General features: G+C 39.3%; 1 protein-coding gene across 2 annotated transcripts; it reads right to left on the reverse strand.

The window, feature by feature from the left end:
* Positions 1 to 9,701: 9,701 nt before the first annotated feature.
* LOC124787929 (E3 ubiquitin-protein ligase MARCHF6) lies at positions 9,702 to 48,313 on the reverse strand. Of its 2 annotated transcripts, none has more exons than XM_047254916.1 (9): positions 48,034 to 48,313; positions 47,468 to 47,880; positions 45,736 to 46,092; positions 34,416 to 34,991; positions 29,697 to 29,972; positions 20,438 to 20,659; positions 18,548 to 19,237; positions 17,398 to 17,772; positions 9,702 to 9,969 (listed from the first exon to the last, which is right to left on the reverse strand). In XM_047254916.1, the coding sequence occupies exons 2-9, from the start codon at positions 47,846 to 47,848 to the stop codon at positions 9,856 to 9,858; spliced, it is 2,991 nt and encodes a 996-aa protein (XP_047110872.1). In that variant the 5' UTR covers positions 47,849 to 47,880; positions 48,034 to 48,313; the 3' UTR covers positions 9,702 to 9,855. The 2 variants fall into 2 exon arrangements, with proteins under 2 accessions (XP_047110872.1, XP_047110873.1); XM_047254917.1 differs by having other exon boundaries at positions 20,459 to 20,659; positions 48,034 to 48,312.
* Between the last annotated feature and the right edge of the window lie 23,776 nt (positions 48,314 to 72,089).

Consider the following 72,089-nt stretch of genomic DNA (forward strand, 5'->3'; position numbering starts at 1 on the left):
AGAAATGTATGATGAAATAAAAGAAATTATTCAGATTGTGAAGGGAGACGAAAATTTAATAGTCATGGGTGACTGGAATTCGAGTGTAGGAAAAGGGAGAGAAGGAAACATAGTAGGTGAATATGGATTGGGGGACAGAAATGAAAGAGGAAGCCGCCTGGTAGAATTTTGCACAGAGCACAACATAATCATAACTAACACTTGGTTTAAGAATCATGAAAGAAGGTTGTATACATGGAAGAACCCTGGAGATACTAAAAGGTATCAGATAGATTATATAATGGTAAGACAGAGATTTAGGAACCAGGTTTTAAATTGTAAGACATTTCCAGGGGCAGATGTGGACTCTGACCACAATCTATTGGTTATGACCTGTAGATTAAAACTGAAGAAACGGCAAAAAGGTGGGAATTTAAGGAGATGGGACCTGGATAAACTAAAAGAACCAGAGGTTGTACAGAGATTCAGGGAGAGCATAAGGGAGCAATTGACAGGAATGGGGGAAATAAATACAGTAGAAGAAGAATGGGTAGCTTTGAGGGATGAAGTAGTGAAGGCAGCTGAGGATCAAGTAGGTAAAAAGACGAGGGCTAGTAGAAATCCTTGGGTAACAGAAGAAATATTGAATTTAATTGATGAAAGGAGAAAATATAAAAATGCAGTAAGTGAAACAGGCAAAAAGGAATACAAACGTCGCAAAAAGGAATACAAACGTCTCAAAAATGAGATCGACAGGAAGTGCAAAATGGCTAAGCAGGGATGGCTAGAGGACAAATGTAAGGATGTAGAGGCCTATCTCACTAGGGGTAAGATAGATACCGCCTACAGGAAAATTAAAGAGACCTTTGGAGATAAGAGAACGACTAGTATGAATATCAAGAGCTCAGATGGAAACCCAGTTCTAAGCAAAGAAGGGAAAGCAGAAAGGTGGAAGGAGTATATAGAGGGTCTATACAAGGGCGATGTACTTGAGGACAATATTATGGAAATGGAAGAGGATGTAGATGAAGATGAAATGGGAGATACGATACTGCGTGAAGAGTTTGACAGAGCACTGAAAGACCTGAGTCGAAACAAGGCCCCCGGAGTAGACAATATTCCATTGGAACTACTGACGGCCGTGGGAGAGCCAGTCCTGACAAAACTCTACCATCTGGTGAGCAAGATGTGTGAAACAGGCGAAATACCCTCAGACTTCTAGAAGAATATAATAATTCCAATCCCAAAGCAAGCAGGTGTTGACAGATGTGAAAATTACCGAACTATCAGCTTAATAAGTCACAGCTGCAAAATACTAACACGAATTCTTTACAGACGAATGGAAAACCTAGTAGAAGCCAACCTCGGGGAAGATCAGTTTGGATTCCGTAGAAACACTGGAACACGTGAGGCAATACTGACCTTACGACTTATCTTAGAAGAAAGATTAAGGAAAGGCAAACCTACGTTTCTAGCATTTGTAGACTTAGAGAAAGCTTTTGACAATGTTGACTGGAATACTCTCTTTCAAATTCTAAAGGTGGCAGGGGTAAAATACAGGGAGCGAAAGGCTATTTACAATTTGTACAGAAACCAGATGGCAGTTATAAGAGTCGAGGGACATGAAAGGGAAGCAGTGGTTGGGAAGGGAGTAAGACAGGGTTGTAGCCTCTCTCCGATGTTGTTCAATCTGTATATTGAGCAAGCAGTAAAGGAAACAAAAGAAAAATTCGGAATAGGTATTAAAATTCATGGAGAAGAAATAAAAACTTTGAGGTTTGCCGATGACGTTGTAATTCTGTCAGAGACAGCAAAGGACTTGCAAGAGCAGTTGAATGGAATGGACAGTGTCTTGAAAGGAGGATATAAGATGAACATCAACAAAAGCAAAACAAGGATAATGGAATGTAGTCTAAGTCGGGTGATGCTGAGGGAATTAGATTAGGAAATGAGGCACTTAAAGTAGTAAAGGAGTTTTGCTATTTGGGGAGCAAAATAACTGATGATGGTCGAAGTAGAGAGGATATAAAATGTAGGCTGGCAATGGCAAGGAAAGCGTTTCTGAAGAAGAGAAATTTGTTAACATCCAGTATTGATTTAAGTGTCAGGAAGTCATTTCTGAAAGTATTCGTATGGAGTGTAGCCATGTATGGAAGTGAAACATGGACGATAAATAGTTTGGACAAGAAGAGAATAGAAGCTTTCGAAATGTGGTGCTACAGAAGAATGCTGAAGATTAGATGGGTAGATCACATAACTAATGAGGAAGTATTGAATAGGATTGGGGAGAAGAGAAGTTTGTGGCACAACCTGACCAGAAGAAGGGATCGGTTGGTAGGACATGTTCTGAGGCATCAAGGGATCACCAATTTAGTATTGGAGGGCAGCGTGGAGGGTAAAAATCATAGAGGGAGACCAAGAGACGAATACACTAAGCAGATTCAGAAGGATGTAGGTTGCAGTAGGTACTGGGAGATGAAAAAGCTTGCACAGGATAGAGTAGCATGGAGAGCTGCATCAAACCAGTCTCAGGACTGAAGACCACAACAACAACAACAACAACAACAACAACTGGTAGTCTGAATCAATGGATTTCCCTAGTAATTATAACAACGCTGATCATTCGCAAACCCAAACAGCAACATAATCAGACAGCGATCAGTGTTCACTAGTTCGGCTTTACTCCACTCAGCTTCTATAGCCCGGTCCCCTTTTGCATGCAGGGAAGTTTATTTCTACATACGATGAGGATTCCCCGTGCGGCTTATGAGTCATTCAGGAGTCAATTTACAGAGTGTGTTCAAAAACCAACAGGGAGGCACATCAAAATCATATGAGTAATCGATAGACCAACGTGCGCTGGATGCTAGGCACTTTGTGAAACAAGGTTTTTTTCTTCTCAAGAATATGAATTTGGCACCCCCCCCCCCCCTTCCTCCCTCCCTCATAGATCCAGACCTGCTACGCATGCATGAATCTGGTAGCTTGGGCACGGCTGTAAAATTTTTCCCGGTTGCATCTAGCTGCTTGCTGTGACTGCTTACACAGCCAACAGCCACATTTCTGTAGCCAGAAACGGGAGTGGGTACTACTCACACGCCACTCAACCGCGCATGCGCATGAGCATGAGCCTGCTCGTAGCTGCTAAATTGAATCTAATGTAAACAATTGTGGCGTCACGCTCATCGGAGGCCATTTGTTGTTATGAAGCATTGCATAGTCTTCCTACAGTCTTTGACACATTTTGCTGTTGGCAAACACTTGTATGAGTACTGTGTTTAGTTGTTGTATATGGCACATTCCCTTTGCAATTTATGTTTTATTTTCATTTCTTTTTTTTTTCCTCATTCACATTTTATTGTTGCAGTATTATCTGCAGTAGCGGTATATAGTAATATCCTTTGTTAGAGTATTGATTCTTACAAGTCAAAATTACAAAAATTAAACTGAAAACTAGAACAACAAAAAATTCCCAGAATTCTAAAAAATTCCTGGGTTTTTCCCGGATCTCCCAGGTCATATACACCCTGTGGAAGCTGGTTCTGCCTTGGTGCCAGTGATGTGTGTTGTTTAGGAGAAAACCAGTTGAGAGCCCGCAACCAATTTGTACTAGACACACTGGACCTATGGTCTGGGTTGCAATTCCGTTATTACAGCAGGAGCACTCTCCTGGTTATCCCACACAGTCTGACTGCAAACCTGTACATCAATCTGATGATGTGCCCTGTTGTGATGCCATTCATAAACAGCATTCCATGGGGTGTTTTCCAACAGATAAAACTTGCCCACTTACTGCTGTTGTAACCTGACATGCTCTACAGATTGTCGAGATGTTGCTTTGGCAGGCTCAATAAGCGAAGTCTGTAGTCACCCACCGAGCACATGTGGGACATCATCGGTCGACAACTCCAGACACCACTAACCGTCTGTGTATTGACAGACCAAGTGTAACAGGCGTAGAACTCCACTCCACAAACCGGCATCTGGCAACTGTACAGCACAATGTATGCACTTTTGCATGCAGCATTTTGGTGGTTACACTAGTTATCAATGGACCAGCATTTCACACTTGCAATAGATTATATTACACTTACCTATCTTGCAACGTTAATCACTTAAATATGTTAGCTAGACAAATCATTACTCTACATTAATTGTGTTTGGTGTTGTGATTCTTTTTCCTATGAGTGTAAATGTGAACTGTTAATCTTGTGCCGCAATAGAACAACTTACTTCCCGCCATGATTATGTGTACTGGACTGAAAACTTGTGTTAATTATTATTGTTTGTAGTATGAAAAATTAATCACTATAATTAATAATGGAACTTTGCAGGTGTATTAGTCAACCAACATGTTGGTGTCGTGTACATCAATGAACAAACACCATCCCTCATGCAATTAAATTTTCAGCTTTGAGGTGAGACTATGAAATTCAGGTCAGAAGAAACTGCAGGGAATAAGATGAGTACTTGGGTGCTGTCTGCAAAAATATTGGAAGGCGTTATGTCACCTGAGCAGACACTGGAGAATTTTATGAGTCAGAAATAGGCTGAGAAAACATCAGATTGCATGGAACTCCGCCATAGCCGGTCCCAAGCCCGGTCGAAAAAGGAGGAGGGGGAGGAGTAACACCTCATAAAAAAACCTTGGTTCACCTGGCCCGGGTGATAGTACCTCATGAGGGCCCCTTGCCAGGGACACGGTGAAGACCTCAATGGCAGTGAAGGCGGAGATGAAGATCATTGGTACGGTTGAACTGGCGGAAGAGGCAACCTTGCTTTTTGGGCTACTATAAAAGCTATCGTCCAAGGTTATTTGGAAAAAGGGCACGACGGTTCCACAAGTTAGTGGCGGTAACCCTACAGCGTCTGTTCCACATGTTAGTGGCGGCTGATCTATAAAACTCAGAAGTGGAACTCTGAGCTTAACCAGACTGAAATCTCAATTTCAGTCACAAACCCAGTCCAATTAAATCAACATGGATACAGCACCTTCAAAGACAAATTACTCCAGTGGGTCAAATCCCACGGTTGAAAAACTGCAAGTGGTCTATTCGGATTCTGGGGAGACCACAGAAGTGTGCATGGAGGTAAATCGGAGTACCTCAAAACCCCGTAATAACAAAATCAAACCAAAATCTAGAATTTGGCTAATGACATTTAATGTAAATTCTCTCTTAAAAATGGGAAAATTAAAAAACATCCCGGACAAATCCAGAGAACGTAAAATCAAAATTATTGCATTTCAGGAATCACGATATACAGATGAAAATCCTTTTGATTTGGAAGGATACAGGATATACAACGGAAAACCTGGAAAACGAGCCATGGCAAATTGTCCACAATTTGGAACTGGATTTATCAATACTTGATTCAGTCGCAACTTTCAAATCTTACTCGGGTCGACTCTCCACGATGACAATAAAATCAGCTAATAAGATATACACCCTAATCAACGGACATGCACCAACTAACATCACAAACAAAAACAAAATAGAAGAAGTAGAAGAATTCTGGAACCAATTAGATAATATTCTCCAAAAAATCCCAAATAACCATGTCAAAATCCTTATCGGCGATTTCAATGCACAAATCGGTAAAGAAAAGAAATATCGATATTGGATAGGTAAATGGTCAGGGCATACACAGACCAACCGGAATGGCATGCGACTCATTGAAATCTGCAAAAACCATGACCTATTTTTCAAATCAACATTTTTCAAGAAAAGAGCCTTGAAAACGAAAACTTGGATCTCACCTAATCCATTACTAGGTAAATATCAGTTGGATCATGTAATGATCTCCCGCGTAAATACAGTAGAAATCATGAAACTTAAAGTCCTTAATGGACTAGACCTAGATTCCGACTATTACCCAACAAAATTCTCCCTAGATGTCATTCCAGAAAAAAGAAAATTCACTAAGAAATCTCCACACCGTAAATATGATGTACAAAAGATAAATGGCAATCAACAATTTACAAAAGAAACGCAAAATCTAGAACCACAAAATTGGCTACAACTGCAAGCAGGACTTTTAAATGCAGCTGAGACTGTAGCACCGCAAACAAGAACACGTAAACACCCATGGTGGACAGATGAGTGTGACCAACTGATAAATCTCAGACAACAGGCATGGCAAAATTGGTTGTGCAACAAAAATCAAAAGACCCTGGAAGATCTCAAAGATACTAGGAAAACAGTCACAAAAGCAATACGAACAGTCCGTAAACAACACGAAGACAAAAAATTGCAAGACATAGAGAATGATTTCAAGAAAAACAATTCCCGAAATTTCTACAGAGTATTCAAACAAAAATTAACAAAGTACTCTCCTCCATCACTCCAGTTCAAAAATGACCATGGGGACATTGCTCATACCAACACCGAAAACTGTGAAATTCTTGCAAAATACTTTTCTAAATTACTGAATTGCGAAAAGCCCGCAGAAAAATTTGAGTTCCATCGTACACAACGAAACCCAGACTCAAAGCCACCAAGTTTACAAGAGATTAAGGAGATAATTCAGTCACTGAAAAATAACAAAGCATCAGGAGAAGACCAAATCATCGCAGAATTATGGAAAAATGCAGGAGAAAATCTTATTGCAAAACTCAAATTATACATGAAATCTGGAAAACTGAAAAAATCCCCACAGATTGGAAGACTGCAATCATACATCCTCTGTACAAAAAAGGAAGTAAAACAGACCCCAACAACTATCGTGGAATCTCTTTATTGTCAATAACATACAAAATTCTGTCTAAAGCCCTACTAAACCGCGCAGAACCTCAGCTGGATTCAAAACTAGGCGAATACCAAGGTGGGTTCAGAAAAGGTCGATCATGCGTAGAACAAATCCTTAACTTGAAAAACTCAATGAAATATTTACATAGTACTTCAAACAAAAGTTATGTCATCACGTTTGTCGACTTTAAAAAAGCATATGACAGTATAGACCGAAAATCCCTTTTTGAAGTATTAGCAGAATTTGGACTAGATCAAAAGACAACAAACATCATAAAAGAAACACTCACGGAGACCAAATCCAAAGTAAAATTTACGGGAGAATTGAGCACAGAATTTGAAATAGACACCGGAGTACGACAAGGGGATGTACTGTCCCCAGTGCTCTTCAATTGTGCTCTTGAAAAAGTTGTTAGAGAATGGAGAAAAGCAGGTGCACCAGCACACAGACTGGGACCAAGACATAAGGGCATAGAATTAGACTGTTTAGCATTTGCTGATGACATGGCACTGATTGCACAAGACATTACCGATGCACAGAAACAGCTAGAATTATTACAAGAACAGGCAGCTAAAATAGGATTACAAATTTCATTTGAAAAAACAAAATTTATGACTGACATCAAAGATGCACCTTCTGATCTCAAAATTGGTAATAACTACATCTCGCGAGTAAAAGAATTTAAATATTTAGGTGAATGGACTGCAGAAAATTGCAATGAAAAGAAATCTGTCAGATCAAGAGTCCAGAAAATGGAGATGGCGTTTCAGTTAACAAAAAACATTTACAACAAAAAGAGTCTCTCGTGGAACTGCAAAATACGACACTATACAACAGTAATTAGACCCGAAGCTCTCTACGCATCTGAGACACTAAACCTTCAACACAGAACACTGAAAGAGGAATTAGAAGTGAAAGAACGTAAGATAATGAGGAAAATCCTAGGACCAAGAACTAAAGATGGGGTACATTATCCAAAACCCAATGCAGAAATATATAAAAATATCTCCAAAATAACAGACACAATGCGCATGAGAAGAATCCAATTCATGGGGCACTTAGAAAGAATGGACTCAAACAGGTTAACGTACAAAATCCATACATTTTTAAAGAACAAAACTACAAGACCGAACTGGTACAAACAGACGGAAAAAGACCTGAGAGAATTAAGGTCTCCAAATCTACATGATAGAAATGAAATCAGAAAAATCACAAACACACGGGGTTTTGAGGAAGAAGAGAGAAAAACTAACCGACACAGATGGTCTACGCAACGAAAGCTAGCCCATTCGTTGTTTATGAAGGAATACTGGGCAAAAAGGAAGGCCAACAAATGTTGATTACGCGTGGTCCTAAGTGATCCATCCGCGAAGAAGAAGAAGAAGATTGCATGGAGGACCATTAACAGACTGAGGGCTGAAGTGCGCAAATCTAACGAGAATTTAATGCATTGCTAACAAAAGAGTAATGCAGCAACATTACCAAAATACTGACCTGGAGGAAAAAAAAGTTAAAATTGTCTTAATATTTGCCAAGTGAAGAAGTTGATAAATTAACAACTGACTAAATAAAATGAATGCCAGTTACCACAAGGAAATCGAAGACAATTCGTTTTTTAGTTTGATATACAAAAATGGAAGTGAATAACAATCTTTATTGTGAAATGAACAATATAAGTCTTATTTGTCTTCAGGAATGTATTGCAATGATTTGTTACACACTATTCCTATAAAAAATCTCATTTTTACCACATTCCTAAGCCTCCTTCAACTTACAACATCCCCAGGTACACTCCACTTGCTTTTCTAGTCTTACATTCTTTAAGTACTGGAAACTCCCTCGCCGGATTTGGCGATTTTTGTGTGTGTGTGTGTGTGTGTGTGTGTGTCAGTTTCTCACAATCCATTTTTTCCTTCATTGTCTATATTCTTTAAGCACTATTACACATGATCAATACACTTAGTAATTATCTGTACTGTTTATGTTATTGTTCCCAAACACAGGAAAAATGCTCCACCACCAACTGCACAGCGCTTTTAATAAAAATTTGTGAAACAACAATAGTACTCCAGTGGCATCAAACATTTTCAAATAATAATTAAAATTATGTTTATTTGAAGAATGAAGACTGGATACACAAAGTGACAATATTTTTGTGTGCACAGTCAAGTACTCTGTTTTTTTGCAGTGGTAATTGAAATCAGTCCTTTAGCGTATTAGGAATGAGTTTCTACAAAATGGTCTTCAAAAACTTAAGTTCTGAAGCCCAATAGTCAACACTTCAATGATTCATACATCAAGTGTCCACAACCTCAACACAATATTGTAATAAATATCTAGTGCTATTTACAATGGAAAGATAAGATACACCAGATCTGTAACAGTCTTTATATTAACTGGGAAATTTTAGTTATTAACAATAATATACAAGCATCTTCAACCAGATACACAAGTATGGCAAAGTACAGTTATGAGCAAGCGAAGAAATTTCATTTCACATTTTAAATTAAGAACAAATAACTTAAAAACTGTCTTCAACCATTTACATCAGATACTAGATTATCTGATATCTGCCTCAGTATTTAAAAAATTAATAGTAAAAATAATAGGTACTTTATTCCCAGGCAATGGTCTTATAGTCAAAAAGCCTAGCCTTGAAGCAGGAGAGTTCTTAATAAATAATATTTGAGATGAAAACTATCTGTTGTGGTTGCTTTTGAGAGAGACTACAATTTTTTTCACATAACTAGAAATTAATTATTTCTATAATTTATAATTTTTTAACAAAGATAAAAGTGACAGAAAAAATACAACTGTTTCCGCAAGAAGTATGAAATCTATTTCAAGAAGAAAATTCTCAACACAATACTAAAGTAGTTGGTGTTATTGCTGATGTGCACATTGTATTTGTGAGAAAAAGTTGTTTAAACTGTCGTCAGTAATTTCAATACTAAACTGGACAAGTTCATGAAACACACTATACACGTAAGCATTTATTCAAAACATGTACACTCAATATATTAATTCTACAATCATTAAGAAAATTTCTTCAGGTTTCAGTTATCTCCACGCAGATGATGGAGGAAGCTATCAAATTTAAGGCAATAGTATTATCAACAGCTATAGCTTCTAATGCCGAATGGAGGGTGATTTGTGACGACGATGATCATAGTTCACTAACCTTCGTCCAACAAGGTATTTATCATTCTTAATATGTTCATATAGTTTCCGAAACTGTCGAATCTGAAACAAATTTATACATAATGCACTATATTTGAATGTCACTAAAGTGAAGTCACAAAATGTTTTGAATAAAGACAAAATCAAACAATGGAAAATCCAGGATGGAATGTAACAATATTATGAGAAGGAAAGTTGCTACTCACCATATAGCATCTCTGCTATATGGTGAGTAGCAACATTCCTTCTCACAATATTGTTTGAATGAACACAAAAATATGTCAGCAGGTGGTCAATAAAAATGCACAATTCTTTGCAAGACTGAACAGTCTAATTTGCAACTGTGCAGCACGAACGGTAAAATATGGAAATAGCTGACAAAAATTGAATTTCAGCTGCATTATTCTCAAATAAATTTATTCTAAAGAAAAAGTATACCTGATGACAGGGCATCTCATTCACTACACTTGAGTTTATCTTTGGTGAGAAGTTTCATGCACAATATTACTCTATACTACTCATATGAACTCTATCCAAGTGCCAGTGATTTTCAATATGATAAATTGTCTGCTACGTCAGACAAGTCACAATGGATCAATGCTTGCTCCCGGCTTTGTTTACCTACATGGTTGGGTGCAGTGTTTGGTAGCTGTCTCACCGAACACATACCCTGAAGATCCCAGCCTGGCCACCTATGAAACCAACATTTACCCAAACCCTGCTATATTGCAAGTGTATTCTTTCAATCTGCAATGTAGGTCCCACTGGAATGCTTCCCATGCAACCTTGCCTCTAAGCCACACGTAAACTAAATTTTCCTTTGGAAAAATGACAATGCACATATCCCGATATGTCACACATTCCTTTACATTGGCTATTGGTTCTGTTACATTCATACATACATAATAATAATAACAATAATATTTGAATGTGAATTACCAACTCTTGAGACAATATCAAGAGTTCTTCTTGGGGCAAATAACTGTGTTTCAAAAGATATTTCTGAAAGCTGTATAATACTGTGTAATGATAATTTATAAATCCAACAGCATGTCAATCAGGCTGCACGGGGAAATCATTCATTGGAAGATTACTTGGGAAGTATCTTACAATAGGTAAAAATCATTTAATTCAAAAATAAACTGTACCTTACTAGACTTCCTAATGTGCATCAAAAACCCAGCACTCACTTATCAATATATTTCACGTGTTCATGGTGCATCACACAGATTTCCAGTTTTCTATGACAATGGAAACACACAAACATATCACATATTCTTGAAGACCCTTGTTTTGTTTCCAGTTATGTGGAATCATCAGCATTTACTTAAATTTAAATATTTAGTACCATATGTAACACTGCTTAAACATTTTTTCCACATAAACAAGTCTTCCTGTGTTTTCTGACAAGCATTTGTGCAAACAACAATAGCATTATCAGTCTGATAACCGTGTGTTTGTGTGGGGGTCAGGGGGGGGGGGGGGGGGGGGTTGCGCACACACGGGTTTTCGACAAAGGCCTTGTTGGCTGAGGGTTTATATTGTGACAGTCTTTTTGGTGTGCCTATCTGCGACTCAGTATCTCCACTATACGGTGAGCAGCAACTTTCCTTTTCGTAATATTGTTATTTTCACATATAAAGTTAGTCACCAAAAATATTTTGCTGTTTACAAATGTAAACTTAACTACATTGCACCAATTACACATGCTCATGTTTACCACCAGATGGCAACTTAGATGTATGCTCTTGGAATTTTAATTGCAAAACAGACAGTGCTTGTGTGTGCACTGTGTTTTGTTATTGTAGATACCACATTTTATTTGCATTTCATTTTGGTGATGTTCTCTCGTTTATGATTTATTGCTGAAGTGTTTGCAGCAATGGATGAAAGTAAAATGTTTTGTAGGAGTATTAGTTCTTACTAGTTGAAATTACGAAGATTTAACTGAAAATTAAAGCAATGAAAAATTCCCGCATTTCCCCCAGATTTCTCCCAGATGAAAAAATTCCTAGATTTCCCAATTGTCCTGGGGCGTATTCACCCTGTTTAAGGAAAGCAAAGAAAATTTGAATGACTGGAAACAGTTCGATCCTATTCTCCCCCCCCCCCCCCCCCCCCCTCCCCCAACTCAGGTCAGTGTCTTAATCACTACGCTGTCTTTCTCAGTAATGTCAACTGAGTGTTAGATTGAAATTAAGTCTTGGTTCTTTTTTGATTTCACCAACAAAATCATCAAGATATAAAACTCAATAAGGACTACAGAGTATACAGGAAGAACTCTAAGCACATCAGATAAAATGTTTGGATCACAATACAAAAATAGCTGATAATAAAAGATATCCAACAATAATAAACCATTACAAAGCCACAGAAAAATTTAGTAAAAGAGTTCCTGAGAATAGAGGGAAAGACTAATTTTGAGAGCCTTTAAGGTGGAAGTTCTAAGACAAACTCATGATGTTGATATTGTTGATGAAATCATGAGACGACACCTATGACATGATAAAAATGACTGCCACACCTATGTGTATATTGATGAAAACCTCAAAGAACAAATTAACTTAGGCCTTTTTATCCGCAACTGCTTCCCAGTATCACCTTTTAGAGTACTCTGTTATAAAGAACAGTTCAAGTTACATAAATAAGCAATCATTCCATGGGTCATATCTATTGAGAAGTGCTAGTATAAAAAAATATCGACTGCACTATCATCAGTGTTGTTTGAAACCTTTGTTTCTCCATTTTAGTAAATACGTTGCTGGCCACTGAAATTGCAAAATCATGAAGATGGCATGCAAGAAGCGTCACATTGGCATTAATTGTACAACATGCTACTTTATGCAAATTACTGGCAGTTCACCGCAATCACACAAAGCAGGTAGGAGTAACACTATCTGCAATCTTTATTTTGGAAAAAATTATGAATTGGGTCTCTCACTCAAGAAATTGCACTTGACTGTTAGTCGTTTATGAGGATATCATGTATCTCTCATGTAAGAAGGAGAAGCATCTTTAAGCATGTATCAAACAATGGAAATTCCAGGATGGAATGTAACAATGCCAGAGAAGGAAAGTTGCTACTCACCATATAGTGGAGATGCTGAGTCGCAATAGGCACAACAAAAAGATTCACACAATTATAGCTTTCGGCCATTAAGGCTTTTGTCAGCAGTAGACACACGTACACCCACGCACGCACGCACGCACGCACGCACACACACACACAAAATCAAACGCAACTTGCACACACGGCTGCAGTCTCTGAGACTGCAGGTGTGTGTGTGTGTGTGTGTGTGTGTGTGTGTGTGTGTGTGCGCGCGCGCGCGCGCGCGCGCTGCTGACAAAGGCCTTAATGGCTGAAAGCTATAATTGTGTGATTCTTTTTGTTGTGCCTATTGCAACTCAGCATCTCCGCTATATGGTGAGTAGCGGCTTTCCTTCTCTGGTATTGTTTAAGCATGTATCTTAATTTGGCAGCAGTGGAATTGCTCCCTATCAACATTGCAGATTATCATTCCATGAGATTGCTGCTAGTTTTTGTTCCACACGACCACACATAACGCTACAGAAAATCTAAACAGCTTCATGTGTCCAGTGCCGGAGAGGGCAGACACAGTTCACTGGGCCTTGCAGGATCGCACAGCTATGTCATAAGCCTTTTGACAAGATATAGGCTTGTTTGGAGCAAGACACCACACCACTTGGAAAGACATGGTACCACTCTGTGTGGTATTTTTGTTTTGTTTGTTTGTTTTGGTTTTAGGGCGCAAAACTGCTATGGTCATTAGAGCCTGGTCCGTGACTTAGGAAACAGTAAAAAACCGAAATTGAAAACCAGCAGCAATGGGAACGAAAGTCATAAAATTGGAGAAACTAAAAGCAGAAGGAAGGCTTAAAAATCCACTACAGAAAGGGGTTGGTTGTCCCCAAAAAAAGCTTCAAATGACTGACGTCATTTCACTGGCACTAATAAACTTGAGAACGCGGTCGGCTGAGCGCGCGTCATCTGCTAAAATCGACGATATATCAGGCGATAGCTGTAGACGGGAGCGTAACGGATTAAAATAGGGGCACTCAATTAAAAGGTGTCTTACCGTCCACAGCTGAGAGCAGTGGGGACAGAGTGGGGGAGGATCGCCGCTTAAAAGATGTCGATGGCTAAAAAGACAGTGCCCTATCCGGAGTCTAGTTAAAATTACCTCCTCCCGATGACGTGTTCGGGAGGAAGAGGTCCAAGCACAAGGAAGAGCTTTCACGTCCCGTAATTTATTATGGGTAAGTGTCGACCAATGCGTGTGCCATAAATGAACAACATGTCGACATAAAACGCTCCGTAGATCGGCGAAGGGAATCGATTGAATAGCTGGCCGAGGAAGAGAGACTGCAGCCTTGGCTGCAATATCGGCCGCCTCATTTCCACAGATACCAACATGTCCCGGGAGCCAGAGGAACGCCACGGAGATGCCCCCCAGGTGGAGCAAGCGCAGACAGTCCTGAATCCGGTGGACCAGAGGGTGCACAGGATAAAGAGCTTGGAGACTGAGGAGAGAGCTGAGAGAATCTGAGCAGATAACGTACTGTATCCGCTGATGGCGGCAGATGTAGTGGACAGCCTGGAGAACAGCGTAAAGCTCCGCAGTATAAACCGAACACTGGTCGGGAAGCCGAAAGTGATTTGGGGTGTCGCCAACAATATAGGCACTCCCTACACCTAACGATGTTTTCGAGCCGTCGGTGTAAATAAATGTGGCGTCCGTCATTTGTGCACATAGAGCAGCAAATGCCTGACGATAAACAAGTGAAGGGGTACCATCCTTGGGAAATCGACAAAGGTCACGGAGCAGGCAGATCCGGGGACGGAGCCAAGGCGGTGCTGTACCCCAAGTTGTCAAGAAGGTTTTAGGAAAGCGGAAGGAAAGAGAATGGAGCAGTTGACGGAAACTCTGTGTGTTGTGTTCTTGCTGGGCGCACCACTGTCAAAGCCTCTCTCTGCCACAACAATGGTCACCTTGCTGCCAGTCAATCGTGCTCCAGAAACTGACATACTGTCCATGTGGATATTTGCAGAAATCCTGCATGGTGGTGAGAAAGGCTCTCCTAAATCCATCAGTGCCATACTCATGTACCAATAATGTGATACAATCAAGACAACTAGCACTACCAAGGAATTATAAAACACAGTCTCGAGAGCCTAAAGTACTACCACTGTGAAGTCTAACAAATGCTGGTAGACATTTGTTGTTCTTACATGAGGCATAACAAGATCTTCTCAGAAACAAACATTCAAACATTATTTCAGAAGGAGAAATCCACTGCATAATCTTTCATTATATGGAGAATTTAGATGGTGTCACTCCTACCTACATTGTGCAGTTGAACTGAAATGCTCACCATTTGCATTTACAAGCATGTAATACACTTCATGACAATTTGTTGTTTGCTGCCTACCATCTTCAAGGTGCTGCAATGTTCGTGGTCTAAGCTGTATCATAAAGACAGATATTGCTAATGTTGAAACTTTCTGGCAGATTACAACTGTGTGTCAGACCGAGACAAGCTTGGGACCTTTGCCGGGCAAGTGCTCTACCGACTGAGCTACCCATCAAGACTCATGACCTGTCCTCACAGCTTCACTTCCATCAGTAACTTGCCTCCTACCTTTCAAGCCTTGCAAGTTTCACAGGAGAACTTTGTTAGGAAATGAGGTACTGGCGGAAGTGAACCTGTGAGGAAAAGTTGTGAGTCATGCACGGGTAGCTTGGTCAGTCAAGCACTTGCCCACGAAAGGCAAGGATCCTGAGTTCGAGGCTTGGTCCGGCACACACTTTTAGTCTGCCAGGAAGTTTCATATCAGCGCACACTACACTGCAGAGTGAGCATTTCAGATTGCTAATGTTCATTTTAAATAATAGTGATGAAGATGATGATAACAACATAAGGATAAAATATGTACAGTTCCAAATGCAGAGATACAAACAAACAAACAAAACAAACAAACAATGGGCCCTGCTGAGCTGATTTAAATCTGAAACTGCTATCAGAGTCTTTATAGGCTCTGATGAAGCCTGCAACATTTGCACAGAAATATGCTTTTGACCGAAGCAAAAATACTAGCCATGAAAGTCTGCATTGTATGATCATACAGATGTTCAGTTTGGAAAAGTACAATGGGTAATCAACATTTTAATTATCACATTGAGAAGTTGAAGTGCCAACCATGAAACCTAGTGAATATGTTAGTTCTCCTTTACATATTGTGTGTGACTCGTTTTCCCCCAAATAACAGATGGAGACCTTGGTTGTAGAAGTGTATTTTGGCCGTTCAGGAAAATTTCCACTTGGAGAGCACCTTCTTGTCACTCTGAGAACGCCCGCCACACAACAGTTTCTTCAACTGAGAAAAGAAGTCACTGAATGCCATATGAGGTACAGTGAGATCAGACAGAGGAAGACAAAACTTTGCGTCCTGTGCAGAATAAGCTGGGGCATTGTTGTGGAGCAAAGCAGCCCTTTCCCACAATGCTTTGTCTTGATGGACTGTCATAACTTTGTCATATTCGGTAGTAACTTCTGTGATGGTCTGCCCCTTACAAGCATCATCTGTTTAGTACCACACACCACGGCATTCCCACAAAACACTTAGCAGCACCTTGCCCAACAACAGCTGAGTCTCTGCCTATTTCAGTGATACTGAATTCACACATTACCACCAACTGTGTTGTTTCTTTGACTCAGAGTAACAGAATACATCCAGAAATTGTGCATGGAGATTAGCTGGCCAAAGTAGTCATCTGAATTAGCCTGACATAGTTGCAATATTTCTGCTAACATTTGGAATGTATGTGAGTGGTTGCAGATCCCAGGACCTCATGTTCGAAATGTCATGCAAAACGTCGAAAACTGATCCTCGAATGACTTTCACTTCTTCCACTAATAGTCTCAATGACCTGCGTGGAGAACCGAGGTCTTCACTTCTCTAGCAGTTCCTTTTTTTCACAGACATAGCTCTAACACTTCACTGTTTGTCATTCAACTTGTGTAACCACAACAGAAGTGTCTGTACTATCTTACCACTGTGTCATATCATTGTGCACCATTAACATACACTGCCACCAACTCCACATGCACTGCTGCAGCATTGTTCTCCTTCCTATTCAGAAATTTAATTCACACAAAATTCTTCAGTTCACCAATGGGCTGCACAATTTCGTTCTGCCTCTTCTACTGGTGTGCTACGGTATTGTGGCGTAGGCATTTTACTGAGTACCAGTACTAAAGGCAAGTGCCTATATGTAACTATTTTTTGAAGTGATAATTAAACTTTATGACTTATCTCTCACAAGCTAGATTTACGTTGTTGTTGTTGGTGGTGGTGGGGGTGGTGGTGAGCTCTTGTACGTCCTCCCCAATACCATTTACCCTTTTACAATAGAGCACATATAACAAAAATTAATTTTAAATTAAAATAGAGATAAAAGTTTTTCTTACCTGGAAAACTATAATTCCTGCTGTGAGTGAAACGAGCAGCAGGAATGGATATAGTCGCCTTGCAATCAGATTGCGCAGCTGTGGATTGGCTACAAATAATGGCACTAGACCATGAGCTACAACATAGGGCACTGCTAATGCCAGCCCTAAACAAGAGATAATAGGTGCTGCCAACTCGCGCATAACAAATCCCAAGTTCATATCACGTATACCATCCCTATATGTGCGCTCAATAGCACGACGCACGTGCCACTCTGGACCCATCATTATAATTGCACATGCAATTTTTGTATACAGAACACCTAGTGCCCAGTCCTGCCACACAAAAAGGACTGGTGTCTGATCCAGTGGTACTCTTAGAGGAACCACTACAACCTGTAAAGAAAGATCGGTGTTACATAATGATTTTTACTTAAAGGAAATAAGTGCCACTCAACTAATAATTTTGTCAAATTATGAATTCAGCCACTACTGCAGCAGAAAGGATAAAGAATAATCACTTAAGGTAAAATTATTACCACTCTCACTGGGATGTCACAAAAGTAACTTTGAGAGGAAGAGAAGGAGTGATAGAACACCAGACACATGGTAAGTTGCTCTTTCGTACCTACCGTGTCTACATAATTTCTCATAAGGACAAGTGATTTCTGCAAGACTGACTTAATTCCCAACTAACAAACTTCCTAGTACCAGGACATGCCTCACTTAAGTTACAATAATCTTGTTGCTGAGCACTAGCGTAACTCAACTGCTCATTTTTCCCACACTAACGAGGGGTACCAAAGAAATAAATTTGTCTCTCCTCTGATATAAGATTTTAATAAAAGGTCATTTTCATCCCCTTCATATTGCAAGAAGACAATCTGGAAGCAGTTTTGCTTAATGTTAACACTTTTAGACAGCACTTCTAAAATTTAACACCCAAAAAAAGGTAATAATGTTAAGTCCACTTTTAATAAAGACCATTGGAGACAGAAAAGCTATACCAAAACAAGTGAGAAGTAACACCATTAAAAAAAATCATACAGAAATTTAAAAAAGCATACTTAAATATGTCAGTAATATTACTGAAAATTATTCTTTCACAAGAAAAAATGTTCAGCACAAACAGGGGGAAGAAAATTAGAGTTGCAAAGGAGTGAAAACTTACCAGCTCCAGCAGAAGGCCAAACAACAGTGGGACTAAACCAAGTAGGATAGAGCAGGCTGCCACAGCACGGGCACCATAGATACACCATTGTCGTAAACAACTTAGGATTGCTGCCCGACCTTGTGGCAGCCAACTGAGTGCCAGTGCGATAGCACGTGCAACTAGCCAGCACAAGTATGTGCCTGCAGCTGCAGTGTACAGTTCGTGCACTCTCGCTGTACCATTTGTACCAGGACGCGTTGCTGTTATTGGTGATGCACTGACTCCTGGTGGCTGTTGTGGGAGGCACATTGCTGTAACTTCACGTCCCAACCAAACTGGTACTGTCAAGGCAACCAAACTGGCTGCGACTAATGTAACACACACACAAGCAAGCAGACCAACAAGTCGTGCCGCAAACCAGCGCGGACGCTCGTATGGTTGGAAGCCGGATGGTGCATCCCTCTGAAGGAGTGCTTGATGTGCAGCTCCCAGCCCACCACCTGCGAGGGCAGCAGGCAGAGGTACCTGCTCTCCTGCAGGCTGCGGCTGCTGCTGCTGTTGTCCTCCAGCAGGTGTACGGTCACGTTCATCACCCAGTAGATAAGGTCGCAGATCAAGCAGCCATGCTACTGCACAACACCAAGCTCGTACAAGAGCTTTCAGCCATGTTCGTGTCTGTGACTGTTCTAGCAGAGCTGGTAGTATCACCTGTAAACACAACAGGAATGATTTGATGAGATGTTTTTTGTACAGCAAGGCAATTTCTTCATAATATCAGTGATATCATGGATATCCTACTAATATTTTTGCTATTACTGCCATCTGAATTGGAAGCAACTGACAGTTGAATTTCAATAGTGTTTGGCTACGTATACACAACTATGAAGTAAAACTGTCTTACAGTAAAACAGTTAGAAAACGAACAATCCCAACACTTTTCCTTACCATATTTCAATACCATAACTGCGTACTGACATGAACATAGAGTAGATACTTCTTTAATGTTGTCATACCATTGCCATTAATATTGTTTTAGTGAGTTTCGGGCTATGAGTGTCTGTATGCAACTGAATAAAGGCAATATTTGCTTTGCCTCATTTTGTTAAGAAAGCATCCATGGCTTTTTCGTGTGCATGTGTTTTTATATTGTTCTATATTTGCCCTTGCTGTACTGCTGACGAAGCCGTTGTCCTGCCTGCAGCAGTAAGAACACACGATATAAATTACGTGCTTGTGCACGCAAGCACACTCGCTTTACCACCTATGGAAGAACGTATTTGCAGTTTGTGTCCCATGCTGAAAATCGTTTTTAGCGCTATAGGCAGACAACAGTTTCACCAGCAGTACAGCAGAAGCACATGGAGAACAATATCAACACACACAACTGTGGATCATGCCTTAATATACTGAGGTGAAAAAAACTCGTCAAAACAAATACTTTATTCAATTTCATTCAGACAGTCCTAACCCAAAACTATCATTAAAATAACAAGTGTTCATAATTCTAATGATGTCTACAATAACTTACAAACATTTACAATGTGCATGTGTACTCAGTAAGCAATAATTTTTATGCCTTTTATGCTGTAAAAATGTTAAAAAGACGCAATGAACACCATCATATTTCAAATTTTTGTATAGGAGAAGGACTAAATGAATATATTATTTCTAGTGATAAACTACTGTCTCTGTAAGACAGTATTAGGATACACAGCAGGAGAGAGGTAGGAACATGTCACAAAGAAGCCTTTGAAAATACAAACTGCTATTGTGCAGAACTAACAGACAGATGCACAATTAGCAATGAAATATCACTAAAATCAGTTTGACGCATGTGTTCAAGATGCTACACAATTTTTGCATAATACTATCTAAAATATCAATGATTGCAGCATATCAAATATTTACTGTCTGGAGACAAACTGCTACCTGGAGTAGCAACAGCTCCAGCGACAGTTCATTCACTTGAGTCTCCGTCTGCAGAGCAACAGTGTATGGCAGGAAGCTTGGCCATACAGCTCTTAGTATTCTTACTGGTAACCACAGCATTAACAATACAGCTGTTCCAAAAATAACTGCTGATGCAAGCAGCCTACGCACATGCCTTAATATTGGTAGATGGATCATCTCCTGGAAGCAAGAAAGTATTCATTATGAGACATGTAAGGCCATCAATCTTCTGAACCATTCTAAACATACAATAAAAATTAAATCTTAAAAGATGAGAACTATTTCTCACTGTTAAACCAAAATTTTATTACAGCTGAAAATCACATTTTTTTCTTGCTTTAGAGTGTATTTCCGGACTTATGAGTTGAGCCATAAGTAAAATCCACTTGTTGTACTGACAATGTCATTTTATGACAATATGAGACAATACTGTAACTACACCAGAAAGTAAACGGATCCATTTCAACTTAATGAGACTGGCCACAGGGAAGCCTGCAAGAATGACAGCTTCCGTCTCACCTTCGAAGTATGCTCTTTGTTTCTTACTCTTACTTTGTGCACTTTTCATTTCACTGCAACCTTGCTTTTTGTTGCACTTTGCCATTTTCACAGAGTATTTTGAAAATTGTAGATCATTACACTCACATAATTTATTAGCAGCACAGATAGCAAAAAGGCTTTTCAAACAGACCGGTAAACAATTTCATATGAGACAGTTATGTAGGAGAGTTAAGCCACTTTTACGTTTGCGTATGAGAGTGCTAGTTACACATAACTTGTATGACACATGAAATCACTGTGCCTTTGATCAATACCAAATCAGGGCCACACTCTCAGGACACTTCAAAATGCAATACTATGGCCTACAATGTGTGGAGGACAGGCTAAAAGATCTTCTGAATTGATGAGCTGCATAAATGTTGATGACAACATAAATCTTATGATGAGCACATTACTAAAACTTAAAAATCAAAAGTAGCTGTTGATACCTAAGAACATGTGCTACAAATCATTATCTATTTTCAAATTTCTTAAAAAAAAGTAGTTACTATATTTCTTGCTGAGTGGCACATCAATTACATCTGGTAATGGGAAGTTCTTGGTAGGGTATAAATTATTACAGGAGTAACGACGACAACGTACTGAATAGTTGAGGTGCCAAGGATATAGGCACACATGACTGAAAACTTTGTTAGCTTTACTACACATGCTACTTAAATGTGTATGACATGCTACAGATGATCACACAAAAGTAACAGTTTCATTCGAAGTGCATTTTAACTAATACGAACATTTGTTTTGGGGGCCTTCATCCTTCTGAATCTGCTTAGTGTATTCATCTCTTGGTCTCCCTCCATGATTTTTACCCTCCACACTTCCCTTCAATACTAAATTGGTGATCCCTTGATGCTTCAAAACGTGTCCTACCAACCGACCCCTTCTTCTTGTTAAGTTGTGCCACAAATTCTTCTTCTCCCCATTTCTATTCAATAACTCCTCATTTGTTACGTGATCCGCCCATATAATCTTAAGCATTCTTCTGTAGCACTACATTTCGAAAGCTTCTATTCTCTTCTTGTCTAAGCTATTTGCCCCCATGTTTCACTTCTGTACATGGCTACACTCCATACAAATACTTCCAGGAAAGACTTGCTGACATTTAAACCTATACTCGATGTTAACAAATTTCTCTTCTTCAGAAATGCTTTCATTGTCACAGCCAGTCTAGATTTAATATCTTCTCTAATTCGACCATCATCAGTTATCTTGCTTCCCACATCGCAAAACTCATCTACTACTTTAAGTGTCTCATTTCCTAATCTAATTCCCTCAGCATCACCTGATTTAATTTGATTACATTCCATTATCCTCATTTTGCTTTTGCTGATGTTCATCTTATATCCTCCTTTCAAGACACTGTCCATTCCGTTCAACTGCTCTTCGAAGTCCTTTGCTGTCTCTGACAGAATTCCAATGTCATCGGCGAACCTCAAAGTTTTTATTCTTCTCCTTGGATTTTAATTCCTACTCCAAATTTTTCTTTTGTTTCCTTTACTGACTGCTTAATATAAAGACTGAGTAACAAAGACTGAGTAACATCAGGGATAGGCTACAACCCTCACTCCCTTCTCAACCACTGCTTCCCCTTCGTGCCCCTCAACTCTTATAACTGCCATCTGGCTTCTGTACAAATTGTAAATAGCCTTTGGCTCCCTGTGCAATGCATATCTACCAACAAATGTCTGTCACATCATTGGTTAGTTTAGACATAGATGAGGTAATTAGAAACATAAACTAGGAACTAGTTATTTATTCAACAGAATAATTCTTTGTTATACACTCTATTAATACGTAAGTGACGTGTGAATTTCTGAAATTTTAAGAATTTTCTTTAAAATGTTTTGGATTGAAATTTATTGTTCAGTATTTAGGTATTTTAAATGATGTTAGTTTCATAAGAAGCATGTTATTTAAAGAGAAATCACAAAATTACAAGAGAAACAAAGTAAGGGTCATCCAATTTTCTACATAGACGAAGCTTTTTAGATTAATTTTTACTTTTCAATTGTGTAATTCTGTTTCCACCTAAAGAAATAATAAGTTTTGTTTAAAAATCTTTTGTTTGAAATTTTATTAAACAAATAAAGTTTCAAATTCTAGAGTCTTCGATTATGAATTTGAAAATAATTTAAATTGCTAGTATATTATTGGAACACAAAAATAGTAGTTTCCCAAAATACATATTTTTGTTAAAATTTATATGCTCTAATTATAAAACTGCAGTAATTAAAAAAAGTATTTTGGAGAAGGTTCTGCCACAAACAATCAGGTTATAAATAGAAAGTGTGCAAACTGCAGGCCATGTGAGGTTCAACCGGTCTCTTATTCTTGGTACGTAACCACACAGTGATAAAATTGTTGTGTTTTACTCTTTTGTTCAAGTCTTATGTTATTGAAACACCTTGCACTCAGTTTTGTAATGTGTTGTGATGTGAGAAACAATTTCGATGAAAAGAACTGTCAAGAAATCAAGCGGAGAAAAGTGTTTCACTCATTACAATAACAAATCCATTCTTATGCACATATGCGTTGTAAACAAGCTGCAAGAGTACTGATAAACTTACTGCTGAGTGCCCATAAATCACATACACACAAATGAAGTGCAAATGAGGAAGAAAAGATATGTAAATCTTGTTAGTATTATAACTATTTCTTCCCAGTTGATACCTTCCTACATACCCCAAATCCCAGTTCTCATGTCTGGTTCAGTTAACTGATATCATCATCATAATCTGGACCCAGTGCCAAGAGAGACTACCCCCCCCCCCCCCTCCTCCTCCAAGCCACATCCTCTTCTCCCAGCCATTTCACCCAGTTCTCCTCAGTCTGTAGATCCACATTCCTGGACATTTACCTCACCCCTCTACTGTGTCTATCCAAATCTCTGTCCATACTGAGCCCACAAACCATCAACAGTAAGTGCGATTTGACAGCTGCCACCCCTTCCAAAAAGAGATGTCGTATGGTCTGGCAACCCATGGACAGTGCATTTGCAGTGATGAGAAATCGTATATCCTATATATTGACGACCTTACTAAGCCCTTTGCAGACATGACCTATCCACATACACCCCTAATCCTCCAATCGTTCCCAGAAATCAGCTGCAAAGGATTGTCATCTCTCCTCCAAAAATCAAATGGCTCTAAGCACTATGGGACTTAACAGTGAGGTCATCAGTCTCCTAGACTTGGAACTACTTAAACCTAACAAACCTAGATGACATCACACACATCCATGCCCGAGGCAGGATTCGAACCTGCGACCATAGCAGCCACGTGGTTCTGGACTGAAGCGCCTAGAACCGCTTCACCACAGCGGCCGGCTCATCTCCCCCCCCCCCCCTCTCTCCTTATCTCCCCCAGTACCATATCTTTCACCAGTGCTTCAACTACTTATTGTGTCTGAAAATGAGGTGAGTAGTCCGACCAACAGTCCATCCCAAAGCAAATCCGCCCTCCCCCCCCCCCCTGCCAAAAAAAAGTATTCCACCATCCACCCAATCTACACAACATCCACGCCCATCTGTACACTATACGCACACACTTCTTGCAACATAAGCCATTCCCCTGTGGAGGTCCCAGGTGCAAGAAGAGACACCTACTCAGCTCATCCTACTCCAATCCTGTCAGAGGAAGAGCCCACCTACGAATGGAATAGCATCATTTACCAGCTCTGTTGTAATTTCTGCACTGCATTTTATGTGGGCATGACTTTCTACCATCTGTCCCCCAAATGAGTGGCCTCAGCACACTGTAGCCAAAAGCAGAGCAGACCACATAGTGGCAGAACACACTGCTGAGCTCAACATGTGTGATTTCAATGACTGCTTTACAACTTTCCCCACAACCTATTCATCAATAAAAGTAATGCTCCAGGTCTCAATCTGCTGGTCCCTGCTCCACATCCACATCCACTCATACCCCTGCCCATTACCCCAAATTTACCCATCCTGCACCACACACTCTTTACTAGTTCCTCCTCTTACTGTGTTCAACATCCTCTCCCAGTCCACTCTTCCACATCACTTTGCATTGCTTGCAATCAGCCCTGCCTGCATCCAGAGTGAGCTCACTGGTGCCACATTCCTATGCTGTGTACCTGCTGCCTCTCCCTCCTAACCCTCACGCACCCCTCCCCAAAGATCCGTCCCATTCCCTACCTCCTCCCCCCCTTGCCCACTTCGCCTACTACAACCCCTCTCCCCATTCAAGATGGAGTGTTTGTGCAATGGTGGCACGCCATGTAGGATGTGTGGGTGTGGATTAAGGGCACCCCTCTAACTTTTGTGGTGTAACTTATCACTTTGGAAAAACAATGTCTTATCCAATGTGTTCCTGGGCAACAAATGATGATCAACATAGCGGAACTATTTTTATTAGTTAACTAGTTTAGACGCACAAGCTGTTGGGAAGATTATCATCATTTGTGCTTGCACTCTACTAAACATGAACAGTGCTCTCCAAGGCCCTGTGATGATGGCAGTTTTTGCTATGAACTGCGGTACCTGCTGGTGGGGTACTTACTCCATGCAGTCACGTCCCGGCTCAGGAAAGTGATGTGTGCCGCAGAACAGTGCCTTCCATGACAATGAGAGCGACATTATATGCCAACATGGTAACACTTCACTCAAACATGACTGGAAAGCTAGCAAAATTTTGTCTTAATTGTGTTCTTAGTGACAACTCAGCACACAAGTCCAATCCTTTGTGGCTATTTTACTATGCAAACAACAGTTTTACAACTTCTCTAATGTTAAGTCTTTTGCCCCTACTACTCTCAGAAACAGTGCTGCTGATATCTTCAAGGCATACATAGAGTTGAAATTTTCACTAATAGACTCCAAACCTACAGGCACCTACAATTTCTCATTTCCTCCAAATCATTCTTCCTTCCTCATGCAGCACTTTAGATGTACCTCTCTTAACATTTCATTTAATTCAAAAATAGTCTCTGCAGTGTGCCTACATTTTTCTTCTTGGTGAAACATGTGGACAGGACACACAAAGTTACCAACCCCCCCCCCCCCCTCGCACAAACCAGCTGCAAAAGAACACCCCAGTTATTAAAGTTGGCACAAAATAATTTGGTCTGCATCTGTGGTAGAGGAGAGGGCACCAGGGGTGGTGGGGTCTCTAGCCCGAAAGAGCAGTACACAGTACAGGAGATGGATTTTGACAGCTCAAGCTTTCACTCAAATGCACATCTCAAGAAACTTATAAGCTACATCTAGCAAGTCGGCTAATGATTGAATTAATGGGTTAAGTCTGTATGACCAATAATTCAGCAAATATATCAACAATGGAAAATCCAGGATGGAATGCAACAATATTGTGAAAAAGAAAGTTTCTACTAACTATATGGTGGAGATGCTGAAGCAATTATTTTCCCACACTCCACCTATGAAGTACTCTTTACCTTGCAAATTATAGTGACTGGTTGAGTTACAGTTGTAAAACCTGATTTTGTGCCAATCAGTTCATCAACGTATAAGTTGGCAAAGTGGCATTGAACAGAAACACTTGCACCAGCCTGCCTAACCATCCAAGGCAGGTCTCCTAACCAATAAAGTTGTAAAGTCTTTTCATTTATTTACTGCCATTCCTGAGGGCTGTATACTGGGATTAATGTTTAATGTATATGCACAAAGAGGTGTGGCCTCAGCTGCTTGAGACTGCAGTCGTGTGTGTGTGTGTGTGTGTGTGTGTGTGTGTGTGTGTGTGTTGTTTTTATGACTGACTGTGTGTGTGTGTGTGTGGGGGGGGGGGGGGGGGGTCTAATTTTGATGAAGGCCTTACTGGCTGAAAGCTATATTTGTGACAGTCTGTTTGTAGAGCTTATCTGCGACTCAACACCTCGCTATATGGTGAGTAGCAACTTTCCTTTTCACAATATTGTTACAATTCAACAAATAAAGATGTTCAAAGAGAACATTTTCTCATTTGACACTAAAAAAAATTTGTCACATACAAAAATGCTTGACCAATTCAAAACAAATCTGACCACCTATGGCCAGAAGATAATCTCAAAATGAAAAAGTGCTAAAAATGTGGCAGAGAAGACAACATTTTTATTACAATACTGACATTGTAAAATAATGAACATGGGTTGCATGGAAATTGTGTCTCATAACAAACTGTTTGATAATATTGCCAAAAAATTAAATTTTCTTCTCCTTTTTCTGCCTCTTTCGAGAGTAGAGGAGCCTGCAGGTATGTTTTCCTCCCCCTCCTTCGTTCTGTTTACTGTGCAATTGGAATAGCCAGCAGTTCCTGCAATCTTCTTGAACACAGTCTTAGTAAGATTTTTGCTTCCTCTTACAAATAATCAAATGTGTCTGATCATGAATGACTCTTCTTGCAACAATGGTGCACGAGGACAGTGGTACCATGCTGTGCGGCGAAGAAGTAGCAATGAGAACACTCCAAGTGCACAGGTTGGCAAGAGAGAAGCAACGGGGGATTTGCCCTAATACGAACTCCACTCACGGCCCCTCCATACATGTGTTATGTCACTGTGCAGGATCAAGATAGATGACCTGTCCTGCACAATCAGCCAGCACATGCCATTCCACTCCTATCATACACATATCCTACTCCTTCAGAGGCAGGGCATCTTTCGAAAGCAATTATGTCTTCCATCAACTATACTGGAACTTTTACACAATGTTGCACGTGGATGTGACCACCAACCAACCATCATCTAAATTGCCACTGCCAAACGATGGCCAAGAGCAAATTTCACCACCCAATGTGAGAGCATGCCACTGAGCACAACACACTCAACTGCAATGCCTGCTTCACAACCCTTGCTATCTGGATCCTTCCCCACCCCTACACCAGTTTCTCAAGTGCATAGCTGTAAAATGTCCTTTGAACAACCTTCAATCCTATAAACCATCAGGACTTGATCTTGGCAAGCCCTTCCCATGCCCAGCTTCATCCCTGTTCCCAAGTCTTCCACTCCCTTTCATACTCCACTCTAACTGAACCTCCTAGTCATTAATCTGCACCCACAATGTTTTCTCCACAGACTCTGTGACTCCGCACCTAATTCCCGGACCCTCTCCTCCACTTTATCATGTGTCATATGTAACTTCTCCTGCCTTTGGCGGGGTAAGCTCAGTGGTGCCATACTCCTACACAGTTGCTTTGCTACATCCCCATACAGGCTATCCACCCCTACTCTTCATCGTCCCCCCCCCCCCCCCCCCCCACCTTTCTTCTTGTGCTTCGCAGTCTTTCCACCAAACAAGCACGCACTTAAGCCGTGCAGTATTACCTGGGCAATGAAACAATTGTGTTTATCTTATTTTTTTGTTGGTCTGTTAGGCACAATGAAAGATATTGTCTGAAACATTAGTGATGATTCCTATCATTTTTATTGCTAGTGAACCACTCAATTCATCAACTGCGTAATGAATGGTCCCATCATTTTGCAAATTAATGGAAAATTCACTCATATCAAACATGTAAGCAATTATTTTACCCACACTCCACCTATAAAGTACCCTTTACCCTGCACCTTATAGTGACCGGTTCACTTAAATTGTAAAGCCTAATTTTGTGCCAATCACTTCATCAATGTGTAAGTTGGCAAAGTGTAGTCAAACAGAAACAATTATACCAGCCTGCCAAACCACCCCAGGTATGTCTCCTAACCAATAATGTTATATGGTCTTTTCATTTCTTTACTGCCATTCCCGAGAGTAGTATACTGGGATTAATGTGTATGCTCAAAGAAGTGCAGCACTGCTCAATTCATCCGGATGCTTTATGAGATTCTCAGTCTCTGTTATAACTCTGTTTTGTAATCCTGAGCACTCCTCAGTTTCTTAAACCTTAGAAGTGCCTGACATTTGAGTGCTTAAAATTAACATTTACTTTACATCTCCAGCTCTAAATTCCAGTCAACTTTTCATACATCTGTTGTTTCCAATAAACCATTGAATGCTCCAAAAACATATTACACTTCCTGTCCAAGCCAGTAATTTCCAACTTCCAAAGTCATTGAACTAATTACATTGCACTATCAGCTTTCTGCGTTTCTTGTTCTTTGATGATCCCATACAAATACCTCTCTTGCTGTCTCTTCACACATTTTTGCAAGACTGGTTTGGTTGTAATCAACAGGCCAACTTAGAAAGGTTCTATTACATCCATGGGCTACCTGTTGATACACAACCATTCCAACAAACAGTTACAGCTACAGAGGAAGCCTGTTTTTTCTTTTTTCACTACACATAATTCTTACTCAGTATGTCATGTGCAACATCCATGCAATCAGGTTACTCTCCAACAAAAAGGAATAAAGGTCTGGATTTAATGGACTGTTGACATCAAGATCATGCAATTCAGAACAGTCACATAATCTGTCAAGAAGTTGAGGAGGAAAATAATCAAGAATTTGTTTATGGGAACCATTCCATTTGAGATTTGAAACTTGCTCCCACCTAGAAGAAGACAATTATCTTGTTTAATATTGTCATTTGAATGTCAATGCATTGCTAGCATGTGCCACTAAAATTCTCTCTCATAAACAAATATTACAGTCACACTAAAAACAATGTATTTATATTTTTCTCAATGTACAAATCTGTAACAAATGAAAAGTCATTTTTAACAAGTGAAAAAAATGAAACAAATATATATGTTCATACCTGTATTGGGCTGAAATCTGGATCATTCAGATTTCTTAAAAACCATAACACTCCGGGTCGCAGAACCTCCCTCAGCAAAAGAATAAAGGAGGCGAAGTAATACACATACACCATTCCTACAAGCCAATGTATAAACATGGATGTCCCAGGTGCCATTTGGAAGCTGGTTTCTCTGTCTCGCAAAGTGGCGTCAAACATTGATAACGAACAAATATCGAGCCACCATCCACATATTAGAGGGAGAACCCCAATCTCTACAACGGACAACAATGAGACCTGTAGCAAAATGAATCACAATAGATTATTCCTATCAAACCGTAATGCAAAAAATTTATTTAAGAAAGGGAAAAAAAACAGAAAGGAGTGGACAGAGGCAAGGAAAAGTAAATTTTAATTGAATTCGTGCAGTGGATAAAAAATATAAGGAACAGCTCATATCAACTAAAAATAAATCTACAATCAATAATTGCTCTGGCAATATAGCTTAAAGCATACATGGATTACTACGATACTTCAGCATAGGGTTAAAACCATGAAAACTGTTGTAAATGTGACTAGGTAACAATGACACTGCAACATCATGAGCATTAATGGTTGGGTTGGGTTGTTTTAGGGAAGGAGACCAGACAGTGAGGTCATCGGTCTCAACAGATTAGGGAAGGACAGGGAAGGAAGTCGGCCGTGCCCTTTGAAAGGAACCATCCCGGCATTTGCCTGGAGCGATTTAGGGAAATCACGGAAAACCTAAATCAGGTTGGCCGGACGCGGGATTGAATCGTCGTCCTCCCGAATGCGAGTCCATGCATTAATGGAAAACAACCTAGCTGCTCCCAAAAATTGGAAAATGCATCTCTTAAGGATGCTATGCCCAGTAAATACATTATTTCTGTGTCAACATTCACATTTACATTTGTGAAGTGTCTATACAAATGGATAGTCTAAGATGATTCAGCTCTGGTCATTTTCATCAGCTGTTATAAATCTAGAGTGTGGCCACATCTCACACTTGTGTAGAACCTGATGAAAAGAAGAAATGTTCAATTCATCTGCCCTACACAAAAATTAGCAAAGTATCATCACATGTTACAAGAGTGTATGAGTTACACTACTCAAGAAAGTTCACAAATTAAGCTCCACTGTGGGCTTAAAATAAACAACAGAAGATATAGAAAAGAAAAGGAACTGACAGTCTCAACAATTTAAGAAACTATTGTTTAAACAAGTTACCAAAGAGTAGCACAATATAATAATGGTCTTGGCTCCAATGGCAAAGCTGTGATCTCTGTGTATCTGCCTCACAAATATTAAATATTTATTAAAGTAGAGAACAAAGGGTATAGATCTGCTTCCTGATTAGGAATACTTGTGGAAACATTCAGCAGGGAGCGGGACACACATGAGCAATGTGCACAGGGCATGGAAGCAAGTAACAGTGCAGTAATCAGAATAGTTATTTGGCATGTACTACCACCAATTTTCCCTTCTAATAATTCATTTTGAAGAAGAGTCTTACATTTAATTTTCACTGTACTCTATTTTACTAGCACTTCATGGCACAAAGAAGCTCAAAACTTTGTCTCTAAATTCTACTCCTATCACACAGAATGGTAACTAAACAGTGTTCTAGTGTAGGTCTCTCTCTTTTTGAGTAAGCAATGTGATAGCAATGATAAAATTCAAATGCATGGTGAGCAATAACTAAATTAACATCTCTGTAGTTGGCTACAGTCGCAGTCTGATGTATCTACCATCGTTCCATCAATGTTGTGAATCCAGTGTGATGGTCGTTAGTCTGAAACCTACAACACACTCACTCAATAATTGCAAGTTATGTGTTTCCTTGAGTGCTTAGAGGAAGGAAGGAAGGAAGGAAGGAAGGAAGGAAGGAAGGAAGGAAGGAATGAAAGAAGGTAGGTAGGTAGAAAGGAAGGAATGCAAGAAAGAAGACAGGCTAAGACAAGTCTGACTTAAGACTGAGAATGGGCCAGTCCTGTATGTGCATGCAGATGGGTGTGATATTACTGCAGAACACACAAAAGTTATTTGTATAGATTGATTCATCTCTGTTAAATTGCACAAATGCTTAAATACATAGTTTGGAAGCAAAACTGTGTGAAATGTAAACAATTACCCAGATTTATTTTCCACCAGTTCTAGTCACTAATTTGTATGGTTTAATATGATTTGTTGTGAATGCCACTACAGAACTGAAATTCAACTTGCACTCAGTTTTTTCAATCAGACTTTTTTTAGCTGAAATACTGACACCAGCAAGTCTTGCATAATTATGCAATTTCGTTTTGGGCAGATGTGTTCACAAAATTAGAGTATGAATATGTAATTACCATTTAGGTTGTTCCAGTGTCCATTCAACATGACTGATTGTTGAAGTTGGCAATGCAAATTTTCTGATGTGTAACGGAAGCCACAATAAGCATTTAATTAAAGTTTGAGTGCTGAACTCCTGGCCATTAAAACTGCACCATTTAACAATCATAAAATTGGCATGAACTACACTATAGATTTGGGTATGCAAATAATTAGCATTTCAGTCCATCCACACAATGTAGGTTGGAGTAACAAATTCTACATTAAGCATATAAGGCCAGATTATGCAGTGGATTTGTCATTCAGATTTTGTTGGCAAGATCATATTACACCTTGTGTAACTCGGAGAAATGGTCACCTGCAGGTGTTGGAATCATACAGTGCCAGGGTCATGGTCTATTGAGAATGCAGTTTATTGTTCTACAGTTTTGTTGCTTCCACTGGATGGGATCCTGTAACTGTCATCCGAATATGGAATCAATGGGTTCAGGAGGGCAAGATCTCAGCACCCTCACTATTAGCACCTAATCCGATAGACATATTGTTCGCTTGGCTCTGCCTCTATATCGTGTACCTTGATGACACAGCAATAGAGAGAGGCACACCAACAGACATGGCCCCAATGACAACATAGTATGCAAAAGAGTGGCACCGAACCATTTGGGATTGGTTCAAATGGCTCTGAGCACTATGGGACTTAACATCTATGGTCATCAGTCCCCTAGAACTTAGAACTACTTAAACCTAACTAACCTAAGGACATCACACAACACCCAGTCATCACAAGGCAGAGAAAATCCCTGACCCCGCCGGGAATCGAACCCGGCGAGAACGCTACCTCACGACCACGAGCTGCGGACACCGCAGCATTTCTCCAGATGATTCCTATTCTTTGTATACCGTAACATGATGGACATTTGCATACATGAAGGCTCCAAGGAGGACTAACATTGCCAGAGGCCACCCACTGACACATGGGTCCAACATCTGGCACGATGAAACAGTGCTATGGTTACAGAAGATGATCTCTGGTTCATATGGCTGTTAGTTCAGGCAGCATGCACTGTGTTTCAAACATTTTAAAACTAAAGGCAGTGGTGTATCTTAGAGATATTTGTGACTATCTTTGAACAAAATAACACAAGACCACATGTTGCCTTTGCTGTCCTGATCTTCTTTGATAAAGAGAGTATTTGAATGTTGCCCAGGCCAGTACGTTGTCCAGGTATCTGACTCACTGAAAAGATCTGGTCATGACTTGCTGATGGACTGGCATACCACCACTAACCAGCCAATACAATTGATGAACTCCAGCATAGAGTTGTAGTAGCACGGAAAGATGAACCTATGTCTACCATTCAAGTTTAGTTTGACTTGATACCTACAGTTTGATCCCTTAGGAATTCACACGACTTGATAACTAGCAAGATTAGAGCCATTATTGTTGACAGAGGTGGCAGGACTGTGTATTAAATTTTGCACCCTTTACACCTACATATCTCCTTTAAATATGACAATGCACTCTTTCCACTGTACTGAATGAAGTTTAGTCATCTGCTTCCTGTCAAACCAGAGAGGAGGTCTTCAGTTCTTACTCTAACAAAATGTAGATTCTTACAGGTATACTCCTTAGTATCCGAGTATGAGAAAAAGTTAATAATCCAGAAGTTATGCCTGGGCTTTCCAGCTGATCTTCCTGTGTGCCATGACTCAATTCCCCGAGTTTGAAATGTGAGAAAAAGCAAAAAGTCATGATCATATTTTCTAAGCTACGAAAAACAACAATGATAAAAGTTTATATGCCTGAATATTAAAACTATTTTATTCTTCAATGCATTTTCCATTAAATTGCATATAGTTCTGGGATCCTCAAAATTTGTTTTCTGATGCCAACAGAGGAGCCAAAATTCATGTCACGAATCCCCCCCCCCCCCCCCCCGAGATACTTCACAAGTCCCAATAGGTGGTAATCAGGAGTTAAAGCTGGATTATAGGGAGGAAGCACAGGGATTTTCCAACCACATTATATAAATAGTCCATAATAAATGGCCATGATATCTAACAGCACACTTTAAGACACCTCAATCTGTCATCACAATTTCACCAGTTCTGTCTCTTTTATGAAGGAATTACATGATTTTTGTCTACATATAGCTGTTTTCCCTAATCAGTGTGCTCATTTGTTGCTAGTTCTTGTCCACCGTTACAAACCTCTTCCTTAGTTATAAATAGTTATAGGCACTGATCAAACCATTTATCACTTATTCAGGATGCATACTATCATCGCATAATAATAACGTATCACGGAAAACAATGATGCTTCTATGGCAACTCATTCATCTACTGCTGCTAGCAGCCTAATTTCTAATAAAATATAGAGTAGTCACTTACCTTAACAACAACATAACAAAGACCAAGAATTCTCTTTGAACGCCTCAATCCCAGAAGAGATGCTATAGTGCGCAGCACAACAAGTCCCAGGCCTATCATGACATACCCACATAGTGTTGTTACAAGTCCTTCAAAACGTGATGCAGTAGCATGTTGCTGTAGACCAAATCCCATAACTGCAAAATGTCCTATGTGATATGGGCAAAATGCAAATACCAGTATGAAGAGAGTGTTGAGAGAGACAACCCAGAAAACGTGTTCCAGAAATGCAAGTGACCCGTCAAAGCCCAAAAGCTTCTCCCATGTGAGCTCTTCTGCTGCACGATCCCATTCAATAGGATTCCAGTTGCCTTCATCAGCTCCCTGATTAGCACCCTGCTCGTCCCCTTCAGCGCCCCCATTTTCTAAAACATCTGCTGGAGCTTCAAGTTCTGCACCAGCCACTGGTGGTGGAGGGACACCACCACCAAGGAAAGCTCCAAGTTCTGCACCAGCTACTGGTGGTGGAGGTACACCCCCACCCCCACCACCTCCACCACCACCAAGAAATGCTCCTATTACCATGGGAAGTGCTTCCTGTGAAACAAACAAAAATAATGGACTCTGTTTTTAGAGCATCATGACACTATTTCATCAATAAACATTTTGCTTGAAGAAATTTTTTCTGCAAAACTTAAAGCTTTAAGAAAGATGTCAAAACTTTCATTTTTAATTTTCAAATGTTCCTATTCACAAATGGTCTAAAAAAGAATGAACACAAATACAAAACTGGTTACCCATATCAGTCTTCGTGACTACATCATCATCATCTTAAAATATTCATAATAGCGGCATTCTTAAGGGGAAAAACAAAAAGACCAAGTAAAACCTGATGTTGGAAATTTCAGTCTACCTATACAGCTCAAACAAAATCCACGTCATCACAAAACCACAAACAGCTCAACAACTCTGGAATCTGACACTTCAACTGACCTTTTTAACATGCGCATGCGCAAATATAATCACACTCATATGACCACTGTCCCTGGAAGTCGAGGCAACTCTGCGAGCAGCTGCGACTGATTGGATAAGCAATCTGGGTGGTGGGGGAAAGGAGGAGGCTGGGACTGAGAGGGACAGTGATAGCAGGGTGGGGGTGGGGGATTACAAACTGCTGCTCATGGGAGTGTCCAGGGAAGAGGCAGAAAACAAGAGAAGTAAAAAAACTGATAGGAACAGGGAATGTACTAGATGGACAAGGACAATGACTAACGAGGGTTGAAGCCAGTAGGCTTATGGGGACGTACAACTTACTGCAGGGAGGGTTCCCACCTGCAAAGTTCAGAAAAGCTGGTGTTGGTAGGAACGATCAAGATGGCCCAGGCTGTGAAGCAGTCACCGAAATGAAGAACTTTATGTTGGGCAGCGGGCTCAGCAACTCCGTGGTCCACCTGTTTCTTGGCCACAGTTTGTCAGTGACCACTCATGCAAATAGACAGCGTGTTGGTTGTCATGTTCAAGTAAAACAGACCACGGCGGTTGTAGACCACATGACTAGTTTCACACGTACCCCTGCTATTGATGGACGACGTAATGCTTGTGATCACACTGGGGTAGGTGGCAGCAGGAGGATGTATGGGACAGGTCTTGCATTAGGTCTATTACAAGTATATGAGCCATAAGGCTAGGGGTTGAGAGCCAGGGTTGTGTAGGGATGGACGAAGATACCATGCAGGTTCTATGGGCAATGGAGTACACTGTGGGAGGGTGGGAAGGATAGTGGGGAGGACATTCCTCATTTCAGGGGATGACGTGAGGTATTCAAAGCTATGGTGGAGAACGTGATTCAGTTGTTCCAGTCCTGAGTGATAATGAGTCACGAGGGGAACACTCCTCTGTGGCTGGACAGTGAGATCTTGGGAAGCGGTGGAAGGCTTGAAAGATAAGGCACAAGACATCTGTTTCCAGACAATGTTGGAAGAGTAATTACAATCTGTGAAGGCCTCAGTGAGGCTCATGATTTATTTCCTCCTCTTCAGTACAGATGCGATAGCCACAGGTGGCTAGGCTATATGGAAGGAACTCCTAGGAACTCCTTGGTATGGAATGGGTAGCAGCTGTTGAAGTGGAGGTACTCCTGGTGGCTAGTGGGCTTGGTATGGACAGAGGTACTCATATAGCTACCTTTGAGGTAGAGGTCAACATCAACGAAAAAAGGCTTGTTGGGTTGAGGAGGGCCAGGTGAAGTGCATGCGGAAGGTGTTGCGGTTCTGCAGGAGTGTGGATAAGGTGTCCTAACCCTCGGTCTGGATTGTGAAGATGTCACCAATGAATTTGAACCAGGTGAGGGGTTTGGGATTTTTGAACCAGGTGAGGGGTTTGGGATTCTGGGTGGTTAGGAAAGGATTCTTCTAGATGGCAAATGGATAGGTTGGCATAGGATAGTGTCATGCGGGTGCCCATTGCCATAACCCAGATTTGTTTGAGGTGACACCGGAATCCATAGGGTGCTGGGAAAGGTAGTGTTCAATAGTGAGTGAGTGAATGAGTGAGGGAGGGAGTGCATTATTGGGGATGTGTGAACAAACATTTCCTAGCATGCATAATGGTGCACAAGATATGATGTGCAGAGTGCATTGGACTCTGTAGAATATACATGTTCCATGTTTGTTGATGGGCAACGTAATATACTTGCATGGCCAAATGTATTAATATGTGTTGTGCAAATAAAGCGAAAGTCTATTTTGTCCCTTAAATAGTTGTTACTTGTCATTTAGCTGTGTTAATCTGAATAAACTACAACAGGTTAAGGGCCCAGTTACTGAATTAAAGTGAAATGGGATGTTGTAAACGGTAAATTGGAACCTATGGAATCAAGTTTTGATTGATCCAGTGAATTATGTTCACACAGAAAAGGCTACATCAGCAAAGGAGGTATGGGACAAATTGAAAAACGTATTTGGAGATGGTGGTTTAACCACAAAAGTAGGATTACTTCATGAGCTGATAACCACAAGACTGAATAAGTGTAAAAGCATGGATGAATATGTGAATAAAATAATTTCAATCCCCAATCGTCTGTGGAATATTGGTTTTGAAATTGCAGATGAAATGGACTGGAAGTTTATTGTTAGCTGGACTACCAGAGAAATATTCGCCAATGATTATGGATTTGGGAAATTCGGGAATACCCATTACAAGAAGAAGAAGAAGAAGAAGAAGAAGAAGAAGAAGAAGAAGAAGAAGAAGCCAATAAGATGTTTCAGATGACAGATAATTGGACATATTGCTTCACAGTGCAACGAAAAGTTAAGTATCAATTCTAGTAGTCCTGAGAGAAAGACTACCCATAAAGGTGAGGCATTTTCTGTTTTTTACTCTTTTAATGAAGCAAGTGATGATCATGCAGAATGCTTCCTAGATTCAGGAGCATCTGTGCACATTACCAAAACCCCGTCAGGTTTGCATGATGTTCAGTCAAGGACTGACATTGGAATTTCCACAATTGATGGATCTAAGTTAAGGTGTGAACTCGCAGGAAAAGGGGATCTTAATTTGCTTGTGAATGGGGAAAAGGAAATTGTTACTGCTCATGATGTACATTATGTAAAGAATATTGAAACTAATTTGTTGTCAGTAAGTGAAAGAGTATAGAAGGGTAATAAAATTATCTTCGATACAGAGGGAGCCAAGTGATAGACTTGTGGTGATATTGTAGGTACTGCAAATAATGTAAGGGGTATTTAAAAAGTGAAATCAGCTCAAAATACTGCCGAAACAGAAAATCACTCTGTTGATGCTGCAAAAGGTTTCTTGTGGCATAGGAGACTTGGACATTTGAATAGGAAAAGTATGACTTTACTGAAGAATACGGCAACTGGAATGGAAAATTATGGAATGAATAATGTCCAATGTGAGGTGTGTTTTGCAAGAGAAGCAGGCTTGACTGCCATCTAAACAAGTCAGAGCAGATCTACCGAAGTCTTGCAACTCATACACTCAGATCTCTGTGGACTTATGGAGAATAAATCCTTAGGAGGTAGCTTCTATTTCCTGACATTCATAGATGCTTTTTCTAGATACATGTATGTTTATTTTATAAGTAGCAAGGATCAAGTGAATGATGTATTTTTTGTTTATTGCAAAATGGTCAAAAGACAGACTTGGAAGAAAATTAAAATTATTAGATCAGACAATGGATCAGAATATGTAAACAGATGGTTTAAGTAACAGTTGAATGAAATGGGTATTAGGCATCAGACTACCATTCTCTACAGTCTTCCTCAGAATGGAGTTGCAGAACGAGCCAACAGAACCATTGTAGAAAAGGAAAGAAGTATGTTAAGCGATGCTGAGCTATGTAAGTGTTTTTGGGCAGAGGATGTGTCAACAACAGTGTATTTAATTAACAGATCACCAACCAAAGCTGTGAGACACATGACACCTTATAAAGTATGGACTGGGAAGAAACCAGATCTAAAGCACTTAAAAGTCTTCGGATGTGAACCATGGTTCAGATTCCAAAACAATTAAGAGGAAAATGGGATGCAAAATCTCAAAAAAATATTTTTGTTGGCTACCTTGAGGATTCAAAAGGTTACAGATTTTATAATCCTGTGAATAAGAAGATAATAAGTAGTACAGATGTAGCATTTTTAGAGGATTATAGAGCTAAAATAAAGGAAAGTAGTCAAAGTGATACAGTAATGCAACAAAGCATAATGTGTGATAGTGTTGGAACAGAGATGGGAACTGAAACAGAGGAAGACAAGAAAAGAAGAGGAAGCTGATGGGCTACCCAAGAATCAAACTGAGGAAGAAGATTCAATAGAGGAAGTCTGTTTAAGGCGGTCTTCACGTATAGCAAAACCAAAAGAATATCCAGAGTATGAAATGTATGCTGCCTAAACAATCAACAGTGAGCCAATCACAGTTGATGAAGCTTCATGAAGTTCAAATGCTCAAGATTGGAAAAAAGGCTATTGAAAAGGAGCTGCAATCTTTTGCGGATAATATACAGTAAAACTTCGTTAACACGAATCTGAAGGGATCAAAAAAATCAGGAGTTCATGTTAAGTGAAAAACACGGATTTTAGTAAGTATACATGTACAACAGTACACTAATGTGTAATACACTACACTATCAATCACGTTACTGTAGACTTATAACACTATAAAGTGATTGTAAAATCCAAGCACTCACAAATTATGTAAGTTACTTTCTTGGAAAAAATTCGGTCATGGTTCGCTCACGTTCATTGGAACGATAATATTTTGTAATTTCACAACATCCGTAAACCTAGCAGTGATGTTGAATGTTGAAGCGAACCGTTCTAAACAATCCAAGGCTGTAAACATCTCCTGACGGGTAGGTGGAATGGTATCTGTACTCTCTTTCTCTTCACTTTCTTCTGATTGCCCTTCTTGCACCTCGTTCACAGCTTTTGGCACATTCGATTCCACAGAAGCACATACAGCAACATCGTTGTCTACGAAAATGAATTCTTCGAAACTAATCCCAGGGTTTGCAACGTCCTGCAGAACTGTCTATTCAGCAGGTGATGAGGCATCTTCTAACTCGTGGACACCTTCAGTGTTGCTATGTCTCCAAGCTCTGTTAAAGCACTTCGATATATGATGTGGCGATACCGAATTCCAGGCTACTGCGATGGCTTTTATTGTGTCAAACAGATTCCAATTTGGGGTTGCACTATTGTTTTCAGCAGCACAAATGGCAGCTCTTACACGTCGCTTACGATAAGCTCTCTTTATGAGAGAGATTATGTCTTGGTCCAAAGGCTGAAGGCAGCTTGTGGCGTTGGGTGGAAAAAACTGAACCTTTATGTTGGATAGGTTCAGATCATGAACGTTATGGGCAGTACATCTGTCCAATATAAGAAGAACAGGTCTATTTTGAGCAACCATTCGACTGTCTGAACGAAGAAGCCACTTGCAAAATGATGTGCCATCGCTCCAAGCTTTCTTGTGGCGAGAGTAGATGCAAAGTAAAGTGTCCATATTTATGTTTTTAAAACAACTTGGTTTCTCAGGTTTACCAATAATCCAGGGATGAAACTTCTCACTGCCGTCAGCGTTACAACACAGAAAAACAGTCACACATTGTTTGCTTCATGCTCCACCGTGACACTTATCACTTTTTATCCCCAGGGTGTGGTTTGGAAAAAGATTGTGGAAAAATCCAGTTTCATACATGTTAAACACATCACACGAGGCATACTTTTCCCTCACTCGGTTGAATTCATGCAACGAGCTGTTCGCACTTTCTTTGTCAACTTTATTTGCTTCACCACAAATTTGTTCAGATGAAATTGAATGTCTGTTTTGGAACCGATACAACCAACAAGCAGAACAATGAAAGTCTTCGATGCCCATATCTTTAGCAATACCATTTGCTTTTGACTGAATCACAGGGCCAGTTAAAGGTATGTTAGATGCACGCATATGATTGAACCATTCTAGCAGTAACGCATCGATGTCTTCATACTTGGCGGTACGAAGTCGTTTAGATTTGTTTCCAGAGCCTGATGCCGCAGCATTAATAATTTTTCTCGATTCTTAATAATCGTAGATAAAGTAGATTTAAGTATTCCAAACTAATCTGCAATTGCTGTTTTCTTGGTACCACGGTCCACTTCATCTAGAATCTTAAGCTTTAACTGTACATTTAGAGATGTCTGTTTCCTCTTTGCCATTTCCGCGTGCTACGGTACTGAATGTAACTGTAGTTTTTATTCAGTATTCCAACTCGATACGGCTACAACTAACAGGACACCTGTCAAATCTGGAACTGAGTACATTCCTAAATGCTGCTGCACACATTATTGAATGTCTTACAATGTACAGCATACGCTGATTGTTGAGATGATAATCACGGCTACCGACCTACAATACGTTAAAAACAAGTCAACAACAAGTATAATTAGCTTTGTAGTTACTTTCCTACATTCATTTCGAGGGGAAAAAAAATTATGCTTCAGAATACTCTAACGTCGAAAATTTGTGTCACAGTGCAATTTAATTATGCTAGGAACTGAAACAGAGTTCGTAAATCACCTTAACCGAAATTCGTGTTAACCAATAAAACATACCATAAGAACTAATGTATTCCTGGCGGGACCAATATTTTTTACGCGTTAACCATGAGTTCGTCTTGTGCGAGTTCGCGCTAACGAGGTTATACTGTATATGAACGGGTTGACATGCCTGAAAATAAAAAGCCCCTAAGAACAAGATGGGTGTTTAACATTAAAAATCCTGAGAGTGCAATACCAAAATTCAAAGCCAGATTGGTAGTTAAAGGATATTCCCAGATAGAAGGAATTTATTACAATGAAACTTTCTCACCAGTGGTGAAGTATTCATCATTAAGATACCTTTTAGCTCTTGCAGTAAGGGAAGACTTATTAATTCATCAAATGGATGTGAAAACACCCTACCTGAATGTAAGACTGGAAGAGAAGATATATGTGATTCCACCTGATGAAGTTAAGCGACCTTATCGAGGGAAAAGGAGAATTTGCAATTTGAAGAAAGGCATATATGGATTAAAACAAAGTGGGCATTGCTGGAATAAATGTTTGCGTAAAACTTTGATAAAACTAGGCATGTTACAGTCAAAGGCAGAATCAAGTACATATCATTAAAAGAAGAAATTCCAATCATGGGCATAGAGGTAGATGATTTTTTAAATTTTTTATTCTAACCAGTAGTGAAAGCCAGATGAACTTTTTTCAAGAACAGTTAGGGTCAGAATTTAATATGCATTATTTAGGGGAAATTAATCAATACTTAGGCATGAAGATTCTAAGAAGTGCCAACAGTGAAGAATTATGGATTGATCAATCTCTGTACACAAGAAAAATCTTAGAAAAGTTCAATAAGGAAAATTGTAAAACTATTTCTATCTTTATGGAAAATAATGCAAAACTGCTAATAACTGATGATGACAAGAAACTTAAGGAAAGTGTACCCTATCTGGAAGCTGTAGGAAGTCTACTGTACTTAGCACAGACTTCCAGACCAGACATTGCATTTGCCACAAGTGCAGTAAGCAAGTTTTGCAGTGATCCAAGAGAAAAGCACTGGATGGCAGTCAAGAGAATATTCAGATATTTAAATGGAACTGCTGATTATAAGTTAAAATATTCTAAAACTGGAAATGTAAATTTGGAAGGATACAGTGATGCAGACTGGGGAAATGAGATGGAAAGCAGACTCTCCATCAATGGAAGTTGTTTTAGACTAATGGGAGGATTGATATCATGGTCATGTAAGATGGAAAGAATTGTTGCTTTGAGTACTGTAGAAGCTGAATATATGGTCTTGTCCTTCACAATCCAAGAAGCTCTTTGGATCTGTACACTGATGAGTGAAATAGAACCTCCTCCAACATTAAAGCCAACTATGGTATTTTGACAATATGGGAGCTATTAAACTGGCAAAAAATAATGTCACCAGTGTAAAATCCAAACATATTGACACAAGGCATCACTTTATAAGACATCATGTGGAACAGGGAAAAATAATCCTCAGTTGTCTGTGCACGGAAGAAATGTCATCTGATCTCCTAACCAAACTTCTCAGTAAGGACAAATTTCAGAAGCTGGTGAAACATTATGGTTTAACCTGGCATGTACAGTGCTGAGTATCTGAAAAATATTTGTTCAAGAGGGAGTGTTGGAGACATGGGAACATACATTTTCCAGCGTGCAAAGTAGCGCACAAGATATGATGTGCAGAGTGCATTAGACTCTGTGGAATATACATGTTCCGTATTTGTTGATGGGCAATATAATATATTAGCATAGCCAAATGTATTAATGTGTGTTGTGCGAATAAAGCAAAAGTTTATTTTGTCCCTTAAATAGTTGTTACTTATTTAGCTGCCTTAGTCTGCATAAACTACAACACACACACACACACACACACACACACACACACACACACACACACACACACACACACATGGCGGTCCATTGATCGTGACTGGGCCAAATATCTCACAAAATAAGCGTCATACAAAAAAACTATAAAGAACGAAACTTGTCTAGCTTGAAGGGGGAAACCAGATGGCCCGCTAGATGGCGCTGCCAAAGGTCAAACGGATATCAACTGTGTTTTTTAAAATAGGAACCATAATTTTTTATTACATATTCGTGTAGTACGTAAAGAAATATGAATGTTTTAGTTGGACCACGTTTTTCAGTTAGTAATAGATGGCGCTGTAATAGTCACAAACATATGGCTCACAATTTTAGACTAACAGTTGGTAACAGGTAGGTTTTTTAAATTAAAATACAGAATGTAGGTATGTTTGAACATTTTATTTCGGTTGTTTCAATGTGATACAGGTACCTTTGTGAACTTATCATTTCTGAGAACGCATTGTGTTACAGTGTGATTACCTATAAATACCACATTAATGCAATAAATGCTCAAAATGCTGTCCGTCAACCTCAGTGCATTTGGCAATATGTGTAACGACATTCCTCTCAACAGTGAGTAGTTCGCCCACCGTAATGTTCGCACATGCATTTATAATGCGCTGACGCTTGTTGTCAGGCGCTGTTGCTGGATCGCAATTGCAAATATCCTTCAACTTTCCCGACAGAAAGAAATTTGGGGACGTCAGATCCTGTGAACGTGCGGGCCATGGTATGGTGCTTCGATGACCAATCCACCTGTCATGAAATATGCTATTCAATACTGCTTCACCACATGCGAGCTTTGTGCCGAACATCCATCATGTTGGAAGTACATCGACATTCTGTTACGCAGTGAAACATCTTGTAGTAACATTGGTAGAACATTATGTAGGAAATCAGCATACATTGCGCCATTTAGATTGCCTTTGATAAAATGAGTGCCAATTATCCTTCCTCCCATAATGCCGCACCATACATTAACCCGCCAAGGTTGCTGATGTTCCACTTGTCGCAGCCAACGTGGATTTTCTGTTGTCCAATATTGCATATTATGCCGGTTTACATTACCGTTGTTGATGAATGATGCTTCGTCACTAAATAGAATGTGTGCAAAAAATCTGTCATCATCATGTAATTTCTCTTGTGCGCAGTGGCAGAACTGTACATGATGTTCAAAGTCGTCGCCATGCAATTCCGGGTGCATAGAAATATGGTACGAATGCATTCGATGTTGATGTAGCATTCTGAACACCAACGTCTTTGACATTCCCGATTCTCGCGCAATTTGTCTGCTACTGATGTGCGGATTAGCCGCGACAGCTGCTAAAACACCTACTTGGGCATCATCATTTATTGCAGGTCGTGGTTTACGTTTCACATGTTGTTGAACACTTCCTGTTTCCTTAAATAACGTAACTATTCGGCGAACAGTCCAGGCACTTGGATGATTTCGTCCAGGATACCGAGCAGCATACATAGCACAAGCCCGTTGGGCATTTTGATAACAACAGCCATACATCAACACAATATCAACCTTTTCTGCAATTGGTAAATGGTCCATTTTAATATGGGTAATGTATCACGAAGCAAATACCATCCGCACTAGTGGAATGTTACATGATACCGTGTACTTATACGTTTGTGACTATTACAGCGCCATATATCACAAAGCGAAAAAAGTGGTCCAACTTAAACATTCCTATTTCTTTACGCACTACACGAATATGTAATAAAAAAGGGGGTTCCTAAAAAAAAAAAAAGAGCAGTTGATATCCATTCGACCTATAGCAGCACCATCTATCGGGCCAACCATAGCGCCATCTGGTTTCCCCCTTCAAGCTAGACGAGTTTCATTCTTTGTAGTTTTTTCGTTTGATGCTTATTTCATGAGATATTTGGCCCAGTCACTATCAATGGACCATCCTGTGTGTGTGTGTGTGTGTGTGTGTGTGTGTGTGTGTGTGTGTGTGTGTGTGTGTGGGCGCGCGCGGTTTTTTGTCTAATGCAGAAGAAGGCCTTTTGGCTAAAAACTAAACTTGTTAGCAGTCTTTTTATTGTACCTTTCAGCACCTCAGAATCTCCATTATATGGTGAGTAGCAATCTAATCTTTTCATAACATTGTCATTATTTTAACAAATCTTAATAATCTGTATGTTATGTTTAGCTATTGCACTTTCCATGCATCACAACTGAAACCTCTCACTATGATATGAAATGAGTCTAAATTTTCATTCATGAATGTCACACCAAACAACCTCCTCCTTCCACATGCTTTGGACAGCCTGCCTGTCAGTTTAGGCAAGCAAATATTAATAATGTTTCTATCACCCTGTAGTCTACGAACATCTGCATTAAAACACTTCTTATCACATTCAGTGTTTTTAACACACATTACCTGTTCAAGGACATCATTGTTGTCAGGGGGCTGTGGGGGATTAGCAGGTGCAGCTGCTGCATCTGCCACAGCTGGGGGATTGTTGTCTCTCTCCAGCCAATCTGGACCACCACCATGTAGAACATTATTGTTGTCAGGATGGTGTGGAGGATTAGCTGGTGGGGCTGGTGCATCTGCCAAAGGTTGAGGGTGGTTGTCCCTCTCCAGCCAATCTGGGCCGCCACCATGAAGTATTTGTTCTCTTAGCCACACAAGCCCAATGAATGCAAATAATGTACAGGTCACAACAAAACAACCATGGAAAACATCAGATGCAATATTTTCCGTGGAGAGCATGTCAAGGGGTAAAGTCAGGATCTGCAAAAAAAAAAAGGAAATACCTCTTTCAATACAATGTTTTAACTGAGTGTCAATGCTTTCATCTATTAATCTGGATCTTATCAAACACTATAATTATCACTTCAATGCAAAACATTTGCAATTACAGGATAATGAAAATCTGAAAAAAATACCTATAAGAAGGACTATGTATGTTACATAAGTAAAATCACACATTTCAGTTTTCAACTGAATGTAAACAGGTTTTTAGTAGGCAAAACAATGTAGTTCTTTATACTTCCTCCCACTAAAATGTATCACTACTTTAAATTACTTAGTGAATTCTTAATCTTTGTACCTCTCTCTTTTCCGGTAAGTTACCTCACTTGACATTTTGCCTTGATGCCACTCATAATGTTTTTGTTTATCTTATTGGCTATTTCATACTAAATATAACATTTAATTTAGTTCTTGTGGGTAGTAGCTTAGATCGTGTTGTTTACTAGACCTATGTAGGTCTAGTGGAGATAATGATCCACTATGTTTTGGGTTGTGATGTACACTAGACTTACATAAGCTTTTTACAAGATTGTGATGGCACACTGAACTTGAGCGTGGCTTGAGGTCTAGGTTAGGTTGGAAGGTGACAAGCTAGTTGTGAGGTGGCACACAAACTAATACATAACACAACATAATCAGTCGTCTCTATACATTCCACATTTCATAGTACCTGATCAAAACAGCTATTTTTCCACTGCACTCTTATTTTAAAGTTTGTAATATGTTTCATGACATTAATAACAAGAACATTCTTGGTTTTATTAACAGCTTCCCTATAATTCCCACCTGTCATATTTTATTTTTATGATATTTTTGTGTATCCCATGGGGCTCTCAGCACAATTCTACAATGTTCACTAGTCCCACAATTTGTTCAAAATATATTTACATACATATGTTTACAGAACACAACACTGAACACAGGACCAACAGCATACAGCTGCTAGAAGGATGCTGTGCTGTAATGAGTGTCACAGACAACTAGATTTTACTGACAGATTTGTTACTGTGAGATGTACACACAACTCTGTGGGACTTAATAAATATTTGAAAACAATACCAAATAAAGGCAGCATTCAAATCAAATTATTGTTAATAACTTTCTGTAATTCCAACCATAGTAACTTCTGCACAGAACAGCTGAAAAGCTGAGTGACTCGATACTGGGCATCTATCACACATCAAATATGAAACAAGTCCTCTTTACCAACTGACCATGATATAAATTTAATTAAGCAAAGCAATATTTCGTCGACAAACTATTAAGTCATATTACTGGAGTAAAATACCTACTTCTTTACTCCACAATTGTACATTCTTACACAATTAGTTTTTCACAATAAATTTGTACTCACCGAGTCGACAGAGCCGGTGAAAAGACATCTGTAGATACGGCACGCTGTAAGAGGCACAACACCTAACCACGCAACAGCTACCAACGTATAATGTAACCAATATTTGACAGCTGTAGCTATGCTTGTAAGCAAACCGCCGGCTACATCCCGTAAAGGTAAACGCCTGGGCATGTCGGGAGAATAAATAGGTGTGAATGAAAATCGATGACCGCATAATTCACAGTATTCTTTTCGGCTATAACGCATCCACTGAACTAGGCACTCTTGGTGTATCCATTTTATGCTTCCAGTACAAATGCACGGGTGAAACAAGGGCCTTTCTGGGGAACCCTCCGATCGGCAGACACGGCATATGTCAGCTCCTTGTAAATCTTCCATCATTTTGTACTTCGTAATTCTCAAGCGGGTGTAATCTGTGAAATCAGGTAATAAACAAATATATAACACTTAACCTTCATCACGGGGAAAACAAGATTCCTACTCGCTATAAATACAAATGTATATCAGGGGTACTGAAACTGATCCGACGAAGTTACGGTGTATCACATTAATAAGTAACATCATACCGTCTTCACCGTGCAACGTTCATAACTATTGTGTCCGTCGTCTTCCTTGAGTTTAATAATATCCTTAGTTAATATGTCACAGTGAACTCGTGTCATTATTTTGAAGTTTTTTCGTAATGACAACAGGATACTCATCAAACACTATTGCTATCATATTCAGAGTACTTGTCATACTCTGAAATTCACTGCCAACAATTTAATTTGGTCCTAAATTTACGATTATACTGTATCCTTCAACACAACGTAATAAAAATCACATGCAATAAGGCAACACAGTACTGACAACCTGACTTGTTACGGTAAAGATCTAATAAAGATAAACTTTGACTTTCTGAACCACAATAAATATAGTAACAAAAACAGAAATAAGTAAAACTTATGAATATGATCGTAGAATTTTATGATATTTATTGTCTTTCGAATCATTCATTCTGGAAGTTTAAATACCAAGGCATAAATAGATGCGTTTTTGAAGAAGAAATGTGTCAGACAGAAATCTTATTGTTCCCGTAACAGCTATTCATTTTTTCCGATATTTTTCACTTTTCTAGCAGAAACCCAATTAAATATTTTGTTATACAATATTTTTGTCAAGATTTCCATGGTCACAATTGTGACTGAGCAGCGTCCGGTCAGATATTAGAAATGATATTACCTTCTTGTTACCTTGAAACGGGATTTTTTTATGCTAGCTCTTATTTGACCCTAAGAAAATTTTTACTCTTTAGCCTCCATCACCGACAACATAGGAAGATTCTATGCTCGTATTCATTCCGAACTGCCGAGAAGTCTGTTGTTTTAAATGAGCCAGAATGAGAAAACAGCGCCATAACTCCATTATAAGAATTCCCAAATCACCTTTATAACATTAACGTTGTTGATTCCCCATGCAGCCAAGACAGCGAAGAAGGAACTGCCTTAAATCATGAAATTTTAACAAATTTTTTGTGTGGCTTTCATTTGCAGCAAGCACAGAAATATTTGTTTTGTAAACAAAACCGCATTTTTCTTGCTTTTAGTATGTCCCAAATACCTGCCACAGTGAACGAAATTATATAAAAATTGAACCAGCTGAACATTCCCTTGCCAATATCCATTATACTTCTATTAAGTATGAACGGTATAAGGATTTATCAGATTATTGGAACATATCTCAAAGCTACAGAGACAAGTGGGAACACTGTGAAGAAAGCCTACTACTGACACAGTACTGTATTAAGGGAAATACAAATTCTGATCGTTTTGACTTCAGTCATTGTAAGAGGTACAATGTCTGTATCTCCTAGATGTCCAAAGACCATGATGTGTCTGTAAGGTAACTTATCTTACTAATTTGTTAGTATAGAAACAATATTAGAGTCGCATAGGAATGTGCAGACACAGTAAACTGCATGGATGGAAAAGGAAGTAAGAAGATCCTAGCAACAAACGGCCTATTGCAGTGCACTTAATATTTAGAAAGGTACTTGAATATGTAATATCCAATAGACTTAATCATTTTTAAACATAACAAAAATCTTGTCACCTCCTCAGTTTGGCTTCCAAGGAAAGAAATGTACTGCTGGTGCAATACATGAAGTATTTGATCTTACTTTGGAGCTTGTTGACAAAAAGAAATTCCAGCCATAGATATTTTCTAGACTAGACAAAGACCTTATACATGGCTGATCACAGCATCCTGCTGCAAAAGACGTATTTCTATGGAATAAGAGGAACCGCCCATGGCTGGTTTAAAAGCTCTGAAAGATCGACACCAGTATGATGAACTAAATGAAATAGGGCCCTCGGGAACAGACAGCACTGCACATTCTTCGAGAAAAACCATAAAGCAAGGCGTTCCATAAGGCTCAGTCTTAGGTCCCTTATTGTTTTTACTTTACATAAATGATCTTCCACATAGTCTGTCACACACCAAGACCCTTCTGCTTGCTAATTACACCACTGTTCTCATATCTGCTACAGATAAAACTCTCCAGTCTGCTGTAGATATTACCACAGATCAGTCAGATTCATGGCTTAAAGATAACAGGTTGCTTCTCAATGTACAAAAAAAGACAGTCAGATTAACTATTTGGACTGCCAAAATAGAAATTCACTGGCATCAACTATATCACTGGACAATAATAATATTGAATTTGGCAATGAAACTAAATTCTTGGGGGGTTCCTTAGCTGATGCCCTTACTTGAAAAAAACATATAGATTTAACTAGCTCAAAATTCAGTCAAGTATGTTTTATGACCTGATGAATAAGGAAGACAATAACCAATAGTACAATGGCAAACAGTGTGTTATGCTCTTGTACATTTGGTACTTAGTTACAGAATTATTTTTGGGGTCAACTATTTAAACTTCAATAGAAAGTAGTCAGAACGATTTTATTCAAACAAAAAGAGAAACATGTAAACCTCTATTTAAGAAGCCGAATGTATTGCCCCTTCTGTATGAATACGTACTAGAAATATTACATTCCACAAAGAAAAGCATTAACAAACTTGACAGAAATGTGGACTGACACCATCATAACACAAGATCAAAAACCTGTTTAAGACTAAGTTCTCATTCAAGAAACTTGTACAGTAATGATGTTAAATGTACAGGAATAAAGTTAGACAATCACCTTCCAGCATCAATAAAAGAAATTTGGGAAGTAAATAAATTTAAAATGAATGTAAAATCTCTCTTAATAAAATACTGCTTTTACACCATTCAGAAATTTTTTGAATCTGAGCTGTTCTAATAAACAAGAGTATTTCAAACAATCATCACTTAAACTATTTTCATGCACATTTTAAGCTATCTGTAGAAATGAAAGTAAATGAATTAAAAAATGTAACTGTTTCAGTATATGGCATCTTGCACATTCATGCAGCATATAAGAATATAAAATAATAAAATACATGAAGTTGTAGCTATTAGAGCATGTACTATACAGGTATAGGCATTGGAAAATGTGTGTAAAATTTTATAAAAATGCTGTGTGATATTTATGTTGTATATGTTGCAACATGTCATTTTGTATTGTCTTATCCCATGCAATATGTATTTTTGTACTGACGTATTCCAAATCAGGGGTAAAAGACACTGTACTGATTTGCTCCATAGGACAAAAAATAATTAATAAATAAAAATAAATAAACCTATTAGTAATAATTAATGTGACAAATTTATGTTATTATTAATCAAATAACATTTTTCAGATTCCAAGCAAATACATTCTCTGGAGGTGCAAAAAGTTGTTGTTTCTGTGGCGGTAAGAGCTACACTGCAGTATTTCTGTCCTCATCGGCTATGGACACATTCATGCAGCTGCTCAGCACACCTCATAATTTGTGGAATGTTGAAGTAACTGATATACTATAATTAAAATTTAAGAAAATCTAAAATTCAGTATTATAATCATACTTACAGATTTATCTAAAAACATAAAATTGGTAGAAAAATTATTTTCTTTATGAAATATTAAATGGCTGTATCTCTTTGGTTAAGAAACATCGATTATATAGGCTTTATATTTCCCTTTGTATATACATGTCATATACCATTGTTATTGTAGTTGAAATGACACCTTCTAGATGCCACTAGGTGGCATTGGTTGAGATCACATGCATTTATTCCCATAAATGTTACGAGAGGTACTGTGGCTGTGCTACTTCGAAAGCTATATTTTGGCTTCAGCACAAGGGTGAGACTATATCGAGGTTTGTCAAGCTAGTATTTGGTGTGTTTTAAATTATAACCACATTATAATTTACATACTATAAAGAAAAGCTGTTGCAAAACACTAGCACATTGGGGATCCTTCGAAAAGGTGCATTTTGTTAATATTAAATGTCAGATAATGAGTTATTGATGTTTAGAGATTTCAGGAGGGATATGACCCAGGAAAAATTTATCAATTGCATGACGTAAGTGTGGTGTAGTGCTTATTGTTCCTAATTGTGTTTGAGGCGGTCTAGTTAATATGGTAGTTTTGGTTCATGTCCTGCCATCTACAAAAATTTTATAACTCACTTCCACAGTTCTGAGAACTTCTGGGACTTGTCACTGTCAATAATTTACAAATTAAGCATGAAAGATGGGAATGCGAATGAATATTCAAACCTTGTTGATTATCTGGTAAAAACAAACTACCACTCATTGTCAATACAAAATACAAAAGAAGAGTGAACCATGTGGGAAAGAGTTAAAAGGGGACTTTGTCTCACTGTCAGCTGCCTGTTAAGTATAATAGAAAATTTACAAGCTAGTTATTTTAGGAAATGTCTTTTTCAAACAAGAATGTTTTCAGATTAAGCACATATGCAGGCGATGTGTATTCTGATAATGGTGCAAGCATTTTTCTGTTGGGGTTTCAGTTACTTTCAAGATCAAAGGAAGAAGTTTACTTTCATGGCAGTAAATTGTATTTTTTGCGCATATTAGAACATACTTCACATAAATAACACACTCATGTAGTGTTGGGAGAGCTTCTTAAATACTTTTTGTGCTGTATACTGCTATGTAAATAACGGATATAATGGGCAGGTTCTCACTTTCAAACAAAGAAAATGCAGCAACAGTTTCTGTATTTGCAGTGAATGGAACAGCAGAACATATAAATTCGTCTGCTAGAATCCTGAGCATCAATAATGAACTAACTAAAATATAACAAGGTGATGAAAGAAGCCAACACACATAATACTGATAATGTCAGCCTCAGAAAATAAGATTGAAGCTATCTAAAAGGTTATCAGATCAGAAACTGACACAGAATAACTACCATCAAAAAATTTATCTGCTAACAGAAAATAACACACATCCAGAGAGAAGAGATGTAACTGATAATTTTAATGAGTATTTTGTAACATAGCAAATTGCTCAATTCAGAATCATTATACAGACCTATCCATGTGCCTCCCAAATTATGTAAATACTACTCTGAAGTCTATGGCCTCTTAACAAGTCAGAAAATATGAAGAGGAAACTAATAACAATACACTTAAAACCAAATATTAATGGAAGTATTACGGTGATCGAGGGTATCTACTTGAAAAGTCCTTTGATTGTGTTATAAAACTTAAAATGTACATTGTAGATACGTCCTGCTGAACTGGAACTTTCCCCATAACCTAAAAAACAGCAGATGTAGCTTCCCTATTTAAAAAAAAGACTACACTGATAAAATAAACATATCGTCCAGTATCACAACTCACAGTTATTCCAAAAATAACTGAAAGAGTTTTCTATGGGCTGGGCCAAAATAAAACCAGATCGTAAAATATTTAAAAGACTGATGAAAAAACTGATCCTTGATAGTGACCAGGAGAACTGGCCATAACAGAAAATACTGGAAACTGTTATTTCAATGGACCGATCAGTTGCTGCCATATCATGTGCATCTCCAAATATTACTCTGCCCTGAGTAATTCGCTGTGTCATTACATCTGAGTGACTGATAGGATCAGACAAGTTTAGTGATCAGTTGAATACAGCACGAAATGTAGCTGAAGATAGAAAGTTCATCATCAGAAAATGGCTCTGAGCACTATGGGACTTAACTTCCGAGGTCATCAGTCCCCTAGAACTTAGAACTACTTAAACCTAACTAACCTAAGGACATCACTCACATCCATGCCCAAGGCAGGATTCGAACCTGCGACCGTAGCGGTTGTGCATCTCCAGACTGTAGCACCTAGAACCGCTTCGCCATCCCAGCCGGCAGTTCATCATCATTATTCAGTATTATGTAAAGCACAAGTTGTGGAAAACCTGTCTGGAACTGTTTGTATGAGAGCTTAAGACTGGAAATGTTTCGACACAACCCCTAGTAAAGCCTGCTATGGAAAATGTAGTGGTCAATGGAGCTACAGGGGCTCTATAGCTTATAAGAGTTCGAACAATGCTCAAACAAAGGAAACCCTGGAACAAAAAACCGACGAAATCTCATACGCCATCTATCCATGCAGATCGGAATTAAGAGATTGTCATGTCAAACCTGTATCTGTACAAATTTACTTTTGCACATGAGTTAAAGCATCCATACAAACTATGGCATATGGAGTGCTGCCAGTGATTACTGAGTGAAGTGGAATGAGGACTTTTGATTCTTTCGCTTTTCATTTCTTCAGATGATGCCTGGTTCAGCCTGTCACGGTATGTGAATTCTCAGAACATATGACATTATACACCAGAAAAACCCCATCAGTACTTTGAAGAGCTGTCTATATTGCTAACCACAGAACCTGGTTTTCAGTTTGTTGCACATATTTCACAGCCCCAGTTGCAAGTGGCTTATTTAAAGGCTTCCAGGCACAAAATATTTTTTTTAAATATTTCGTATGATTATTTATCGAATGTAAAATTTTTAAAGGCTGCCACAATGTACCCATTAGAGATACAATCTTAAGTTAAAAGTTTAACATAAGTCTTAAAGTTAGAAAATGTATATATATATAGCCTGAGACAGTGTAGTTCACAATTTGCAAACTACCCTGAATAGATTCGCGAGCATCTGAGAATGAGACCAATTAGCGACATCCAACAAGCTTTAAAATAATTTCTCGCTCATACCCTCCCTCCCCCCTCAAAAAATAATGAAAGTAATATAGTTTATCGCTGGTTGCATTTTTCCTGCTCTTGCAGTAAATCTTCAGCATCAGGTACAAAGTTTTAATTTATTACCTATTTACTACTAAGTCTATTCACAACACTTTGCAGACATTATCTACATATATCATTGAAAGTTTGGAATGCAAATTACCTACACTGTGTTCATCTTTAGCTTCATAATGAGAGCAACTTCCTACATACTTCCACCATAATTTGAAACCTTTTCTAACCTTTTTCTATCTTACAAGCTTAATGTCAAATATTTAACATATTAACTCATTAGTAAAGTATTCAGAAGTTAAATAGAGTTTTATACAATATAGTTCGATTTTTCAAAGAATCTGGGGTTTACTGGTTAATTCTAACTGGTTTGTCTAGGACCTGTCTAACTCATACATGGATATACTCACACAAGATGAATAGATAGTTTCAGCAAGAAGGAGGACAGCACAACATTGTCAGAAGTGCACAGATATTAGGTGACGGGACGACAATCAGCAGAGGCAGCACAATCTCTTGGTCAACTCAGTCACCTGATCTCTCTCTCTGTGATTCTTATTTATGGGGCAAATTGAAGTGTTATGTGTACTCAAATCATTCTACTCATTTTAAGAGCTTCAGAAAAAAAGCATTTAAAAAGCTATTTACTTGCAGATGAGAACAGTGTTTAAATTATGGCTGAAAATAATTTGACTATTGGATCACCAGTTGACACTTTAATGTCTGGATACTAGATGATTTCAACAAAATAAGATAATCATAAATACGTAAAGAAATACCTATTTTCATGAATTTCTGTTCTTCCCCATTTCAATAAGACTTTGATATAATACAAAGTCTTGACAGTAGACGATTGCAATCAGTTACTGAAATTTCAGTTCTACAAGACAATTTAATATGGGACTGCTATATGAAAATCCTTGGAACAAAGTTTTCAAAAGCTTGTTATGCTCTATGTACTTTAAATAAAAGTCAAAGCTGGCCAACAGTGATTAAATACATTTTGCACTGTTTGAGCTATTACTTGGATATTGGCTAATCTTCCACAGTTAGTTAGTTTCATGTCACATGGGTCGTTTCGCATCCTATATCGCACTGATGTGGACTGAATCATTTTTCATTGACACCGTAAATTAATTTGTATATTTGGGTACGTGCTGAAGCTATATAAGTTTCTTTTCATAACGAAAAAAGATATACAACTTTTTACACATTACAGTAATACAAGTTCTTAAGCAGAATAGAAGGAGTTGTCAAGGAGAAACTTTCTTAATTCATTTTCAAATTTTACTTTGCTGTCCATCAGACATTTTATATCATTCGGTAAGTGATTAAAAATTTTTGTTGCAGCATTGTGCACCCCTTTCTGTGCTAAAGACAGCCTTAATGTGGAGTAATGAATCCCATTATTCCTTCTGGTACTGTAATTATGTTCATCATTCTGTTGAATTGTAGTGGGTTATTTATAACAAACATCAAGAAGGAATAAATATATTGTGAAGCAGTAGTCAGAATGCCCACTCCTTAAACAGATGTCTACAAGATGTTCTTGGGTGAGCACCACATATTATTCTTGCAGCATATTTTTGTGTATTGGAGACTTTCCTTCTTAAAGATGAGTTACCCCAGAACGCTGTTCCATAAGATATTAATGAATGAAAATATGCATAACATGTCAACATGCTGATTTCTTTCTCTCCAAGATTTGCAATGATTCTAAGTGCAAATGTAGCTGAACTATGTTGTTTTAGGAGACCAAAAATGTGTTTTTTCCAGTTTAAATTCTCATCATTATGGACACCTAAGAATTTTGAAGTTTCTACCCTATTTGTTATTTCCTCAGCATGTGTTACACTTATCACTGGTGTAGTAACCCTAAATGTCGGGAACCGAATATATTGCGTCAGAACTGACTATCTTGTGTGTTTTTAAAATTGAAAGTGAGACCATTCCCATAAAACCAGTCAATTATACTTTCAGAATAATGTTTACTATATCTTCTATTGTTTTATGTATGTCTAGATCGATTACAATACTAATGTCATATGCAAAAAGAACGAATTCTGTTTGTTGAATGCTAGACAGAATGTAGATTACATATATGAGAAACAACATACAACTGAGGGACTCATATAACTCCATACACGATTCCTCGCAAGTCAAAAGAATCTCCTCTCCTTCCTTTGGTTGAATTACTAAGCACAACTTTTTTCAACCTTTCAGTTAGATGGGACACTATCCATTTGTAGTTTATAAGATCAGTTCCATAAAACATCAGATTATCTAGGAGAATATTGAGCGTGACACAGTCAAATGTCTTAGACAGATTGTGGAATATACCAATTGAAGCCATTCTGTTGTACAATGTTGTAAAATTTGGTGAGTGAAAATGTAAGGTGTTTTGTTTGTACCTTTAATTTTCCATTTTGTCACCCACATCTTTATCTCTACCTTAGTAATAGGACAAGGGGAGCATCACTCCATTTTGCATTGTTGCCAAATTTATTCAAGGTGGTGGATCGAAGATGGCGGCATTAGATGTGGCAATGTCACAATGATGTCATGGTGGGAAGTTCAAATTTTGGCTGGAAAATAGGTCAATTGGGCTACCTCCACTAACCTAACCCCCTTCCCTCACCCTCCCGTTCCCCTCCGCTAGAAAATAGTGGGAAGTTCAAATTTTCGCAGGGAAAAAAGGCCACTTGGGTTACCTCCACTTACCTAAGAAAATGGCGGGAAAATAGGTCACTTGAGCTACCTCCACTAACCTAAGTCATCCAACCATCACAGCTCCCTTGGAATTGGCGTGAAAAGGACTCAGACTGTGCTGAGCTGCTGGATAGGATGGACGTAAGTCTTTATTTTGCAGTCAGTATTTATTTAAACGATTTGAGTTGTCATAGGCAGTAGCTCCATCCAGTGTGTTCACCATGAGGTCCGGAGTCCAACTGACCTAGTACACAGTACTGCCACCAGAGGGCGCTATCATCCCATGGCGATCTTGGGAAAAATGGCCAGAAAAGGACTCAGCCTGTGCTGGGCTGCTGGAGAGAGGAAGGAGAGTACTTTATTTATTTTGGAACAATTTATTCAGGGACGGATTTCACGTAGCTCTGACGTGCTTGGCGTCACAATTCACAGCCTACAGACTTGCAAACTACTCGTAAGTCATCGAAATATTGCAGTAAACTGATGTATAGACACGCAAACAACTCGTAAATTGTCAAAAAATGGCATTCAAAATCCTCTGCAAACACGCTCACTAATTGTAAACTGTTGAAAGAATGCATTGCAGAACCTACAGACCTGCAAACTACTCTTAAATTATCGAAATAATGCAATACACTGATGCACAGACATGGTAACAACTCGTAAATCGTCAAAAAATAATGCATATATAACGCTCTGCCAACACACTCACAACGCTTAACTGCCGAAAATAATGCAGTCCACAAACACTAATTGCATGTAAAATCGCTTTTGAACTGTCATTAAGAAATTCGAGCGTGACATGTCAGGGAACTGTTCCCAACAGAGGTCCAACGCACACACACACTAGTGCAGTCAGCCCTGCAAAGCAAGTGTCAGCTGCGGGGCCATGCACAGGTGTCTGTTAGGGACTCACAAGCTTAAGGCGCCGGCATGCCTTTCATACTTGACACCTGAGAAATTCTGGTCGAAACACGAGTTTTCCTGGCCACCATGGCTGATGCATAGCTGCGGGTGCAGTGCCGAGAGAGATGTTTACATAGCAGCTCAGCCTCGCAGCCGCAGATAAAAGGTTCTCAATGTGATACTGACGTCATGTGTCTGTGTAAATAACAGCCGAGTCTCCCTCTGGAATTGTGCCATACAAATCTGTTGCAATGCTTCCCAGAATAATACAGGGTGCATTCTCCCTAGCGATCCTAACGGGATAGCTATCTCACAAGTGAGACACCTCCAGACGCATATGTGTTTACCGAGCCATCACGCATACCTGCTGGTCCAGTGCAGGCCTAATTGCCAAGTGAGAGATGTCTGCATTGTGACTCATCCAAGCAGGTGCAGCTAAAAGGTTCTCATTGTTATACTGTTGTCTCATGTCTATGTAAATAACAGCCAGGTCGCCCTCTGGATGCAGTATAGAAATCTTTTGCAGTGCTTCCCAGAATAACACAGGATGCAGTCTTCATCGCGATTATAACAGGACAGCCTGTCCAATACTTATGAGTCCCTTCTCCAAATTCGTAAAGTGTCTCAGAAATAGTCAATAGTCTCTTTTGCTGTTGATGTAGGAGCTTATGTGATGTCTCAGCTTGCCTGCATGGAAATTCTTGTCCTAACAGGACCTTTGTTTTACTGGTCTGTCTTGATAACACAAACGTTTACACTTCACTATTACCAGGTTCGGCTACTGTCATCTTCAGATCATAAAATATTGTGATGAAGTATCAAAGTCAAACCAAACATGTAGGTACATAGTAAGTGGTCTGGAGAAGAAAAGCAAGTCAGATGAGCAAACAAGCACATTGTTTCGGCACTCTGCGTTTCTCAAAATTTGCTGGTGAGTGTGAGTTGTGTGTAAACATGCTGCTCCTATCGGAAAGTGATAATTACCACCATGTTTGGATCAAAACATGTCCCGACTTCTTTACAGTCAATTGTCAGAACAGAACATAAAATAGCGTATTTGCTTAAGGTGCCTCCTGAATTACTTCTCCTCAGACAAGTTACTAGCCGTGTATCTAGTGGATTGCGCTTCCAATGACCAGGTACATGTAATTATGCCTACTGAGGAAAACAAATTCGTCAAGTTCATGAATGCTCACCACCAGGAGCGATGCCCATTTGTAGTGTACACCGACGTGAATGCCTCTTCGCTGCTGTGACCCACTGTGAAGGTGTCCCTACAGCCTCACACACTACCTTTACAGAAAAACGCGTACCATATGCGGCAGTGTACCAAATTGTACCGTCCTATGATTCCACTCTTAACCACTACAAATATTATGTTGGGGATAATTCTGCAGTTTGCTGCTCATTGAGCTCGACAAACTTTCACGGGAGGTTTATAAGCTTTACAGTGAGAATGTTCCCATTACCAGATAGGTGGAGTATGAAGATTTGTATTTAGGCAGGAATGACGCTCACTCTCTAGTTGAGCCCTTGGCTGATTTCGGCATGGAGAAATATCAGGTCAGTGTCCTACCTGAGAGCGTCGAGAAATACATTTCGTTCTCCAAACGAATGACGCCAAGAATTACGCTCCGCTTCCTTGATTCGCTACGTTTTATGCAGACACCATTCCAGAAACTCGTTGAAACTCTACCTTGGTAGGATAAGCATATCACTCGAGCTGCATTTCCCCACGAGGAAAATTTCAACTCGTCACTAGGAAGGGGTTTTTTCCATACGAGTATGTGGATAGTATGGTGAAACCCAACGAAACCAAGCTACCCACCATAACTGCATTCTCCAGCTACCTTACAGGCGATGCCATAATGGATGCAGGGATTGAGCATGCTGTGAATGTCTGGCGGGAATTCATCATCTCCACTTTAGGAGAGTACGCATGGCTTTACAAGGACACAGACGTGCGCTTCCTTGCGGACGTTTTCGAGAAATTCTGGAGTCTATGCATGGCCACATATTCTCTGGATCCTGCCTGCCTTTTATTACACGGCGCCTGGGTTGTCTTGGGATGCAGTGCTCAAGAAAACGAAGTGCAGCATTGAATTATTGACCGATGCTGACACGCTTCTTTCCTTTGAGCGAGGGATCCATGGGGGACCTTGCTAATGTGTCCATAGGTACGCAAAGGCATATAACCCACGGATGGGTGACAGCTTCAACGCATCCCTTGGTTCAAGTTACATAATGTACCTGGACGTAAATAACTTATATGGGCACGCCATGCAGCAATCGCTGGCGATTGGGGAGTCTCGATGGGTTCCTGAAGACGAATGCAAGAGATTAGATGGAAAAATCATGAGGGGTATGGCAGCTGATTCTGATGTAGGGTATGTGATGGAGGCAGAACTCATATATACTATTAGTTTGCGTAATGCGCACACCTATTTACCGCTGTGTCCAGAGCAACTAGTACTGCGAGGAGGCTCCATGACAAAACTAATAACGCTGGGGAATAAATGGAGATACATTATTCATTATCGTAATCTCCAGCAGTGTCTCAGCTTGGGCAAGCAGCTGGTTAGAATCACCCAGGCTATCTCCTTCAAGCAGTCCTCCTGGTTGAAGAAGTATATTGATTTGAATACAAGACAGAGAGTTTCCATGACATGTTACTTTGAGAAAGATCTTTACAAATTAATAATTCAATTTTTGTTCAAACAATAGAGAATTTGATTAGAGCCGAATGGGATGGGCGTAATGGCGTAAGAAAATGCATTGCCAGTCCAAATTCTAAGCGGGTCACCATAATCAATAAGAATTTTGTTGCTGTGGAGATGGTAAAGATTGCAGTAGAGTTTACGAAACCTATTTATGTGGGGATGTGCATAGTAGACATATCCAAACTCCACATGTACCGCTTTCATTATGAGTTTGCGAAAACTCATTTCGCAGACCCTAAATTACTTTATATGGATACAGATAGCTTCGTCTATAGGGTGAAGAAATGTGATCTATATGAAGTAATGAGGTTTCACAGTAATGAATTCGAGACGTCCTCATACAGGCCGATAATCCTTATGGTATTATTCTACAGAACAAGAAGGTTATGGGTCTTATGAAGGATTGCCAATTGTGGAGTTTGTAGGTCTACGCTCAAAAATGTATGCGTATCGCACATTCGAAGGTGTCACCCAGAGCTGGGCTAAGGGTGTGCATCGTATGGCATCAAGAGCCCTCTCTATCAAAGACTATTTGCGGTGCCTGTATAGCAGCAGTATTCGCGGTGCTGCGCCGCAGCCGCCGCATATGGTATGGCAGACCAGCATTCGACTGAGAGGACACGAGGTGCACCCTATGCTGCAATCTAAAATCGGCCTGTCGCCTCATGACGATAAAAGAGTCATTTGTGATGATGAGACTAAAACTCTCCTGTACTCACACCAGTCAGTTGTAGCGAGAGAAGGGGTGGGAGACTCTGATTGAGTGAGAGTGAGAAAAAATGAGAGAGAGAGAGTCTACAGAGTAGTAGTATGGCTCTTTTATCATAGTGTAAGTAATTTTGTGTGTGTGTGTGTGTGTGTGTGTGTGTGTGTGTGTGTGTGTGTGTGTGTGTTTGTATATGTGCGATGTAAATATTTATGTGTACTATGTACACGTGTATGTAGATACATAGGGGGCATGTGTGGAAAAATGATAAAAAAGAAAAAGAAAAAAATTTAAAAAAGAAGCATAAAAATATTAAAAAAGCGTAAACAGAAAAAAGAAAATATTTGTATATTTATTTATTTGTTCATAAGCAACATATGTGTAGGCTGTAAATATGAATACCTACACACCATGTGCATCTTGTAAATAGAATAGTTCTTAAGTTTTTCACTTGTGGCTAGCCATCCAAGTCAGAATAGTTTTTAAGTGTATATATATATATATATATATATATATATATATATATATATATATATATATATAGTTCACAGTCCATCAGAATTGTCGTTGTAAAAACCTTTGCTATTGGGGCTGTTGAAATTATATCCTAAGCATGCACAGTCCTTCAGAATTATTGTAAAAGCTATGCTACTGGGATTGTGGAATTTAGTTGTAGTAAAGAAAGTATCTCCAAATTAATTTTAGCGTAGATTTATAAAAAAAAGTCCAACCAGTTTTACAGCTGTAGCGAGTAAGCTAAAAGTATTTCTGCATTGGAACCGCAGAGTCAGTTCATACCTCAAAAACTACATTCTACCTCAAGAATTATATTTTACCTCAACAACTATATTGTATTTGTGTGAACTGAATAAACGAAGAAAAAAATTCGTCACCATACTACTTTGTTGATGTTATTTACAAAAGACCTATCCTCTGTTATGTACGTATATGTATATAAAGGCTGTGCAGGTCACAAATCACATTAGTTTTGCTGAAGGCGAGTGCTATTAAGGAGGTGAAGTTTAAGATGGAAGATAACAAAATATATAGAATGGTTGCATGGAATTACGCCTATCATGCAGCATGTATTGGGTATGGGAGCAGGAGGCACATGACCATGTCCGCTTCCAAAGACATGTAGCAGACATGTCTAAAATTATATGTCCTATGCTTGAAGAAAACCACAGACATAGCATGTTAGTCAAGACTGTACACTGTCAAAGAGGTAAAAGGTTGCAAAGAAAAAGAAAGAATACAGAGGTTGTGAGGTAAAAATTCATTTATTTGCCATCCAACTTAAAAGTAATTTTACATTTTCACAAGCAGACACAGCAACACTATTTTCACATATCTTCTTCTTCTTGAGTCGATGGAGAGAAGAACACCCATAGAATAGCAGCAAACTTAAAGATTCGACACATCCATGAGATCTTCTCCTTTCCCTTCCCGTAGATAATGGTATCTGTGTGGTCGAATAATTGAAGCGATGTCACCAAATCTTTATAGGGTATGCCTGGATTATCCCAGTGAATTCCATGGTAGAAATGTGTTAACTACGTTGCATTCTTCCATGTCTTAGCACACTTCACATACTTGAAAGACCTCTGTGATGCAATGTTTGCTGAGAATTTCTCTATTACTCCTGCAGCATCTGTGTACACTACAAATGCAACATCTTTAAAAATGAACTGCCCACACACACCATCATTGAAACCCTGAGCGTCTGCACTGATGTTCACGCCTTGAGGTGCCATTCTGGAATGCTCTAGGTATGGTGTAGCACCTGTTTACTTATTCAGCTCGCTGCACAACACTGGTGAGCAGGCAGTAGTTGATCACACAGTCATGTAGAACTAGAGCATCACGGCAGTGTGTTCTGGGAAATTGATGGAAGATTCAAATTCAGTTCGCGCATCTATAGGTCCAGACTTAATTATCTCGTTCTGTTTCGAACAGTTTACCACGATGATCAGTGATAGCCCCTTGAACTTCCATGGGCTACGTAGACACCCTCCTCCTTCTTCTTCAGCACTATCATAGTAAGAAGCGCGAAATCTTGCATACATGTCATATGCTAGACTGCATACGTTTTCATTTCACTGCAGGTGTATATTGTCATATGGGTAGAATTCTGAATTCAGGTAGACTTTGGCATTAGTTAACTTGCAGTTGTCAAACACAGTGGAATCATTTGCTACATTACCTCTTCTATCACTGTGAACCGCAAGTACGATGAATCTAGGTGCCTCTTGCTGCAAAGAGGTTTTAATAGCCCAAGTTTGTCTTCTCGCAGTTGGTAACACTGGGCACTTGAAAACTTCCCACGAGCGAAATGTGAGTGATAGACACGCTCCTCATCTGATGCACTGAAGTGAGGCATTTTCCATATTCTCTTGCTGATTGTGATCATATTCTCCTCTTGAGGTCCTTGAAAGTATGAGTTATTGTCCGTCGCACAGAATGAGTTCCTGTTTAGCGTTCATGATAATCTGCCTCATGTCCTCAAACTAGCCCATAAACATTTTTGGAGGTATGCATGCAGTAAATCGCTTGTACTCTGCAACTGTTCTATCCTCCGGATAGTCTATGAACTGTCCCGCATTTTCTAAACTATGCAACTCCACGAGTGATGCAGAGATGTATGTTTTAAGGGTTGATGTTTTGCTGACATTGCGTGTACTGTCGATCTCAGACCCATTGAGTTCATAACGCATCTCTAGGAACAGGAATGCTAAAGTGTTACGAGTAAGCTTGGATCCCTCTGTATCGCTGCCATCGGTCTTCTTGAATGACCCCTTTAGTTATATGAAACTCTTGCATGGAAACGTCAGTGCGTCTTGGTACTGTTACACTGCTTGAAACGTAACGTTTATTTGAGAAGTATTCCTGACGTATAATTTTCTCACCATACTCTACTGGGCTGATTATACTGAGGACGTCATTGCAGGTTTCAAGACAACTGATTTAAGAAACTCGTAGTTCGCACATGTTATCACTTTGCAGTTCGGCAGTGAAGTGATGCGCTGTGGATTGCGTGCACCGGTTTTATACCGTATGCCCATCCTGCCTTAGATGTAATCATACAATTATTTCCTCACCAGGAAAGTGAATAAGTTGATTATTCTGGTCCGCAGTACAGAGCTCCAAATAGTTCAATGTCTGAGCCGTCACTGGAAGGTATATTGCATTGGCAGGAGTCTCAAGAATCTTATACCCTGTTCAAACTGAGGGGAAGAATCTGTAAACAGTATGAATGAGACTATGGTTGAGATAGGAGTTCGTTGCAGTGTTACACTCGACTCGGTTTGTGCTGACGGGCAGTATGTCCACAGTCTGATCTGACTTGTAAAATTTGCTAGGATCCTTCCTCAAAACCTACTCTTTTGTGAAACCCAGTAGGCGCCCTATTGAACCTTCCTGGTTAAAGTCAATCGTTTCATTTACAGTCCTTATTTCAGATTTAAGTATACTGATATTTCCAGGTAGCTCAATAGCTTTTCCAGACTATTTTAAGACTTCGTTTAAATCGTCGATATTGTATGCACCCAGTTCTATTTCCACAATGTCTTTTTCACCATTAATATCCAGATGAAGTTTGTTGTTAGTCTCGGTGATATTTGGGTTGCTGTTGTACATCTCCAGTCCAATCAAGGCAATACTCCATTTACCAATGCTCAAATCAATTGGTGGGAAGCAATGTGCATACAGTACAGATGATTATTCTTTTAACGTCAAAGTGTATGACATTGCATCTGAACCTCAACTGATGAAGGAATGTTTAAAGCTCGTCTTTCTATAGCCTGCTTGCTCTTCTTTGTAAATGTCAAGAGAAACATGATGCATAGATGTCCGCAGAGGTGTCTATTAAAGTACTGATAGCGCCGAAACTTGTAGAACACTCGTCTTCTCTGAGGGAAAGTATCGTTGTAATTCTTCTTGCAGTTGCAGTTCACCAAATGAGTCGAAGTAGTAGATGGTATCCGAATTTTTCATAACATATGACACCCAGTAGTTAGCGGGGCCGACAGCAACATATAAATTCACAATACCACATTCACTAGTTTTCCACATAATCTTTGGTAATGTACCCTGATTAAACACACCAAGGAATCTTGGAATGTTGAATTTTTTTTCTTACAGACTTAAGTAGATCAGTGTTTGTGAGTGGTCGAACTGATAGGACCGCTAATGGGCTTTTTTTAATTTATGAATAGATCAAGCACTTTGCTGTACTGTTCCAAGTATAGTCCTTTTCCGATGGCTGCGGCTTCCATCATGCGGTTACATCTTCTTGCCTCTTCTAACTGTGCTTGGGAGTTTTGCACATTCTTGACTGTTCGAGTAATAGCTGCAGCAGCACCAGCGAGGAACCCTGTCGCCAAGAATGTGGAGAGGGCTGGGATGACGAATGGAAGAAAACCACCAGACGTCTTGGGTATTGGTAGAACTCGAGGTGCTTTAAGGAATCCTCTTCTTTATTTTTCCAGCGCCTTTATGCTTCAGTGCGTTTTTAGCAGCATACATCGCTGTCAGGACACAGTTCTTCAAACAGCTCTGCTTCCTGCTCTTCTCCTTCTTACGTGCACAACGTACAGCATTCATAACTCACTTGAAATTCATCAGTCCTAAACCCACCTTAATTTTTCCATGCATGGTTTTATTAACTGCAAATGCTGTGGGGCATTGACCTACACCAATATCCTTTCTTCTCCGTATTGCCTTAGTCTTATCAGCTAAAACCCTATCTGCAACATGACTACTTGAGAGATCTTTATTTGCAGCATATGCAATGTCATGTTCCATACATGCTTCATTGAGCAGATTAACCCCCTTATCACCTTGTGCCAAGCGTTTCTGAAGCTTTGTTCCAGGTCGACAGTAGTTATTCCCTGGAATGTGTAATTCCACTGGCAGTTTGTCTAGAATACCACCACCTCCTCTAATGTGTCTCCTAGCACGCATATTATGATGCTGCAGTGGTCATGGATTCTGCGCCCCCATTATATAGCAAATCGTTAGCATCAATCCAACTGATTGTGCTGCAAGAAAACCAAGCAATTTGACTAGTTCTCTATTTCCCCAACGTCTTTTGACTCTCTCCATGAGAAACACATCCAGTTCTGAGTTTTTCTGCAACTCTTTGGTGTAGAAGCAGCCTGCAATTTCTTCGTTTTTACTATCCTTCAATATGTAAGTTCTAGGATTCGTTCTTTGCACCTTTGAAACCATAAATATCTCTGTTGACCAGTTCGGTAGGTGTGATTTCTCAAATGACGTCGTGTGTCTTGAGGTATGTACCAAATCACTTACATTAAATTTCTGTGTGCCTGGATCCAGCATTTTAACGAGATAGTGCGCTGTATTCATGAGTCCATTATCACGAACGTCGATTGGTCTCATTTTGATTGTACTATGTTTGGTTCGATTATACTGATTAATTATTTCTGGGAGGATATCTGTCCATTGGTATGAGCCGCGAGGGTTAAAACACATGCGCATTCGACCTTTTATTTTTCTGTTCACACACTCTATGATACTTGCCTTCAGGTAAGTGAATGTTGAGCAGTGATGTATTCCATACTGCTGCATCACGGTCTTGAAATACCTATTTAAAACTCTCCGCTGTGAAAGGTTTGGAGGTTGTCCCTGTCTGTAGTAAACGCTCAAAAACATCCGAGATATTTCTACCCGTTTTTGGTTTAACAGGTAATGCCCAGGCAAATTTGTAGTATATATCAATAACCATTAAAGTATATTTGAATCCATTATCCTCATTTGAATACTCCTTCAAATCTACAAGATCAGCATGCTATAAGTCATCCAAATCTTTAATCATAATGCGCCTAAGAGTACATGTTTTATGTGCTGGTTTGTGCACTTCTCAAACCACTGTCTTGTATTTTATTTATTTATTTATTTATTTATTGTTCCGTGAGACCACATTAAGGAGAAGTCTCCATGGTCATGGAACGAGTCAATACATGAAATTATAAAATGATTGTAGAAACAGATAAAATGAAATATAAGAAACATATTCAGTTGTAGATTGTAGAAACAGATAAAATGAAACATAAGAAACATATTCAGGCGACACATCGTTAGTTTAAATAAAGAAAATCAAGGATGTAACACTGGAATTTGCTTAATTTTTTAGCTCTTCCAGGAGCTCCTCGACAGAATAGAAGGAGTGAGCCATGAGGAGACTCTTCAGTTTAGACTTAAAAGCCTTTGGGCTACTGCTAAGATTTTTGAATTCTTGTGGTGGCTTATTGAAAATGGATGCAGCAGAATACTGCACTCCTTTCTGCACAAGAGTCAAGGAAGTGCATTCCACATGCAGATTTGATTTCTGCCTAGTATTAACTGAGTGAAAGCTGCTAACGCTTGGGAATAAGCTAATACTGCTAACAACAAACGATATTAAAGAAAATATATACCGTGAGGGCAATGTCAAAATTCCCAGACTATTGAATAGGGGTCGACAAGAGGTTTTCGAACTTACACCACACATAGCTCGAACAGCCCGTTTTTGAGGAGCCAAAAATACCCTTTTTGAATCAGAAGAATTACCCCAAAAAACAATACCATATGACATAAGCGTATGAAAATATGCGAAGTAGACTACTTTCCGTGTTGAAATGTCACTTATTTCAGGTACTGTTCTAATGGTAAATAAAGCGGCATTTAGTTTCTGAACAAGATCTTGAACATGAGCTTTCCACAACAGCTTACTATCTATCCGTACGCCTAGGAACTTGAACTGTTCCGTCTCGCTTATAACATGCCCATTCTGTCTGATTAAAATATCAGTTCTTGTTGAATTGTGAGTTAGAAACTGTAAAAACTGAGTCTTACTGTGATTTAGCATCAAATTATTTTCCACAAGCCACAAACTTATTTCATGAACTACATTATTTGATAATGTTTCAATATTACACACAAGATCCTTCACTACCAAGCTGGTGTCATCAGCAAACAGAAACATTTTCGAATCACCTGTAATACTAGAAGGCATATCATTTATATAAATAAGAAACAGCAGTGGCCCCAGCACCGATCCTTGGGGAATGCCCCATTTAACAGTGCCCCATTGAGACTGAACATCATTACCACTCTCAATATTGCGGAGGATTACCTTCTGCTTTCTGTTCTTAAAGTAAGAGGCGAACCAATTGTAAGCTACTCCCCTTACTCCATAATGTTCCAACTTCTGCAGTAATATTTTGTGGTCAACACAGTCAAAAGCCTTCGTTAAATCAAAGAAAACAACTAACGTTCGCAACCTTTTATTTAATCCGTCCAAAACCTCAGAGAGAAAAGAGACTATAGCATTTCCAGTTGTTAAGCTATTTCTAAAACCAAACTGTACATTGGACAGCAAATTATGTGAATTTAAATGCTGCAGTAACCTTGTATATACAACCCTCTCGATAAGTTTAACAAACACCGATGGGATAGAAATAGGTCTATAATTATCAACATTATCCCTGTCTCGCTTTTTATAAAGTGACTTCACTACCGAGTACTTTAATCGGTCAGGAAACCGACCACTCCTAAAGGAAAAGTTACAGATATGGCTAAGTACTGGACTAACATACATGGAACAATACTTCAGTATTCTGCTAGATACCCTGTCATATCCATGAGAGTTCTTGGTCTTTAGTGATTTAATTATTAACTCAATCTCCCTCTTGTCAGTATCATGGAGGAGCATTTCAGGTAACAGTCTCGGAACAATTTTTTCTACGAGCGCTATATGATTCCCTGTTGGGACTAGGTTTCTATTTAGTTCACCTGCTATATTCAGAAAGTGATTATTAAATACTGTACATATATGCGACTTATCAGTAACACGGACATTCCCACTACGCACTGATTCTATATCCTCGACCTGTCTCTGCAGGCCAGCGACTTCCTTTACGACTGACCATATGGTTTTAATTTTATCCTGAGACTTAGCTATTCTATCTGCATACCACATACTTTTTGCCTTCCTAATAACTTTTTTAAGCACCTTACAGTACTGTTTGTAATGGGCTACTGCATTTAGATTGTGACTGTTTCTAACGTTTTGATATAATTGCCACTTTGTTCTACAAGATATTCTTATACCTCTAGTCAGCCACCCAGGCTGCCTGTTTGTGCTAGTACCCTGTTTTGAACGTTCTAACGGAAAGCAACTTTCAAAGAGGACGAGAAAAGTCTTGAGGAAAGCATTATATTTATCGTCTACTGTATCAGCACTATAAACATCTTGCCACTCTTGTTCCTTGATAAGGCTTACAAAAGTCTCTACAGCAACTGGATCAGCTTTCCTAAAAAGTTGGTAACTATATTTAACATGTGTTGCAGCACAAAAACCTTTTAGACTTAAAATTTGTGCATCATGATCTGAAAGGCAATTCACCATTTTGCTAACAGAATGCCCTTGTCGTAATGATGAATGAACAAAAATATTGTCTATGGTTGTTCTAATGTTCCCTTGCACTCTCTTTGGAAAGAATACGGTTTGCATAAGATTATATGAATTAGGGAGGTCTACCAGCATCCTTTTCCTTGCACAATCACTTATACAATTTATATTGAAGTTACCACATATAACTAACTTTTTGTATTTCCTATAAAGTGAACCAAGAACCTCCTCTAGCTTTAGCAAAAATGTTGTGAAATCGGAGTCTGGGGATCTATAAATAACAACAGTAAGAAGTTTAGCTCCACTAAATTTAACCACACCTGCACAACATTCAAACACCTTTTCAGTGCAGTACTTTGAAACATCAATTGACTCAAATGGGATACCGTTTTTCACATACATAGCTACTCCCCCACACCGCAAAGAGCTCCTAGAAAAGCTGCCAGCCAACCTGTATCCTGGTAAAGCAAGCCTCTGAATTATCTCCTTATTTAAGAAGTGTTCAGATATACCAATTAATTCAGAGTCAACATCTATAAGCAGTTCACTAACTTTATCTCTAATGCCTTGTATGGTTTGATGAAATATACTAATTCCCTCATTAATCGGATACCTAAGGTTTGTCGAAAGTGGTTTCTTTGTTAGAGAGACTTCCCTTTGGCAGGAATACCTGTCAGCTGACTTCAATCTAAAAAAGGTACGGCTCTAACACCCACAACTACCGGAATTTTCCCATGAGTGATCCCACCACCCCCACCTATGCTGTCACCTATAAGCTTTGCCAACCTTCCCTTTCCATACCTATTGAGGTGCAGGCCATGTCTAGTGAAACCCGTCCTGCTGATAGACTCCACCGACACCACTGAAATGTGACTCATGCCTTCTGTCATTAGCGCACCCCCAAGTCTCATGTTATTACGCCTGACAGCTGTATTAAGATGAGGCCGATCGTGACGCTGAAACAGTTCCACGAAATGCACATTCGTGTTTCCAGTCTGAGTGGCTATCTTTTCCAGGTCACCATCTATGTCATACTCCCCATTTCTATCAATACTATTACCAGCCCCACCCACAATCACTACCTGATCCTCTTTTGTAAAATCCCTACATAACCCCCCTATGTTAAAAGTCACCTGAGCCAATCCTGCATTAGGCTTCACAATGCTGGTGACCTGGTACTCACTCCCCAAAACTTCCTGCAACTGCTGGCCTACACCTCTACCATGAGAACTATCTAACAGCTGAACCTTCTTCTTTCTCTTAGACTTTGCAACTGTCCTAGCCATCGTAACTGCTGAGGTCTGCTGCATACTTCCTACATCTACAGCTACTGTCTCTATACTTATTCGATGATATCACTCTCTCTAAGCTCAGAGACTATTCAAACAGCCGCATTCGAATGGGGTGTATCACCTGCAGCAGCTGATGCCATGAGCAGCTGTAGTCGATCCATTAGCTCGTTGGGGTCGTCATAACATATCTACACTGTGGGATTCGATTGTTCACTGCTTTATGCTCAACATCAGTACCATCATCGCTTTTGTTGTTGTGGTTTTCATCATCAAGTATTGGTTTTATAATGGTTTTATATTTCTTGTTGCTCAGGCTTTTTGCGATCGTATGTATATCAGTAAAATGCAGTATTCGCGGTACATTTCCCTATGATTAACTGAATAATTTATAGGTTCTTTGGTAGGTCTTAGAAAACTAAGATTCATTAAGCCAGCTGTTCTCTCAAACTACCTGTCACCAATCTGTATTGTATCATCAGTTACATTTATAGGATGCATGCTTAACATGTGCGGTCTTACCCCCTGCTAACACTGAATGTTCTATCTGTCTGACCAGGGGCGTGACGGATAATGAATTCGTCAATGGCAACACCATCGTTATGGTGTGGTTTTGCTTTTGCTGAAAGCTGTCTCAGAGATTCAGTAAGCGGCTTAAAGATCTCTTCTAGTGTCTGCTGTCGTTCCATACACCCTAACCTTAGCAATCGTAATTTCTCTCGG

The sequence above is a fragment of the Schistocerca piceifrons genome, chromosome 3 (genome assembly GCF_021461385.2).
Source record: "Schistocerca piceifrons isolate TAMUIC-IGC-003096 chromosome 3, iqSchPice1.1, whole genome shotgun sequence".
Taxonomy (NCBI): domain Eukaryota; kingdom Metazoa; phylum Arthropoda; class Insecta; order Orthoptera; family Acrididae; genus Schistocerca; species Schistocerca piceifrons.

Coding starts and splice junctions, on each gene's coding strand:
- LOC124787929 (XM_047254916.1), bottom strand. CDS start 47,848: ATGATGGAAGATTTACAAGGAGCTGACATATGCCGTGTCTGCCGATCG. Junction 19,238..20,437: donor TAGCAGTTTGTCTCCAGACA/GTAAATATTTGA, acceptor TTGTGTTTACAG/GTGATACTACCAGCTCTGCT. Junction 9,970..17,397: donor CAGGAATTATAGTTTTCCAG/GTAAGAAAAACT, acceptor AATTTGTTTCAG/ATTCGACAGTTTCGGAAACT.